Source organism: Polyodon spathula, chromosome 23 (genome assembly GCF_017654505.1).
Source record: "Polyodon spathula isolate WHYD16114869_AA chromosome 23, ASM1765450v1, whole genome shotgun sequence".
NCBI classification, from domain to species: Eukaryota; Metazoa; Chordata; class Actinopteri; order Acipenseriformes; family Polyodontidae; genus Polyodon; species Polyodon spathula.
Window position 1 is genome coordinate 20997843 of NC_054556.1, and position 71685 is coordinate 21069527.

Below are 71685 nucleotides of genomic sequence, written 5' to 3' on the forward strand. Positions count from 1 at the left end.
ACTATATATATATATATATATATATATATATATATATATATATATATATATATATATATATATATATATATATATATATATATATATGACCTGACCTAAGAACAAGCTATTCATGAGAATACATATCTTAATTCCACTGCAATGGCTTGCATAGGCCTGAACGGCATTATTCATTCTCACTGCATTGCACCACAGCGTCTGGAATCCTGATTCAGTCTCAGTTGCTGTCAGCTTCTTGGGGTTTGATCATTTTACCAAGCTCTCCTGGTGCAATACATGTTGATGCAGAGTGTTATTCCATTTTGACATGAATTCTGGCAGTGCAAGGTTAGGCCAACACTCACAGACAGGAACCAAGATAAGATCCGAATCAGAATGGCTTTTAATAGCTTCCCTTTAACATCAACATCTCAGAAACATTTGGACAACGATTTTATTATAGGTTTCCAGATGGGAATCCTCCCTGGGTTCAAAATGAAAAAATAAACATACCTAATCCTGTATATAGTCACTACATCTAAAAATGAATATGCAAATACGCTTATGCTAAAATAATTAGCTGAAAACTTAATTAGCGAACAGCTGTAACCCTGACCTCTTCAGTGCATTAGTATATACAGTAATATCATACAATAGAATATGCATTTCGACAGTACCTTTTATCTATAAGCATCCCTGGGCATCAAATGCAATTTTAAAAAGATTAGCAAATTCTATAAGAAATTAGCTTTACATTAAAAATAATAATCATAAGATAAAGATCAATTTCAATTAAGAGAACTTATTATGTATTCCTGAATAAGTACATTGTATACATCTGTAATGTATAGCACTCTTGTACATTAAACAGTATTCCTAATTGAATCAAGATTTTTCTAATCCCTAATTTATTTAGGAATTAACTCATATGCTCAACCATTGGCTATGACCTTGACATGACCCCTTTTGCTTGGTTTTAGCTAGACTAGCAGCCTGGGTGTCTCCAGTGATTTCTTTTGTGTGGGAGCAAATCATCATTGCCATTGTCAGTATAAAATTCATGCAAAATGCCCAAGGATGTGTGGTAAGAAATGGCCAGGCTTAATGAAGAACCTATTCTGCTAAGGGTTTGCTTGTCATATGTATGTTATGGGGAATGGCAGGCCTGGCAGAGAAAGAGGGAGATGGAACATTATAAAAGCAGTCCAATCTATTGTAAACTTATCAAATGACCCAAACATGATTCAATACCAAGAAAAGTATTGCTAACAGTGCAGGCCTGGATAAAATTATATTCCATGTTTGTAATACTTCATTTAAGCTGCAGAATAAACCATTGGATACATAGTCATCTGCACCTTGTTCATCAATACACCACAGGACACAAATGTATCTATTGCATTGAATTTTAAATATCTGAATTTCAATAACTGAGGTTAAAAAACAAATGTAAAGAAACTAAAAAAAAAAAAAACAGAAACAGTAATAACGTTAATAAAGCTAATAAGAGGGAACTGGAAAAGAGGATTTTAAAATCCTTGGTTAGAGCCCCTTATAACACTTTTACACTTGTCCTCATTGTCGAGAAGCAATGGACTAGCCCTGAGCAAAGTATGGATCTTCCTGATAAGACTGGGATCTTCCTCCCACGACATGGAAGGACAGCCCCTCCCCACACCCACTTAATATAATTAGTCTAAAACCTGAGGTCAGTATTTCAGAAAACATCTGACCTGTGTATGTCTCTCTATATCTGTCACTCTCCAATAATGGAACAATACCGAGGCATTGGGGATCATCATTCTGAGTAGGCAAACGTTTCTGCTATCATTGTATCATCGCTAAGACACTGGCTGAAATATTTGTCTGCTTGACTTCACTTTTTATTATTGAGGTTTTTTGAAGTGGTGGATATGTCTTGTTTACACAGTCACTCAGTTCAAGGAATGCTTTGTGAACCCATGCATTTCAAAATAGTTTTACTGTTCTTGTAAAATCTACAGAAAAGTTTATTCCAGAAAATTACTTTAAAGAACTGTGAAACAGAGTTCTAAAAGCCATGTTAGACCCACAAAGACAGTACTTTAGAACATCATCTTACAATAGAGTGCATTCTGTTTTCACTCAGATAAAAAAAAAAAAAAAAAACTTACATTTGTTGATCACTTATTACATACTACAGTATGAGCATGCTATTAGTGAATAATAGGTTGTTGTAGTGGCATTGTTTATTCAGCACTCTGGTATACAAATGCTAGTTTGATTGCAATGAGAATCCATTAGCTTTTACTATATCAATGTCATAAATCACCAGTTTACTACATTAGAAACCCACCACAGAACAGAATTCATTACAGAATGCTGCTTATGATGAGTTGGCCCAAACATGGAAGCAGTTTTCTTCATCAGCTGTTAACATGAGACAACTATGAAGAAATCCTTGAAAAAAATAATGCCTTAATGAATCTCTCCAGTAGCCTTTATGTCAAGATACTGAGATGCAGCATTGAAACTCATCTATTGGATCATAATTGGCTGTTCAGTGTATGCATTTACATTCCATATCTCCCAGGGGGAGAGGGAACAGAAACAATCTATGACAGCCCTACAGTCTTTTAGCAAATAGTGATGTCCTTAAAGTGATCCCAACAATGCAGATTCCTTTAACAGATTTTAACAGTGCATTTATTAACACAGAAGCTCTGATCCTCTACATAAGGACTATCATCAGATGGCTGGTCTTTCTTTGAAGAAGCTCCATTTATTATTGGAAGGTGCCTGAATCAGTGTGTATATTTCTCCTGGGATGTTTTTATGTAACAAATTGGGGATCCATCACAGTGGACCAATCCTGGCAATCAAACAACCAAAACAAACATAATAAATAAATACATAAACACATAACTCCCTAATTAGAACATCTCAATTGATGAATAATCGATCATTTTTCTTTTATTTTCCCATTAATTATGCAAAGATCATTGACAATTCCCACAATCAATACTTTACTGATTTCCTGTCGTGCAGCTGCCAAAAGCCTTAATCTAAATCTAAAAGAACATGTAAGAGAGCACCTTAACTCAAACCCAAGCCAAGAAACAAGCAACCCATTCATGTGGAACAACTGAATAATCCCTGTTTCCCTGTGTTCTAGTAGATAGAGTTGTGTGTTTCTGGTTTAGGGGTATCCCTGGTTCTGTTTAGGTTCTGGCAGGCAACATAACATTCTGCATTAAGGAAACCTAACATTGTTCAGTATACTACATAAGCAAAGGAGACATAGGGTTTCATATCAAATGCTCAGTCTGTGCATTATACACAAAATGTTTTAAAGTACTATTGGATGACTCCATTCAATTGATCTAGACGGTGGCAAACCTAAATAATGCTGTTGTTTAAATCATTAAAACTTTGAATTATGTGAAAAACCAACAGCTCTAAATGTGTTTGTGAGTCTGTGAAGTATATGAGTTGGTAATCCTTCCTGGTAGATAATCACTTTATGCATTACAGTTTAGACTCAATGGTCTAGCTGTAATCAGACCATGTGAACTACATCAAAGTAATCAATTTTGGAGTGTTGGTTAGCGGTCCTCCTTTAGGTTGTCCTCATAATGAAAAAGTGCTGGACTTCTCTGTTATGAGGACAAACATGGATCTTCCTGAAAAGACTGACCACAATATGGGATGACAGCCCCTTCACCAACCCCCCAGCATATACAATTAGTCTAAAACCTGCTCCATGGCAAAATCAGCATTTCAATTGAACACATTTGACCTGTGTACATCTCTATCCATCTGTCTGTCTGCTTGTCTACGTGGCTCATGAATACTGACACTGGTGATCCCAATACTTGCAGGAGAGCAATGAATGTAGATCTATCTGTATACTAAATGCTCAATTACATTTGCTAAGTAACCAAAGCAGTGAGTAAACAGAAAGCCCTGTGGTCTTGTTGACCATTTTTGCTTTAAAGAGTGTCGGACCACATTTTGAGGGCAAGTGTTTGATTTTTTTTTTTCTCATTCCCAGACATTCATCAGCAAACATGGAATAATAAATCCTTGCTAGCTGCAAGGCTTTCCGAGTATGCTCGAGCCAGATGGGGGTCAAATAAAGAACAAGAAAGAAAATTGCTTCTGTTTTTTCCTATCTTTATTGGAACAATGCCCCCCATGTCTCTGGGTCTCCAGCTACCAGTACACAAGCTCTTCGTTTCCCCACCCATCTGCTTCAGGCTAGCCTTGCCCTTGCAAAATAAAAACACTGTGCTGGACAATAACATCCGATATGCATGCTTCTGTAAACAAGACTTAAATGCCTTTAGCAGTTTCATGTTTAAAATGTCGGGGCTATCTGCACATTTACACCCTCCATTTCCCTGAACCACACAAATAGCAAAATCACATTTCTGTTCTTTTAACACCACTGTTACAAAGGACATTTCTGTTCTTTGCCAACTGTCTTTGACTGAATGACCCCTAAGTGATCACTAATTGAGGGAGGTCATTCCTTCTTTCCTTTTCTCTGAGCAGCTGTGCAGGATATAATCTCCATTCATGTACTTCTTTCCATGTAATTGCTTGACATTATACTGTCTGCTGGTCCATGCATTTATTGAGGTCATTCCATAGGTTTCTGGATTGAAAGATAGTGCTGTTACTTTAGTGACTGAGGTCTTGTCTTGTCAAACATACAGTATAAAATACAAAAGTCTAATTTCTTTCATCTTCAGCACTAATCCAGAGTGACTAAACCATGAACCTTGTTCATATGCGCAGATTGTTTTTTTGAGAATGCCCTAGTGATGTATTAGGCAACAGATCAAGATTAGAACCATCTGGCACTCCAGAGTGGCTCACCTGGTAAAAGCACTGCCGTGTGGTGTGCAGGGTGAGTCATACAGTTGGGGGAGCACAGGTTTGCGTCCTGGCTCAGTCACTGGGTATTCCAAAGAGAGTGTTGCATTGGCTCGCTAACATCCACACTAAGTTTCTGGGTGTAAAACTTAGCCGTTGCATCAGAGGACGCTTTTGAATCTGCAGTTCTCAACAAATCTTATATTACCTTAGCGACAAGTCAATGTTGTCTCGAATACATTAATTTAAAGCCTTTTATTACCAGCAGGAAGAAAATGCAAAAGTCCAATGTACAGGTAAAATGTTATACACTTAAAACTTTGGCTGTAATTGGGCTTCAGTTCGGATTTGTTTTTTCTTTAGTAAAGATTATATAAGAACATAAGAACATAAGAAAGTTTACAAATGAGAGGAGGTCATTCAGCCCATCTTGCTCATTTGGTTGTTAGTAGCTTATTGATCCCAGAATCTCATCAAGCAGTTTCTTGAAAGATCCCAGGGTGTCAGCTTCAACAACATTACTGGGGAGTTGATTCCAGACCCTCACGATTCTCTGTGTAAAAAAGTGCCTCCTATTTTCTGTTCTGAATGCCCCTTTGTCTAATCTCCATTTGTGACCCCTGGTCCTTGTTTCTTTTTTCAGGTCGATAAAGTCCCTTGGGTTGACATTGTCAATACCTTTTAGAATTTTGAATGCGTGAATTAGGTCTCCGCGTAGTCTTCTTTGTTCAAGACTGAATAGATTCAATTCTTTTAGCCTGTCTGCATATGACATGCCTTTTAAACCCAGAATAATTCTGGTCGCTCTTCTTTGCACTCTTTCTAGAGCAGCAATATCCTTTTTGTAGTGAGGTGAGCAGAACTGAACACAATATTCAAGATGAGGTCTTACAAATGCATTGTACAGTTTTAACATTACTTCCCTTGATTTAAATTCAACACTTTTCACAATGTATCTGAGGATCTTGTTGGCCTTTTTTATAGCTTCCCACACATTGTCTAGATGAAGACATTTCTGAGTCAACAAAAACTCCTAGGTCTTTTTCATAGATTCCTTCTCCAATTTCAGTATCTCCCATATGATATTTATAATGCACATTTTTATTTCCTGCGTGCAATACCTTACACTTTTCTCTATTAAATGTGATTTGCCATGTGTCTGCCCAGTTCTGAATTTTGTCTAGATCATTTTGAATGACCTTTGCTGCTGCAACAGTGTTTGCCACTCATCATATTTTTGTGTCGTCTACGAATTTAATAAGTTTGCTTACTATACCAGAATCTAAATCATTAATGTAGATTAGGAATAGCAGAGGACCTAATACTGATCCCTGTGGTACTCCACTGGTTACCACACTCCATTCTGAGGTTTCTCCTCTAATCAGTACTTTCTGTTTTCTACATGTTAACCACTCCCTAATCCATGTACATGTGCTTCCTTGAATCCCTACTGCGTTCAGTTTGAGAATTAATCTTTTATGCAGGACTTTGTCAAAAGCTTTCTGGAAATCTTAATAAACCATGTCATATGCTTTGCAATTATCCATTATCGATGTTGCATCCTCAACAAAATCAAGCAGGTTAGTTAGACACGATCTTCCTTTCTTAAAACCATGTTGACTGTCTCCCAGGATACTGTTACCATATGAGAAATGAGAATTTTGTTTCCCTTTTTGAGGATCAGTATTACGTTTGCAATTTTCTAGTCTGTCGGTACAACCCCTGTGTCAAGAGACTGTTGCATGATCTTGGTTAGCGGTTTGTAAATAACTTCTTTCATTTCTTTGAGTACTATTGGGAGGATATCACCTGACCCAGGGGATTTGTTTATTTTAAAAGCTCCTAGTCCCTATAACACTTCTGTCTTGGTTATCTATAAACTCTCATCCAGACTTTTTAGGATCAGCCTAGACAATTTTCATTAGGTTTTACTCTTTATTCATTTTGGATGTCCCCAGGCCTTTCCAGAATAGATGTAGGATATTCCAGTTTGGTGTCTTTGTGAAGAGCAGCTTCACCTCCAGGTTGTGTGTTCTTGGTAACTGGATTAACCTTTCTCTGATGGACAGTCCAACTCCATTAAGTCTGCAGTTCTCATATACGAATGATAAGAAAATTAGTAATGACTTTTAGTGTCTTATGAACTACAGACTCCCTGCAGCTTCACAGCCTTGCTGAGGCTGCTGGTGATTGCAGAAAGAAGATATGGTTTTGTGAATAGCATCCACCTTTTTATGCCTTTAGAATGTGATGCTGTGTTCACTCCCCATACAAAATGTCTACATCACTACCCTCTCATTTTCTTATGCCGTACAACGAATTACATGCAGACCCTTTTTTGACTGCATATATGGTTTAAAAATATGTTTTAACATATTTATGAAGGTTTGACTTCAAAGCCCATGCTAAAAACACCATCTAGGTATTACTTGAAAATGGTTATATACTTAGAACACAATTAGTTTTCTTTCTTTCAGTGCTTACCTGCTTTTAATCATCTCCAGATATCTATCAATAGTTAATCAATAGTCAACTATAATAACCATATCTGCTAGTTCCTGCAGCCTAGAACTTTGTTTATATGCCTCTGTAGGCATACAGATGTCATTATCCCATTGTGTTAAAGTACAGTTCCTTTCAGTAGCTTCTGGCCCTTCAACCCAAAATAAAAAATCAAGAACTCAGGGTTGCGACTGTTGTGTCCCACACTTTGCATCTATAGAAAATAAATCTTATACTTAAAGGATATTCTGACAAGCTGGCAAGGTTGAAGGTTACGTGGCACGTGAAGTGGTCTATGATAACCAGGAGAACACCAGGCCAGGATCACTATCACATCTATCAAAGCCTCTAATCCTATGTACAATTTGCCTCATCTGTTAAAAAACTAACGACAAACAGCAAACTATTACTTCAAAAGATCCTCACAGTTCTTTTAAACATATCCTTTATTACATAACATTTGTTTGCATGTAACAAGAAACTGCATCTGCTTCTGTTGCCTTTTTAGTTGGCAATTTGAAAGGGTGTTATAACCAATAACACAATGTACAGTAATAGACTTTTTTCATCAGCTCAGGCACTTACACATCTGATTGTAGACAGTGGTTATTCTACAAAGACTAGTAAAAAGATTAACGAGAGATTCGCCACAATATCCCGTACTGTTGGGACAGACATAGAAATGGGTTTGGAAGTAATTTAATGTGAGCACAGCGGGAGAGACTAGCCATTGTCTAGCTGAACCATATCATCGTCACATGCTTATTATTAAAAATGTTGAGAGACACAAATCTAACGGTTTGTCAAGTCAGTTGTACACATGTATTCAATCTTTGGCATTTGTATTGACCTTCAGTTGTGTCAAATGATTGGACAGATGCACCTGTACAGCACTGAAATGTCTAATGAAAGCAAACTCAGTTTCTTTGTAGCCAGAATGGATTCCTAGCATAGATGACAGCTTGTTTTTGGTTACTGGACTACCAAACCTCTGAGTAATACAAAGACAATTCAAAGTGCCTCTGAAGCTAATAAAGAAAAATAACAATGTGTTATATTTGCAACAATGTACATGTTTCAGAATGTATCCAACAGCACGATTCTATTTCTAACCATACGCTATTAGAGAATGCAGTCGACCACACATTAACATTGACGTGCATTCATTCAGTCAATGCTCTTACACCCACATGAATATAAATGTATGCACATATGGATTGTGAGCATCACATTTGTGCAAAATGAGTTAGATTACAACACATCTGTTAAAAACACTGTCATTCCTGTTTTACATATAGATACTGTGACAATACTGTTTGATCCATTAACAGAGTGGACTCCTCTTGTTAAAACCTGAAGGATGGCGTGATAATTGAAATTGTATCCCACAGCTGAGTGCCCAATGCACTTGCTCATGTGCTGTTGACATGTATATGCAACAGGGAATTCAGCCCTGCTGAAACAGGCACGTCTACTCAGCTAGTGAGTGACCAGGCAGAATTGAGAACTGGCACAAATGCTGAATACCAAACAGATTCATTTAGTTGTATATACAGAAACCGATTGACTTTAAAATGTTCAGTCATTTATTTATTTTTTAGACCTGCTTAACCAGCACTAAATCTCTTTGAATAAGATGAAATATTAACAAATTACCAGCTGAGCCCAATATAAATAAGGACTGGGTACAGCTGTAATTTCTAACAGGGAGTGCCCAGCTATGTTTTAGATGCTGCAGCAGCTTGCTATGAACATAATGACAGATAGATATTTAATTGAAATATGGGATAATATATGGGATAATATGTGAATAAAATTGATGTAGAATAAAGATTGCACACAGAGAATCGATTCAGCAAACTAAAATAAATTATACATAGTATCTAATTGCCACAGATGCACAACAACTCCAGCAGTAGGGTATATGTTTGTTGCATAGGACAGTGCATTCATCTTAATTGCATACATACTCAACATTCTTGCTTACTACATCGTTTGTGAAGCATATTTCCTGTCAATAGAATCATCAGTTATGCACATGTACTAGAAATTAGCATGCATTTACTATGGATCATATAGAGCTGGTATATACAATATATAGGATACAATTAATTGATCAATGCATTAGTCAACACCACTGAAAAGGCTTAACATTTTGCTTTCATAAGGCAGACTTTATCTGCTCTGCAACATTTCTTCCCCTAGCAACAACCGTTTCCACAGCGCCCCTGCAACCAAGTAAAAACTGCATCGACGTGTTCTAGGCCTGTACTCAGGGCGCCTGCGCGAAGACAGTTACGTGCGAGTCAGCGCGAACTGCAAATGTGACCAGGATATAGAAACACAAACAGCAATAAAGAAGGTAAAAGCAAGTCGGGTTGGGGGATTACTGTAAATCATTTCATACATGCTTGTTGTAACAAAACACGATTGAATGTCGTTATTTTATTGTTAAAGACACATAGATTTTAAACACAAATGCATTTATAAATCCATGCACGTTTTTTTGCAAAAAGGAGAGGTGCTGCTGGCCTGGAAAGTTTAAACAATTTCTGATCTCAGGCGACAGTACTGGCACTGTATTTTACGTTATAAGACATCTGTTTACCGGTTTAATAAGTTATGTATGCATGGCAGGCTTTAGCATATTTAATTTGTAATTATTTCAGATGATGTGGGTTTTGCATGCAGCTAGCGTGCAGTGTGCAACAACAACATGACTGCCTGACCCTTAAAGAATATGATGCCACTGGTGTTACAGCACAATAATACTTTATGATAAATGAAGTGAAATGTTGATCAACGTAGCTGCACGAGATGTAGAAACGTCTCTACGCTGATTGTTGCAACCATCTAGTGCAATGACACCGGGCAACGTTTTGTGTACTGCTACAAAAAACATGTATGTGACATTTTTGAGCAATTATTGCCACGTGAATGCCAATTCATGCCACTATTTTAATTATTTAAAATAGCTTGACAATGTCATTTGCAGCGAGTTGCAGAAACTGGGCTAAATCCACGTAAATATAAATTATGTTTTTATCCATTGTATCTCTTTAAGGAAAAGGAAATGCCGACCATCCAGCTCAATGGCATCACCGTGGACTTTCCTTTTACTCCGTATCAATGCCAAGAAGATTATATGTCCCGAGTGATTACGTGTCTACAGAATGTAAGTTCAGGGATGTTTTGTTTGAGTTTCAGTAACACATAATGAAAAGTGAAAGGGTATTAGTATGTGCATTTTTAAAGTGACTACTTTTGAGGTAACCAATCACAGTCCCGGAGAGCTATTCCACTCCTGGTCTTTGTTCCAACCCTATTCTAAATTGTTTAATTGAAACAATTCAGCGATCATCCAGAGCCTGAAGTAGTTCATTATCTTATTATACCTGTTCATGCTGAAGTGGAATGGGCCTCCAGTACCAGGATTGTACACTGCTGCCTTGGAGTGTTCTATATAGAGTGATTATAGGTAGTTTGAGCTGCTGCCACAATTTGGAGTATCCTGAATGCAGTGGCGAAGCAAATGTTGCATTCTCCTGCTGTCTGGTATTATCAAGGCAAGACAACACATGCTTGCCATATTAGGCAGGCATATCATTAAATCACATACCTAGGCTTTTTTCGTCACAGCAACAGAAACTGTCCTTGTGCATTTATAAACACTGACTCAGTACTATTTCTCCCACAAGATTGAAACTGCAGGCAAGAGATACAGTGATCGGTAAAATGTTGTCAAGATGTGCACATTTCATGAATATCTTGATCAGATCAGCTGAAAAGATTAGACTCAAACAAAGCTCTGAATCAGTTATTGTGTGTTTCAAGGAGAAGCCATACTCAGACATGTATGTACATTTTTAATTAGGTGAGATATAAACTATTTACTGCAGTCTGACATAATACAACATATTTAATGGATTAGCTTGCAGATTAGATTGTCAAAGATAGTCAAATACCCTAAAATCATTTTTATCAATTAAACGCTCACACAGAAATTCCATAAAATGACAGTGAAATGTCATCTTTGGGTTCCTCACTTGTATCACTGAAATGGTGATGTTTACTCTTAATCCTCAAACGAAACATACAACAACAAGAAAGCAGCTTTTCAAAGCACAGTACTCGACTGAGAATCTATTTTAACAATCAAATAAAGACTGAAGCAGTTCAGGGTTAATCGTGATATTCGTTGAGCTGCATTGTGGTCAGTAAGGCTTCTGTTATGAACACTCTTCCCATGCCCTTGACATTTTAACACATTCGTTTAACCTTTTCAGTGCCTTTGACGAGGGGTCGTAGCTTTTTACTTTTCTCCTAGTGTCAGTGTGTGACGAGCGGACCGCTCCAGAGTGTTCCTCTTAGAACAGGGGTGTCAAACAGTCCTCGAGGGGTCTTCATTCCAACTTACACGATCAACTTAATTGATGTAGTTATTGGACACATTTAGTATGTTTTCAAGGTCTTTTACAGTGGATGGTTTAAAAAAAATGCAGTGTTACATTTGTCCAATGAATCAAATAATTAGACCAGTTAATTAAGTGAGAGATTTGGTGGAACGGAAGCCAGAAGACACTGCGGTCCTCAGGGAGCTGAGTTTGACACCCCTGTCTTAGATAAATGCTGTGTGTTTGTGAAATGCTTTTAGTAGAATGATAGAAAAGTTATCTTTTTACTGTGGAAAAGCGGGAACAGACACGTTCTATTTGCATGGCAGTCAAAAGGTATGCAAGTTTGTGTGTCCACCTTCCTGCATGACCTTGTGTTTGTGACTGAACAGAATAGGCCCAGGCCATCCCTTGGCCTACAGTACAGTACCGTTGCATTCCAGTATGGCACTGTAGGTCAAGGCTGTTACTAGAAGCTTGCTGTGTTTGCCCAGGCAGTGCTTTTTCTTTACCACCTCTGTCCATGTATGTGCATGTGGATATTGGTATTGATTTTTGTTTTCAATAAAAAGCAGCAGGGGGACCACATTACAGAAGAACATACATTGCCCTTTGCCCTGTGTTTTTATCGCTGTAGAAAGTAAATGGGGTGCTTGAGAGCCCCACAGGCACGGGGAAGACCCTGTGTCTGCTGTGTTCCACGCTGGCCTGGAGAGATCATTTTAAAGACACCATTTCTGCAAGGAAGATATCCGAGATGGGCGGGGCGGAGCTCTTTCCTGACAGACCGATGTCCTCATGGGGCGACTCTGCCACAGACGGAGAAATGTCAGGTAACTTGGTCACTTTTTGGGGAAGGGTCCGTTGTCCGTATTGTACTGCTGTAGTATTTTTTCTTTCTTATTTTTCAGTTTTGAATTATGAATTATTAAAGCCTCCTTCCTTCATAAGGACTTTATGGGAAAACTTGCAAACCTCTCAACATAAAGTAACCGTTGTTACGCCTGCATTCGACCCATGATATGTGATTTGAGTTGAGTCGGTGCATTTCAGGAATTGCATCATAGAGTTCATATGCTTCAAGTAGGCTTTCTGAGATTTTATATGAAATAGTACTGCAGTAAACTGGTGCTATGCAAATCATTCTGTTCTGTTCTGTATGTATATTTACACAGTATTTATAAACCAGCCTTCTGCTTTTTATATGTGTTAAGCAACGGCTTCAGTATATTAAACTGAGTCATAATCTGTGAGGGAGGGAGGGAGTGAAAATTGATATGCATCTCATCAGGCATAAATAGATTTTTAGCAATACAGTGACATATTCTATTACAATTTCAAACACATGCCAATTCAGCAAGAATAGTTATTTTGTGAGTTGGAATTAATGATTAATAATACTGTCAAGCTGTGACCAAAACCTATTTTGTTTGTTTTTGTCATGTATTTATTGACATGTTTATTTTAAATAGTGTCATAGTTTCTGCTGCATTTTAATTTCTGCTGATCCATTTGACATAGCGATAGTGTGTTTCTGTTTACTCTAAAGGCGTGTGGGCGCTACAGGCCTCTGCAGTCCCTTCTGCACTGTGCAGCAGGCTCTGGCACTGTTCCTGTCTCTGCTCCATGCAGGGGGGGAGCCCGGAGATAAATGGGTGGGGTTTGTCAGACTGGCTGTGGTGGGGGAGTGAGTGCTTTGGCCATTATGTTCACATGGGTGTAACTGTCAATCACTTTCGCAGTGATTTTAATAAGGGATGGGAGCTTTCAAATGCATCACTGGCATACAGTTATGGTGGCCTGAAAGAATCGTTATTTAAATTGCCTGAAGGCAATTTCATTTTAAATGGCTCGGTTCAAGTATTTTTTTAAAATTTGTTTTATTTTATTGTGGCTGGAAAATGCAAATAACTGTGGGCTGTTGTTAAGATATAGCCTGCACCTAGTGGCTAAGACATTATGCTCAATGCATAAATAGGGCTGTTGTAGGAAAAATACATTAAGGTTATTCCATGAAAATGAAATGTTTGCTGAATTGGATAAGGCATCAACATCATCAGACTAATGGCATTCTTCAGACATTGCGATTTTAAATTTTTAATGGAAGATAAATTGGTGTAAAAAATAACCTTTTAACCGAAAGTGACATAAGCCAATAATAAAACTAATTCCCTCGTGTCAACACAGATGCCCCCTCTCGTTTCCAGTTATTAGGTGGGTGCAACTGAGATAATGCAGTACTACAGTAACTGCCACGTGCTCGGCTCACTTGTAGTTTTCTTGGATTTCATAACAGTGGGATTAATATTTATGATTTCTGAATTTCATATGAATGTATGCTTATTAAAATGCACTGGAGAACATTGGGTTCTTGAAAACTATACCAATGTGGGCTTGGTGAATTGTATTGGTGGTTATTACATGTCTAGCCTTGCTGCAGCTCAGCATTCCTGTCAGCTTCCATTGTTTCAAAGGAGTTCAAACAATGCCTTCATTTTTGTCTCTTTGTCTGCCTCACTACCTCAAATCCTGCTTTTATGTAACCCCTGACATTTCCAGTACCTCATTTTATTTGTATGTGAACAATGGTTTCTAAGGACCAAGGGTGAATCAAAGTATTTATAGTCAATTACCATGGAGACATTTTTACAAGGAGTTATCTGTCACGGTGTAGCGTCTGGAGCTGTAGATTACTGGCGTGTGCGTGACATGGCCTGCCTCTGTGGCTGTTGTAGAATTACATGACAAGGTGTGGGAAGATGGAAACTCAACCCGTGGTTTTCAAACCTATAAACCAAAAGGTTGAATGTTGCTTTTTCTCACACTGTAATTTAAAAGTTTACACTGAATATGATTGTGATGTTTTTTTTTTTTTATTCTTGAACCTTTTGTGTACACTGTGAAAAAACCCTTTTGATTTTGTAATTATATGATCAATTGTCTTCCATAATTGTGTGTGTGTGCTCTGCTGGTATCATTGCATACATACCTATTCTCTAATAGGAACTTTCAAATGACCACCATTCACTTCTGTGAACATATACCAGTAAAAGGGCAGCTAGGGCTTTCTGCAGCATGCCGGCTGTTATGAAGAACATAGCTGCTGTTACAATGCTAACGCATTGGTTAGATGATGATGCCCAATGAATATCGACGATATTTAATTTTGTTGATGCAAATATATCAATTCAGCTTTTGTAACATCTATTCTGACATGGCCTGTACTTAAAATTCCTGTCTAATTTATTTATTTATTTATTTTAAATCATTTCATTCATTTCTGGTTACTATATTATGATGTCCGGTATAAATTACAGCATTATTTATTATTGTAGTTCATTAAATCAACTATGCTTTTTTTTTATTTAGCGTCTTACACAGATGTCCCGAAGATAATATATGCCTCCAGGACGCATTCACAGCTTACTCAGGTCATTAATGAGTTGAAGAACACCTCTTACAGGTAAAGTATTTCTTGAGGTAATGATGGTGTCTCAGCTGAAATTGATACTTAATTGATATCATTGCCCATTGACTGATAAGAGTCTAGGGCTTAGCCTCCTATAGTGGCAAATAGCTGCCATATGCGCAGTTCGCACAGGACTACAAATCGCCACATAAACAGGTGGTTTTGGTGAAATTTAGTCTTGTGTGAACTGTCCAATTCTTTCTATCACATATAATTTCTCTATGTCCTCTTTTTTTACAGGACATTGGGACCTTCTGTAAAATCTCAAACTCAAGTGTCCTGCGTCTTTTTAATTCTGTGCGAAACGACCATGTCAGTGTTATGTTAGAACTGAGAAAGCATTTACGGGGTATTCGCCTCAAAGCAATGCCATCCTTCGCAATAACCCATAATATAATATTAAAATTGGTACGTTCTGTTCTGAGATTCTGCAGTTCAGTAAAACACCATGAGTGTGCATAACCAAATTGGGGACTGGTGAAAATACAGATCATAATTGCTAACTTTAAAAAAATTGTTGTTTTGAACGGTGCATTTGAAGATATGTATGGAAATGCATATCACTGAAGGGACAAAATGGTTATTCTAGCCTTTTGAAAAAAAGGTACATCAAAATGAGTTGTTTACTCCCGGTTCATTGCTTAGAAATCATGAACAAAAACAACTTCTCTGGCCACAACATTGCTTTGTATTTTGAATTTACTGACTTTCCTTGATGAAAACGAATCCTCGTTTGGGTGGTTCCAAGACGCGCTGTGCCTTTGGCCAACTCTGAGGACACCTGGTTTTTAGTCCTGTGTGAATCATGCTATAGATTGTAAGAGCTTTTCTGGGTAAATGACTGAATGCATGAGATGGGAGAGGTAGTCACACAAACGCTCACAAATATAACCCCTAAATTAACAGTCTCTCTGGAATGAAAGTTAGTTTTCAAATCTGCTACTGGAGTAGTTTGTATCTGTGCTGTCCTTGTTGTTCTGCAATAGGCCTAAGATGTGTGTGCTGGGATCAAGAGAGCAGCTCTGTATCAACCCTGAGGTGATGAAACAGACGAGTAACCACATGAAGGTAACAAAGCTACAAAATGTATACATACTGCTATGGCCAAAAGTTTTGCATCACCCTATTCAATTAACTAATTTTACTTTATGAAGTCAAATGAAACCTGCTGAATAACGTTAACGTATTGAATTATATACCGCTTTCCATGTACTTAACAATATACTAATAAAAGTTAAACTTGACTTATCAAAATCTAACAAGAAATACTGTACCTATGGTGTTATATTAAAAAAAAAAAAAAAAAAAAAGTAACAAACTAAAACATCTTCAGCACAAGACAAAAATGGGTGAGCAGCGTTGCTTGTTAAGAAAATATGTTTTAAAATATTGTCCATTGCTCATTTGAAGAAGCAGTCGGGACAAGTACATACTATTTCAAGTTCTTTCGTCTTGTAGTTTGTAAGCAGTTCCATGGCAGGCAAAACAGTTGTTCAAGTATCAAGCCCAGTAGTGTTTACAGCTTTTTCCTTGTGTGAGTGAGAACCTGCTGACTGCTCCTAAAACCAAAACCAACTCCATGATTGGCTTCTCAAGTATAATATAGTACAGTGCTTGTACGGACCTTTCCTATTGGTAACGAACATCGTCTCAATCATGATGATGTTAAGTGATTCTGTCTGGGTATAGGTATGCCAACAAAATGTGTATGCTGTAAATACTTCTTTAATGTGGGGGTCAATAACCAATCCAGTAGATGCAGTTTAAAAGTAAAACATGGAAATGCATTTCTTTTATTTTTCCAGATCCACACGTGCAGAGCAAAGTTGACGTCTCACTCCTGCCAATACTATAACAATATTGAAGGTACAGTGAAAGTGTTGCTGAAAAGAGCTAACATGAGCAATGCACCAGTGATGTTTAAATGTCTCTGTAGTTTACAAAGATTGTTCAAGGTATCTAAAAGTGGTATTTATAGACCAGAATGGGAAATACCAACATATGGATTCTTAGACATGCTAGACAGATAGTCATACTATGCAGCACATTTAGACTTTAATACAGGTTTCACTGTATTTGGCCACTTTCGAAGGTCACCTGTATACTGTAAGTGTTTATCGTTTACATCCTGTCAAACTGCAACTGTCTTAAAAAAAAGAAGGGACTAGGACAGTTATCACAAGAGTCTTTCAGCATGTGTGGTAATGCTCCCCAGTGTTTTTAAAAGCAATTTATGTGCTTCGGTTGCTGCAGTTTAAATGGACACACTCATTTCCTTATAAATATTGCATGGTTTGGCTTGGGGCAAGCAGATTGCTAAAGTGAGAGAGAGAGAGAGAGAGAGAGAGACTAAGAAAAGGATGAGGATTGGGTGTATTTGGATGCACTGTTTCTATGGAAAAGATCTTGCCTAGGAAAGAGAACATGATGGTGCAGAGGTGGAAACATTAGGTATAACACCACCTTCCCATCCAGAAAGCAAGCACACATGAAATGAAAAACACATTGGAAAACACAACAGAAATAGATGAATCTTGAAAAAAAAAAAAAAAAAAAAAACGCCCCGTGAACAATATACACTGTTTTGTAGCTTCCACAGTAGTGTTTGTGCTGAATCAAGCAGTTATAAACCAGCTGAAACTGCTGTCCAGTGGGAGTACAGTGTTTCATTTTCTGATCTTTGTAAGATTGTGTCCTTACTTATTATATGCTAATAGGATTTATGATGTGTGTCCTTTATCTAAAGTATTTTTTTTCAGGCCTGGTGAATGTTTAAACCTGTGTTCTTGTAATTCAGTACACAGATCAGGAGGGGGAGGGGGAGGGGGGCATGAATCAGACATTTGGCTAATTTCAGAATATATTTGGTTTCAGTAATTCTGGTAAGGGTTTCAGTTTCCCTGAATGTCTATTAGATAGCTTAATGTATTGTAGTCAATATACTGTAGCACCCTAAAAAATGTCTTGCCAAGCATTTCAGACGGTAATGCTAGTGGATACACTTACACCCTGCAAACATCTCTGACTTATAGCAGCAGTACAGTATAGGGGCGAAACTGACACACTTTGTGTATTTACTGGTTTGTTTTTTTTTCCAGAAAAAAGCACAGAGAAAGAACTTGTAAACACAATTTTGGACGTGGAAGATTTAGTGAAAAATGGCAACAAGCACAGGTACATTTTATTATTATTTTCAAGGTGAGCTTAATTTATCTGAAGTTATGGTCTAAGGAAAAGTATAAAGGAGAGCTTTAAGGCTGTATATTTAATCTTTTTTACTCTTTGAAGAAAAACACACACAGAATATTAATGTAAGATGCCACTAGCAATCAACAGCCCTTGAATATTGAAAAATAAAACCTACTTAAGAGATGCAGCTTAAATAAAGTCACCTGTAGTTGTAGTAGTAATAATAAATAATAATAATAATAATAATAATAATAATAATAATAATAATAATAATAATAATAAACTTTTTTATATAGCGCCCTTAAAATCATTAGTCTCAGAGTGCTTAACAAAAGAAAATACAAGTCATCAAAACACAGAACCCAAACACAGAAATACAGAATCATAAAAAAGCCTTTAAAAAAAAGTAAGTCTTAAGACTCCATTTAAAAATTCTCAAAGTAGTAGACTTATTACTGTAGTTACCTATTTACTGTGAGATAGAAATGTGTGTAATGACCAAAAAAAGATATTTACTGTACTTTGAAAAGAGAAATCACACTGTGCAGTGAAGTTGATATTAAGTGAGTGGTATATTTTCACTTTGTGATTGCAGGAGGAGCTATGACAGATCATAGGAGTATGTCTTCTATTACTATCAAAATAGGGCCAAACATATAGTGGCATCTATAGTAGCATTAAGCAGTATCGCATTTTGTTTTTGTGTGTGTTTTGAGAGAAAAAAACTAATACAAAAAAAAAACCACACATATTTGAAATAATGCAACCCGTAAGTCTTGTTTTAAGGTGACACTTTGCAAGCGACTAAGTATTCCTGTCGAACGGTAAATGGGATGCAGCAGAGTCCATGGTACGAAGCTGATATAGTTGAGAAAACAAGGTACAAGTCTCACAGCGGCTTCTGATAAGTCATCCATAGTATTGAGCTTTTGTGCGACAGTAAGCCACATAATGAGCAACCATTCAACAGTCATTCATTATGTCAGAATGCTGTAAATGGCTGCTGACATTTATTTAACCCTCTGTGAATACATATAACAGCATTGCTCAAGGACGTTTTTTTCAGTATTTCAGAAAACTTGAAATACGCGTAAATATGATATTTATGGGTTTTAATTCACCAGTACACTTTTATGCAAATAATTTAGAAAAAAAAATACATTTTCTTGATATCTGGATGTCACCGGGCACAAATATATATTTCGTCAACAGAAGATATATATTATGTTGATTTCCCGTTTCTGGCAATGATCCCACAACAGTACAGATATTATAATCAGTTATTGGAATTTTGACATTTGATAGATTCTGTAACATATGTAAGCTGTGTTTTATTTATTTTTTCTTTTTAATGGTTTTGTTTTGTTCTTTAAATATAATGTAAAAAAAAAAAAAAGATTGTTCATAAGAAGGTCATAAGTGTTACTTATGTTTGCATGAAAGACAAAAAAAAAAAAAAAACTTAAACATTGCCAGTTTTGTTAACCCGGTCTTCTTTCATGGATTGACGTTGCTCTGTAAAAATGTGTCCATATTAAGAAACACTTTTCAGCATCCACAAAATTGGTAACAACTGACAAATATTTTAGCCTTTCTTGCTAAATTGGGCAATAGTTCTGCATTTCTCAAAAATTCCAATAAATTCCACTACCTTTTTCTTTTGCATATAGTTGATATCCCTCCTTTTCTGATTTACAGTGCGCATCAAACCCTGGAATACAATCTAAGAGGAGGGGTTCTTTATCCAAACTACAAACATGCTGTGGGTCTAAAACCCTTACTGCCTTTAGAAACCTGTGAGCTAGTTAAATAAAATGTGGTTGTAGTAACTTGTCCATTTTTCCAAAACTTCATTGAAACTTTTAGCAACACACTGTTTATTCTGCCCTATGTGCTGTGCAACTCTCGTGCCAGTGCTCGGCATGTATTTAATTCAGCAACTTATCAGTTTGAATTGCAGTGTTACGGCTTTCAAACTAAGTTATGCCAATCAGTGTGCAGCACACCAGGTGGATATTTCTGAGTGCGGTCGCTCAAAGAAATGCTTTTTGAGTTTGTTGGTGCATCTGTTTGTTCTAAAACAGCAAGTCTTGATGCAAGCTTTTTCTTTGAACCCATCAATTTCTGGAATGGCACTAATTGCCCCTCGTGATTAGGGAATATTTTCTAATTAGTCCGAATTTTATAGGTTAGTTACTATTTTAATCAGTTAAGCTGGAGTGGCTACACAGACATCTGGAGGTTTAAGACTGAATTATAGGTTAAAAAAAACAAGTTGTGAAGAATGCAGTGCCCTAATTATTGGGTATCTAAAATACTAAACATTACGTACACAATTTGTAAAGTGATATTTTATTTTAGATGATCGTGTGTTATGATGAATATTCATTAGAATGTAACTAATACATGTATGATGAAGTTTGTAGTTTTGCATTGGCAATATGCAGCATTTTATCTAAAAATCTTTGCAATTTTCCACTTGTATTTTTCCAGAGTTTGCCCATACTATTTGTCTCGGTCACTGAAGCAGCAAGCAGACATTATCTTCATGCCCTATAACTACCTGCTAGATCCAAAGGTAAATTATATATTTTATGATCTATTTTATGAATATATCTCTTTATTGCATTGTATGTCTGTAAGCTGTGTATTTCTACCTAATTTACATGGGGCTTCAACCAAAAAATAATGCCACAATTCCCCAGTGATAACAATTACTTATGCCTGTAGATTTCTAAATGGCTTTCATTTTTTTAAAAGGTACATTTTGCTGTTTTGTTTTGCTTATAATTATGCTGGCCCCTAATGAACCAGGCAAGCTATTAAAGAGGGGCATAACAGAGCTGTTTATCCTTCTAATGTTTCCATTTCCAGTGTTGTTATTTGGCTGGGGTATCAAAGTTCAGATCTAATTCCTGATGGACAGCTGTATCTTTCTCCATGTGCATTTGTTTTAATAAAGAAATAATGTGTTGTTATTCCAGAGTCGAAGAGCGCACAACATAGAGCTGAAAGGAGCTGTCGTCATTTTTGATGAAGCCCACAATGTGGTAAGCAGTTTCGACAAAAAAGAAAAACTGTAATACAGTAGCTGCCGTTTTAAAAATGGTCAGCCTGGAAATGAATGTATTTTGGTGGTGGTTTTGTATGTAATTAAATAAAGGTGTGTTCAGTGTATTTAATTGAAAGGAATGTGTTACAATAGGAATTTCAGTGGCACGGTTATTACTAAGATAATAGTCAAATGTTTGATATGTTGACTGCAGTGAAAACAATCAGAGCAGGTGAGTGTTACAACATGCTATCCCTGTTATTTAAAATGGAACTGCTTTCCTCTGTGCATTCCCAAACATCTGTGGAGAAAGCACTATTGATATGTCATACGTTGATTTATTGAGTATGAGAATTAGAATGACAATGCAGAGAATGCAAACGAGAGTACAGTAGCTCGGGCAATGTAAAAAAAAAAAATAAATAATAAAAAATACTGCTGGTGTTTAGAGAAGTAGCACTAATGTGAAATTGCAATCCCCAATAGAAAATAAAGTGGTACACTGTACCAGAGGAATTCATTGTTCATTGTCAAATTGCAGGAAACCTTGGCTGCTGTTTCAATGAGCCTGTTCGATGTACAGGGTCTGTATAACCAATGTTATTCCAGACAGCTGTGACAAGCATTCTCTCTTGCAGTAACTCTCCTTTCTGAAGTGCAATGCAGTCTTGACAGGCGTATCTGGGTTAACATGGAGGCAAATCTTCACCCCCTAACAACTTAGAGAAAAATAATTTAAAGCAATAAAAGAAAACAAAAAAGAGAATGCGTGGTGGAGATGGCATTCCTCATTCCAAGAGGGTGCACTTTTTTGCTCATTTAGAAATTGCTTGCTGCCTGCGTTTGTTTATAAAGACATGGGGTTGTGAAAGATGGGTACATCATTCATGCAGCTTGAGCTATACATGGGATCATTTCTTCAGAGAGATAAGTGATATGCTCTGGGTGGTTGACATTTACGAACATCCTGCCTGTTTTGTAAATGGGGTGTATCGCATTGGAATATTGGAATTTATGAATATTGCTCTTTAATTTATGCACTTTTTTGTATAAGAGGAGCATTTTGCATTCAGCAACATTATGTGGTAGACTTAATAACAGGTGTTCAGCAATTGGATTGTGATTCGCTTTGCATTTTACCGTTAAATGACAATGACACTGATGCAATTTTGTTCTCCACTGAAACGGCTTAATGTTGCAGTTCAGAGGTTGTTCCAGTAAACTTCCTTATGTTGGTTAAGATTATTATTATGATTATGATTATTATTATTATTATTATTATTATTATTATTACTAGAAATACATATGTACTCCATATTGGTTTGGAATATTTCAAAAAGTGTTAGTGGTCATTAAGTACAAGTACAAACAAAGTGAAAATGTTACATTGCTTCTCTTATTAAAGCAGAGGCATGGATTGCGTCATTTTATTTTCTACACAGTTGGAACATGATTTCTTATAGGAAAAAAACACTTTACCGTTCCTGCTGCAACCTTTTTTCTTCTTTTGTTTGCTGTTAGTTAAGAAAATGCAGTTCTTTTTTTGTTTTCTGTTCCACCATTGATGCTGTGGTACTGTTGCTTTTATTCCAAGATAATTGGCTCTTGGGGGGGTTGGGGGGGCAGATCTGAATTTCTGCCAAGGTTTGTTTCCTGCAGCTGCAAGCCTAGGGCAGGCTGTGCTTCAATGTCATCTATCATACTGAACAAAATCCAGCATGTCTGCTGCGAGATTGCTAATATAAAGGGATAAACAAAACTGCAGGGGCAGTGATGCAGGCACAATAAAGACGAATGCCTTTTTAATCTGTGTTATATTCCCATCACACAGATGTGTCTATTACTGTGTATAATCAATACAGAGGATATGTTTTTGAGCAGTACAATGGAGCCAAGATTTGTCCTTTTATTTGCAACAATTCTTTTGATTTTTAGGAGAAGACATGCGAGGAGTCTGCCTCCTTCGACTTGACTCCTTATGACATCGCAACAGCGATCGAAGCTGTGAACCAAGTGCTTTCAGAGCAGGCCAAGAGGGTCGGGCAGAGTGAAGAGTTTCACATGGAAGCGGCTGCCTCAGGTTTGAAGGCAGTATGAAATGTGAAGCACTGAATAATCTGTTGGTTTACAGGCTTTAAAACAGAACTAGAAAAACAAAACCCTTTTATGATGTGTTTAGTAGATTCAGCCCCACCCCTTTATCACCATCATTGTGTGGCCTGGATTAAATCCAGGTGATACCACCACTACAGCAGTGGCATAAAACTTTTGTTTAATTCAAGCCTTAGTTGTTTTGTAAGTAACTTCAAGTCAGTTAGACATGTATCTGCGCTTACTGTTTATCTAACTTACAAATGCCTACAATTTTTGCAGGACTGAAAATGGATGTCGTTGATATAGCTAAAATCAAAAGTAAGTTGTGACACTATTTAATTTATATAATGAAAATTATTATTATTATTATTATTTTTTTATATTATTTTATTATTATTATTTTTATGCAAGATGTATATCAATCACAAGGATGGTAATTAGCTAACCAGGGAGTTTGAGATGTTCAGGGGCTGTGCAGTAATGTTCCGTGCTATTATGTAAAAAACACATCTAGTTATAGTATTAGAAAAATATGTTTTTCTTTTTTTTTCTTTTTGGTATACCACAATAGAATAGGTAAAGTCATTTTGGGATTGTGCATATTAAAATACTGGAAAGTCAAGTCCCATTGATGCATCCCCTGTAAAGCCAAAACAGCACAAAGATGTTTTTTGTACATGAATGTCATAAAGCTCTTGCTATCTCTGGCTTCAAAACCTGGTGTTTTGGAATGAGCAGCCCTTAAAGATATCTAATGGATATACATCAGTAAATTGTCTGCCAAAACACGCTTCTGTACAGTAGAATGCGTTTGTTTTATGTATTTTATTTCAGCATTTTCCTAGAACAAAATAAAAACAAAAAATATATATTTAGGGGACTGCCTTAATTTCTAAGGGTATTGCAAAACACTAATGTTAGCATGCTTGCTCTTTACGACCTATCCGTGAGACTGCATTTTGAGGCACGCCGTAAAATTGTAATAAGAAAAATCAAAAAATGCAAGCATTCACCAAATACTTACAATCATGCTTTCCAGTTTTACAAAAATGTGTTTTGCTAGAAGATTCAAAACAAGAGCTGAATACAAAAAAAATAAAAAATTTCAGGTCAAAACAAATGAGTTGCGGCTGCAGGCCATCGACAGGGCGCCACACGCCAATCCATTGCCCAGGACGTTTTACACAAGGAAATTAGCCAATTAGCCGTTTTGCAAGCTTGGCTGGCACAAAGCAGAGCACAACAAAGATGTGTTCAATTTGTGCAGGGCAAGACTGAGAATCCGCAGAGTCTACTGTATCAGCGGAGTGTAGTGTAGGCAAGATCATTGATTTATAAATCAATACAAACAACATTTTGGAAACCTTTTTTTAAAAGGATTTTTTTTTTGTATGATTTAATGTTGTTTAACCTTTTAATGTTGTCAACATGCCTAAATAAGGTGGTACGCTGGGGATACCAGTCAAGGGTTTCACTGTAAATTCCTTAAAAATGAAATGCAAAAACACCTTTTTTTTTTTTTTTTAATCTTTGTTTTATTCCCATCAAAGTGATTCTTCTGGATCTTGAAGCTGCCATTGACTCAATTGATCTACCTGCAAATGGCAAAGGAGTAACTAAACCAGGAAGGTGAGTGGCATGAAGTTCATAGTATTCTAGTAAACAAATAAACATACAAAAAAAAAGTTGGTTTCATTCTCTTGATTCAGAATTTTTTGAAGTAATTTCTAAATGGCTTATCTCTCTGATTTGAGATTTACATAAGTCTATAGATATATAAATATGCAAGCCCCCGTTCTGTACTGGCATTGTTACAGTTTGTATGAAGCATAGGAACTTTCAGGTAGCTGTTCAATCTCAAAAAGTCACATACTAGGGATCCTCGAGGGAGGGCTTCATAGGTTGAAGTTGGAAGTAATTGGAGTCTGTAAAGGGTGTGTGCAGAGCATTGGGGCACTCATTAAACTGCAGCAGTACTTTAAACTCCTCACAGAAATCCTGTAGGAAATATGTAAAGGTTATTGATAGGAGAACTTTGTTTCCTACATTTGTTGAATAATTAATGTATTTTACCAGGCATGTTTGTTGTTTTTTGTTTTTCCCCCCAGAAAACATAGTAAATAAATAAATCAGAAGTAGTTTTGGGTAAGAACTAGATGTAATTCATTACACACTGACAAAGTCTAAAGTACTAGAATAACGAAACACAGTGCTGCCAAAAATAAGCTGTGGTGTTACCTTGCCTATTGATGAGTATCAGGCTAATGGTCATTCTATCTTCCGCATACTGTTCTGTATTGTACTGAGGCTGAGCTATTAAAGGCTGAAGTTTTTCCTTCACAAAATATTGTACTTTTAAAATGTTTTTACAAAGCCGTTGTTTATCATCAGACATAAATTGAAATAGAGAGAGAGAGTGAGACTGAGCTAATGACTAGTCATCTGGGCACAGATACGTCGCTGTAAATTAGATCTGATGTCCACAGCAAATGTTGTTTACATAAAAAATACCACCCTCTTTTTTCAATTGTAACTTCTGAAAAGGCTGCTTTTATGATTTTCTATGAATTCTGGCTATAACAGGGAGTTATTTAGCTTTTTTGTGTAGCTTTACCTGTTCCATTTTAAAAATATCAAAAGGTCAGACCATGCTTCTGCAGGTGTAGTGCCAGCCCCTGCAGGGCACTCTCAAACGGACACCACAGTAAATAGCTCCACGATTGCATGACAAATTGTAACCCTATATTTCAAACAAAGATTTTTAGGAATTACAGAACACTGATTCTCTGGTTAACGAGTGGAGCTGAATTTAAAATAAAAATAATAATAATTCTGTTGTGATGAACATGGGTTTTTCATGTTCCAGTATTCTTTCAAAATTCAAATGATTATTCCGACAAATTGGCTAAAATATACAATATGTGCTAGTACCGTATTGCCTATCAAGTCTGAACCCAAACTGTTTTATTTTTTGCAGATTACTTGCAGATTATTTATGCATCCGTTTCCATTGCATTGCGTTATTTTATAGCTGGTCATTTTAGCCTGTAAATACATTTTAAAAAATATGTTTTAAAAGTTTCTGGCATCGCTGTTTCCAAACAGGCCCCAGGAAAATATTATTGCTCTCAGTTTCCAGTGAAGACTATGGATTTTAGCTGGTGTTACATGGCGAGACACATAAATTCTGGAAACATTTTCTAATAGCAAATCTCCTTCTACATGACTTTTATTATATAGCAGTAAAAGCAATGCGCTGTGTACTATTACAGTCTGATGAATTTTTCATATGAGACTGCTTTTTGAAGCGACTCAAGCCCACTAGGTACTCCCCTGAGATCACACATGTCTGATTTTCATCTGTAATGTAAAAATGAACATTAACCAAGAGTTGCTTTTTTTTATATACAGCTTTATATTTGAGCTTTTTAAAAAGGCGCAGCTGACATTTGAAACAAAATCTGGTATCTTGGAAGCTGTGGAAATGATAATTGGGTTTCTGGCAGGAAGTAAGTAGTTACTAGTCTATTATATTATAATAACACACGTGCTTTCATTATCTGTCATTATGGGTGAATGAAGTCATGCTTATAATAAGTGTAAGAGGTATTGGGTTTTGTAATATATGATAATAGACTTAGCATAACATGTTACTCTACCATTTGAGTAATTGTATCATTTATTTTTTAATAGTTATGTTTGTAATGTTATGTTGCATTATCTAATCTATGTAGAACTAACTATAACCAACAAATCCAGATAATGCTTGCTGCAGATTTCTGCCAGCAAAATCTGTTAATTCATTATTCTTATACTGTTTGTTTTTCATTTCTCCCTTCAAGAGGTAAAGGGAAGGATTTGATATCTTTGCAAAGGTGATAGAGTACTGTAACTGTTTCCTGAAAAAAATCTAAGAATGTGCGCTTGTTCCATATTGAATCTAATGTTGATATGCAGTGGAACAGAGACAGATAAATCAAGGTTTAATTTATTCATTGCCCTTTTGTGTAAATCATCTACAAGTAATCTATTAACCACTCCTGTAAGCATCATTCCACTGATTAGCACTGTACATGTTGCTTGCAGTGATGTATTTATTACATCACATATGCTTCCCATCAAAGAACAAACATATGACACCAGATTGCAAGCGCTGTCACTGCAGAGTTTCATGTCTGCTGGCAGTTTCTAATGCACTGCACGGATAGTTAACTGTCAGGGGAGAGAAAAATGAACCAGACCAGTGTAGGTCACCTCTCAGTGAAGCAGAAGAAAAAGGATCAATATCTATTAAGAAGCCTTACTCCTTGCCGCCTTGATTACTTTTAAGTCTGATTCTTTTTTTCTTTTTCTTTTTTTTTTTTTGTAGGCAGTGGCATTTTTATAAACACATTGGGATTACAAAAGCTCTCAGATATTATTCAGGTAAGGAAAGCTAGTGCAATGTGGAATATACACAGAGACTTCAGCCCTGATATTAAACCTTTAATGACTATGAAAAAATTGAATTAAAAGGAAGTAGAATTGAAAAAAGAAAACATATACCTGTGTGGTTATATTTTTGTGTGCAATGTACATCACATTCAGACTATAACATTTAAGAGGCACATAGATTCCCGTGCACCTTGATGTCTTATTAAAAGTCATTCCAGGCAGTATTTCCCTGGCCCTAGAAACTCGTTCTTGCTTGAGTTTTGCTGACGGTCTCTGTTCTATGCTCTGGAAATGTTGTGCTGTATTCCAGTAAGCCCCTTGCCATTTGCTAATGTATTATAGTTTGGCAGGTATACTGTTACAATCTAATTTTCTGAGGCTTTCAGTGACGCTCTGTGCTGAAGTAAACAAACGCTGTAGCAATTTCCTATACATAATTTCAAATGTTATAATGCAGAATCCTAATTGTATTTTGCTGGCCTGTGTAGTAAGTTGTGCTGTATATAAATTTAACAGTTTATTATTGATTGCTTGTATTTATGTATTATGCATTTAATTATGTTTTACAGAGACTTTATTACTGTGACTACTCAAATATTACTCTTTTTTTTTTTTTAAATGGGTGTTCTTTTCAGTTCTAGTTGTCTGCCCTAGATGTATGTAACACACTCTCGAACAGCCTACATTGGTAGGCGAAGTGTCTTTAAAGATCCAGATATGCCACTTTGGATTACTGCAGAAGGTGGTGCTGGGACTATGCTAGCCTGATCTAGCCTACATTACATATGTCAAAGGCACGCAACTTGTATTGAAGAACAGCTCCTGAACGCGCGGTCCGAGCTACTGAACACAGAATGACCAAACAATAAATAAATGCAGTATTTGATTAATTGCAGCAAGAATCGCCAAGAGTGATTGCAAACAATTAAAAAAAAAAAAAAAAAAAAAAAAAAGGAAAGGAGAAAATCTAGAAGGTTGTGAGTATGACTGTAGTTCTCCATGTTGAAAGACAAACACACTTTGTCATATTAGTGGCCCTTGAGGACCAGGAGTGGGAACCACTACACTTTACTCCTAACACTGTATTTACACACTCTTCAGTTACTGTATTCCTCTCTTCTTTGTTAGATTGTGTTCAGCAGTGATCCACCAGATGGCAGTATTGTTTCTGCACTGGAGCAGAACATTGGAAAGCATTATAAGGTTAACAATTCTGTTTTTTTTTTGTTGTTTTTTCAGCAAATAATATCTAGTATGTGGTTACAAAATGTTTTATTTTTTATTTATTTTTTGTCTTGTGTGTTAAAAATCTGGTTTAATAGGTACATATCCAACCAGATAACAGCAATCAGAAACGGAAACAGAACACTGATATATGGTCGGCATCTTCTACAAAAAAGCAAGGTATGGTGCTTTTTTTCTGTCCTCATGCCTTTTTATGATGATTCCATTCTAAGCGGTTCATATTTTTCTCACCTATATAGCATGTGACATTTAATGTGTCTTTTTAGGTTTTAGAGCAAACACCGTCTACTGCAGTGGTACTCTACTGTGGCCCTCGAGATCCATTCCAGCCTTGGTCTTTATTCTAACCAGGTCCTAAATTAGTTAATTGCCTCTTAGCAGCTTCAGTTAACTAGGTTAAAACATGCTTGGAGTAAAAACAGGTCTGGACAGAGCCGAATATTACTGATCTAGTGAATTAAGTTTCTTTTTGCATTGCTGTCAGTGTACAGCATCGGTACAATAGATGGCGCTGGCTCTTACAACTAAGCAGACACTGCTGATCTAGCCTGTGTTACATATGTTTATGGTGGTGTCATACATGTAAATCATAGAGTATGCATCCTGTATGGTATTTTGTGTCAAGCAAGTAATTTGTGGTTTTGAATAAACACCAAAGCTTTTAACTTCTTGACGGTTAAAATACTTCAATTCCTGGAAACATTTTTGCTGCGCAGGAGATGTTTAATTGACTTATTTCTTTTTTTTTTTTTTTGTAGGGAAAGTATTGAGTTACTGGTGCTTCTCCCCTGGATTTAGCATGAATGAGCTGGTATGCCAAGGAGTACGATCCATCATCCTGACAAGCGGAACCCTCTCCCCACTCTCCTCCTTCACATCCGAAATGCAGATGTTAGTCATGTTGTTTAGCAAACTAGAATTCAAAAACAAGAAGGAAGGAAATCTTTTTAGTTTTTTGAGGAGTAAGAACAATTTTTGTTCACTGAATACTGAGTTTGTGAACATATTTAATAACGCACTAGTTATTAAAACGATCAAGTACAAACAGGGAATAGGCTGCAGTCGCATGTACCTTGAATCAGTTTGGCCAGAGAGCAGCCAATTATAACTCTCACACTGAAATCTGATCTAGGGCTTTTTCCAGGGAGAAGTAAATGTGATGTAATACTCAAATTATGTATCACGTTTCTCAGTTTAACTACATAAAGGAATAGTAACAATCTTCACTACTTGTTATCTCTTCCATTTAAACAGTAAACTGAGAAATGTTATATTCTAATTTGATGATTAAATTATGTTTAAGATATCTGTATTCTGCAAACCCCTGTATATCTGTGGCTTCTCTCTTTAGTGATTTTTGAATAAACCCTGATTTTAAGCATCAGTTTTAGCAGTTGTAGGAAGTCAAGCTGTAGTGTAAATGTACATTGCCAAATTAGATTACATTGGGTTGCATTTATGCATAGATGGCTTTATTGTTAGTTTGAAAACCTAATGGATAGTACCTTTTATTGTAGTGAGTTTCCTGTTACCCTGGAAAACCCCCATGTGATTGATAAACATCAGATCTTTGTAGGAATTGTCCCTAAAGGGCCAGATGGGATCCAGCTGAGTTCATCGTTTGACAGAAGGTAAATGCGTCATATCAGTTGGATACATTCCATATGTGTTTTTTTTTTTCTCTTGTTTCACATTTTTTCCAAGTTGCCAACCACACCAAAAGAATAAGTAGAAATTATACAACAAACTCATTGTATTTATGTGTGTAATTTTACAATGAACTTTAACAAGTGTTTTAGCCAGTAGAAAGTGTTATTTGAAAGCAGTGTTGTTGAAATACATTTAATGCGGTGCCTCTATTTGTGCTTTTAAGGTTTACACCTGATTACATGGCATCTCTGGGGAAGACTGTCAGTAAGTGGCATTGTGGCGGAGTGTCCCGCCCCTTTATGTTTATTAAAGTGTTTTATGTTGTATGTAGTGTGTTAGTGTTGGTGTTTATGTATAAAATATACAGGCTATAAATATGGGTTACAAGCACAAGTGTTTAAAATGTATATTTGTATTTAGGCACAAGGATTACACAGCACTTTACGTGCAAGTAAAATGTGAGCACGGGGAATTGCGCTTTTATTAATTCACGTGCAGTTGTACCGAGACTCAAATTGAATGATTGATTGGTATAGCTGCATAAAAGCTGCATGTTTTCACGCACTCGGCGTTGTGTGTTTGTGAGTGGCGAACGGATGAGAGTGAGTAGTTTTTGGAGTTGAAATAACAATTGCTACAGCGTGCTGGAAGTGCCAGCACAGTACTTGTTTGTCTGTTCGTCCACTGTCTTGTTTAGTGTTGTCCATTTTGTTTACCTTTTTATTTTGGCCGCAAGTGCTGTGTCCTTTTTTGTGTGCTTTGTTTGGATCTTTTTGTTTGGTATTATTATTTGCAATAAAACTCTGGACGCTGTGGCGTCACAGATTCACCTTCCATTCCTCATTGTTTGGAGTCTCAATTTCTGGTCTGATGTCATCCCTGCAAAGCCATCCTGTTCACTCATTCTGTATGAAATCTTGGTTTTTGATATGATGAGTGTATATTACAACAGCTAGATGCATGGTTTATTGCATACGAGCTCATTTATTTTAGACTTAGGCACGTGGCGTTAAAGATGGACATGGTACACTCTTCCAGTAATAAAGAAGATGGAAAAAATACACTGTAGGGAAAATGATTTGCTCTCATGGCTTTGTGGTACACAAAGTACCCTTGAGTACAGGGCTTTTGGAAAAGCATATGACTCATTTAAGTAAAAGGAGTCATGCATATATTTTCAGTCTGTGTTCGTGCTTCTGTTTTCCCAAGGGTTGCATGATCTAATTTACAAAGCAGTCCCTCAGGACAGTACCAAGGACAGACAACAGACAGTTGCTGGCGCTGGATTTTCCGTCGCCCTCCTCCTGCTGTCAATATGTGTGTACTTGAAAAATTGTTATACTCTAGCAACGCTTTGGTGACAAAATCAGCCAATGATTGAATTCTCGTTTGTTTCTGGTTTCCTGCCAGAAATAAACAAATCTGCATCGCTGTGAGGTGAGAAGAGATGCTGTTATGGAAAACGTCCTCTCAAACAGACTGATCACTTTCAGTGTGCACGTTGTTGGGTAACTTTGCAGGACCGTAATTCAGTGCGTTTACATGAACTTTTGTCATCCAGTCACTGGATTATAGTTGGATTATCCTTTTTCAGTCATCTAAACAAAACTAATATTCAGATTTTTTTGGTTTTGGTTTTTTTTAATGAATGCACTGACTGTTACCTTGGTAGCATGATGTTCTAGTTTTTGAAGAACTTTGTTTGAAGGTATAAAGAAACGTCAGAACTTAAAGTTCAGTTTCCCAAGAAAATACCATAAGAATATATTTGTAATAATTTTTTTTCTCTTTTCTATTCCCAGCTAATGTTGGACGCGTGGTACCACATGGGTTATTGGTTTTCTTTCCTTCCTACCCTGTCATGGATAAAACGATTGAGTACTGGAAGGTACGTAGTTTACCTGAGAGTTAGTGTTGGGACGTTTGTTTAGTTTATGGAGAAAACATGAAATTAATATTTACATTTTTCAGGATAATGGGCATGGTAGCAGAATAGAAGGCGTGAAGCCCATGTTTGTGGAACCAAGAAATAAAGGAGCATTCACAGAGGTTGGTCTTTTTACACGATGCCTGTCTAGTTAATTATGAATATTTGTCCATAGTTTTGCCTGCAGTTAACTTTTTCTACCTTTTTCACTGTGCAGACACCTGTAATGTGAGGTTTACATCCTTAGCGTCTTGTTTTTTTAATTAAGTTTTAGGACCACATCCTTTACTAACCAGCAACCCTGACATTTAGTTTGAATCTGTGTCATAAAAGATAATAAATGAATGACAAATCAACCCATAGATTTATCATGTATGTATTTTTTTCTGTGATTAGGTTATGGACAGTTATTATGCAAAGGTTAGTGATCCAAAAGCAAGTGGAGCAAGCTTCTTTGCAGTATGCAGAGGAAAGGTATGTATAACTTATTTGTGTGTGTGTGTGTGTTTTTAAAATATTGTTATCTGTACTGCTTTTTAATAGGTGAATTACTAGTGCTGATAGTTTCGGGATTCATTTGTTTGAAAAGGCCTACTTCACCCTGTATTTTAATTAACAGCTGCCCATTGTAAAGTGTTACCCTGTCTGGCCCTGGCTGCATTATCTATGCCTGTCAAGGCTTTGACTGCAAACAACTTGGGTACCCTTTTTTGCATCAATGGTTTTATAACATTAACAGGGTTATTTCCACACAAAACACTGTTCTGCTCTTGGAACAATAACATTCCATGCATCTTTCCATAATGGTATGTTATACAATGAACTAAAACATTGCTATAAAACGTACATGTTATTGTGTCTCATTTGTAGGCTAGTGAAGGGCTGGATTTCTCAGACACAAATGGCAGGGCGGTCATCATCACAGGTCTACCTTTTCCCCCAAGAATGGACCCCAAAATTATTTTAAAGATGCAGTTTCTGGATGAAATGCAAAGAAAAGCAACTGGTGGAGTAAAGGTAATGAACAATATTAGTCCTATTGATAGATACATGACCCGAAGCAGCGAATCTTGAAGGATAAATACATGTTATGTATCAGTGGGATTTATAATATGAGTGCATGCTGCCCTTTCTATGTAAAACTGTCTATCATTGATGATCATTTTATCTTGTTACACACCATAATGTATTATGTAGTGTCACAATGATCCGTAATCATATCGTGATCATATTCGCTACAGACAAACCGATTTGAATCTAGTTAATGCCATGGTGCAATATGACATTTATGAGAGACAGAATGACCTTTAAATGTAGGTGTGAAATGCCATTCAGCAGTGAGCAGTACAGAGACGTACTACAGCACATCCACATAATATACATGAAGCAAAACTGCTATGAGGGTTAAACAGAATTATACAAAACGGTTTTGCTCAGAAAGATACCTGTACACTTTTCTTTTTGCCTTCACATTCAGTAATAATTAAACACTTAATTATCGTTTTTGCTCCATTGCAGTTTAGTTATGTAGTTTATAATTACAGTAGTCTGTGGCTACACACCTAGGGAAACAAGCAAAGTGTTCTCTTAGCCGTAGTGTTCTCTAAGACAGAGTCTTAGGCACATTCAGGAGTTACAATATATATCAATGTTATGAGCATCAGCAATTTACTCAAAGCCTCCACTAGTGTTTTCCACTATTATAACAGCTTTGACCGTTATTAATACAGCTTAGTTTGGGTAAGGAGAAACCAAGCTTGTCATTTATCAATCCGTAATTCACATTGATCAGAATCTTCAAAAACTCAAAGTAAACTATACATGAGCAGCTAATATGTGTTGTAGTAGCTAGTCCATCACATTTACCCAGTGGTTCTCAACGGGGGTGCGGGGGGCACGAAGCAATCCAAGGGGGCGCGAGATGTATACGTATGTATATGTGTATATATAGATTTAAAATGTATACGTGACATGACATTCTGTGGGTGGCATGGGTTAATTCTGTTGTATTAAAGCAGGTTGTTCTATGGTAGTATTACACCCCCCCCCCCCCCCCCCCCAAAAAAAAAAAAAAATGTGTAAAATGTCTAAGACTTTTGCACAGCAGTGTATGTCATGATGCATGTGCATCAACATATGAAATTAACAGAATAAGAGAAAAGCAAAAGGCAAACGTATGTTTATGTATTAATAAGGCATCCCTACATACAGTAAAAATGCAGCTTATGAATATGAAAATTCATTTTAACACAATGGTTATTAACACAGCACTATCCTGCACACATTAAATGCAGCAGCAGCTCTAGATTACTCTTGCGATCACAAGTCAGTTTTGAAAAGAATAAATAAACTGGTTGAGTTATCAGGTTACAAAACAGTACTGTATCAGTTTTGAATTGGTTGGCAGCTAATCGCTTTCAGTGCCAAAAAGGGGTACTTTTCAGCAAAGTTCCTGTTCTGTTAGCAGAGCACTTACAATGGGAACATTCAGTTTCGCTACTAGGGTGTTCCCTAATCCGAATTATTCTCTTAGGAGGTGTTCCTGTACGCGGAGACAACTGTATTACAGTTTCTTCACTTCATGCCCATTAGGGCCAGCACAGGTACAGCTCGGTAGTGCCAGCACTATTGGGAGACTTAAATAGTCCAACATGGTCTAAACATGACCGCTTTCTCTTTCTCTTTCCAGTTTTTATCAGGACAGGAATGGTACAGGCAACAGGCCTCTCGGGCTGTGAATCAGGCCATAGGCAGAGTCATCAGGCATCGACACGATTTTGGAGCAATATTTCTCTGTGATCACAGGTTTGCAGCACATTCAAGCTCTTCTTTCTTAAATGTTATTCTTGTCTATAATGCAGTTTCAGTTTTTGGGTGCTTACATCGTCCGATTGGCTGCTTTTTTTTATGATAAAGCATGTTGCCGACAGCTGCAAATTATTAGCTTCAACTTAACAGTCTTTAAGTGCCCTCCTACCCTGAAATGTTTAATCTTCAATTCTCCACGTACCAAAAACCCTCTGTGTAATGGGAATTGTATTCGTGGAGTTTGAAGAAGTTTGGTTTTTCTGAGAAGCAACTCTCACCCATTTACCAAGTATGATTTTAAATACTGCATACATTGCTTTTTTTTTTTTTTTTTTTTTTTTTAGGTTTATGAATAACGATGCTAGGTCACAGCTGCCATCATGGGTCCGTCCCTTTGTAAAAGTGTACGACAACTTTGGGCACATAATTCGTGATGTGTCCCAGTTTTTCAGAGTTGCTCAGAAAATTGTAAGTCGAACAGCATGAGATTACCGTACATACATATACATGTTTGTTTTAAACTGTTCTCTATAGTTAACTCTTTTTTTTCCCCCCCGGAACTATTGTTAATCTATTTTGCTAATATCCTTCTGTTAAGGGTTTTTACCAAGAATTCTTATTTTGGAACAAGGAAGTTCTAATTGATTGCACTGAATGCACAGTAACTCATCGGAATAAAAAAGACATGCACTTTCTGGAGGTGAAGTTGGGGAAATTGGGATGCAGAAAAAAGGACAATAAGCAAGACAAACTGGTGTAAGCTGTATGCAGTGTAAAAGTTGTATTCATAACAGCTGGTGCTCTTTGCTCACCAGATGCCACCCCCCAAGAGCAAGTTTTCAGCCTACTGTGGTGCAGTGTGTTCAGCTGAAGATGCATCCAGTGGCTGCTTGTCATCAGGTGGATCATTCTCATCTGATGGGAACTCCTTTGTGAGGAAAGCTAAGATGCTGGATTCCCACGTGCCAAGTCTTAAAAAGAGACGGATAGGTATGGGGAGAGCTGTGTTTGGAAATGGGATATTTTCACTTAATGCCTTATTTCTTTTTATACGTGTGTTACAATGTTGCTATGTTGACAAGTACCATAGTTACCTAACGTCATAACTTCTTGCAGTATTTTGTTTTGTGCACGCCCCCTCGCTTGTCTTGCAGATGGTGGTTTGCATTCCGATGGGGATGGTATGGCCAGTCTTTGTATCGAGTATGAAACTGATATAGATTCGGTGCGAAGGAAGCCAGTGGGTCTGTTGGATGCTCTGGAGCACAATGATAAAAAGCCAGGGCAAGAGGTGGAAAAACTTGTAGGGGAAGAAAAGGTAAAAAAACAACAGAATATCAGCCTCCATGACTAATTATGTTTGCTGTTGTGATTCATAATTATAGACCGTTAACCTATATCACTAAAGAATGCAGCACTAAGAAATGTTTGCATCAAACCAGGTTTGGTGTCATTAAACCAGTCTGATGACTTTTTAAAGGGATTCCTTCTTGTTTTTTTTAACCTTTCCTCTCTACTACAATATAATTATGTAGGGAGTTGTCTCAGTGCAGGAACTGAGAATGTAGAAAGCCTACATTCTCAACAGAACAAATAGAACCTCCCTTTTTCTCAACACTGACTTGAGGTTATAGTATCTCATAACATAAATAGACTCCAAATTTCCTTTGCGATCCCAGCATACCAATGAGCTGTAGTATTTGTATGCTGACCACATCGGTCCTCATTGCTGTTCTTCAATTGAGGGTGGGATGAGACAGAGGGCTAATATGTATTACCAACACCCTTTCCTATATAAAAGACACAAATGATGGCATTTAGACAACATGAATGCAGTTGGAATTGAAAACACATGAGTCAGGGTTACTAACAATGCATTTCCTGTTTCAAGAAAGCACAGCCGTTTAATGCTTTTAAAAGTAACATGACATACTAAATATTTAACATTACATTTAAAAGTGTTGACAAGTCTTAAAAAAAAAAAAAAAAAAGTTTCAGAGGATTAGTTGGAATTATGAGTTTCAGGTACAAAAAAAGGTTTCTTTTTTTTACTTTCACTTCTTGCTCATTCTTTGAATAAATTAAACAGTCAAGGATGTGTGAGCAGGTGGGTTAATTTTTATATATATATATATATATATATATATATATATATATATATATAGATATTATTATATAATTAATTCAGGTTTCATGTTGTAATTGTTTGTTTCTTCAATTGTTAAATAATTAACCGTGTAGACCAATAACGGCCAGAGACTAGTGTTATTCATTTGTGATTCAACAGTATAACCACCTGCTTGTTTCTTTCCTTGAAGGTCCTGTTTGCAAGGTCAATGTGCAGTGAGAAAGGGCATTGAGAGTTTGTGCATGTGTCACATTTACATTTTTAGTTTTAAAGTCAGTACTGCATGTCCAAGTCAGATTAACGTTTGCTATTGACTTTTCTTTCTGAAAGTTGTTCCACTTTTTGTGAATTTAGGTTGTGGTGACCAAACATTAAACAGGTGGTGAAGAATTACTGCAATAACCACTATTACCTATTTTTACTAAATATGCTATTCTCATACTTTTTCATCTTGCTGTCCACTTTTACGTTTTAATCTAACAACCAAAACCATTTTGCCTAAAGGCTTGTCGTCTATCAACATTGTCTCTGCAACATGACAAGCGCTTGGAAGATGAGCAGCGGGGGGTCAGAAAGAAAATTAAACTGGTCCATGATTGGGTATGTGCTTTCAACTGACTTCAACCAGGAGATTAAACAAAAATAAAGAAATGAAACATTTTAAGGCTGCAGTGACCAACACTAAAACAGGATGTTTTGCGTGTTTAGTACATTGAGTTCAAGACAGTGTTCTCCACATTATCAGAAAGGTGACAATGTCACCTTGGGTGTTCTCTTCTCTTTTGGGTCTTCTCTCAGATTTTATTCTGTTTTTTGTGTGTTTTTTTTAGAAGAAGAATGAAGTGCCAGCCTCTCAGCAGACCAAAGCAGAAAAGGCCAAGCTTTTCATGGCTGCAGTAAGGAAGTCGCTGAGCCAGGCGAATTCTGATCAGTTCACACAGGCAATGCAGAAATACAAGAAAACTGATGACTTTGAAGCGATGGTGGCTGACCTGACCACTCTCTTCACTGGAGATCCTAATAAGCATTACTTATTAAGAGGTAGGCTAATCGGGTTAACCATATTTAACATTGAGCTGAAGACTGTTATTATCATTATTATTTAGTAATTTACTAGACACTTTTATCCAAAGGAACTAAGAGACTTGGGGGTGAACTATGCATCACAACTGCTGCTGCAAAGTCACTTATAATAGGACCTCGGTTTTATGTCTCATCCGAAGGAGGAATCACAAGGAGGTTAAGTGACTTCTCAGGGTCACACACAGCGAGTCAGTGGCCGAGCTGGGATTGAACCTGGAACCTCCTAGTAACAAGCCCCTTTCTTTAACCACTGGATCACCAAGCAAAGAGTTACTAGTGGTAAAGAGGCTAACAACAGCATTTTTGTCATACATAATGAATGTTCTAGGTGTTTCCGGGGGGGGGGGGGAGTTCTTTATATTTTGGTTTTTATGATTTTATTCATGTGGCATGTACATTTCTTTTTAAACTGAAAAGTAGAAAGCGGTTTAATAGCGTACAGAGAAGCTTGTGGAGGGTGATATTTTTTTTTTTTTAAATATGGAGGTGGTTTAGATGAAAGACATTTCATCAGTGTGATTTTCGCTGACGGTAAATTAAGGAGGAAAGATAACAATGTTACATTAGCATAATTCTCAGAATAACAAGCATAAGGGGAATTCATTTGCAAGACACACATCCGGTATGCAAATGTAATTGAATTGCAATAAGACTAATGACCGATACAAAACGGCTGACGTTGTAGCAAGACGTAAATGCAAATGAACACCCGTTGAATGTCAGCCAGGAAAGTAATAAGAGTCATTTCAATTTGCATGTTCAAATGCAAAACATATGTTGTCATAGATTTTTTACCATTTTAGTTACGTAGGCCACCTTGCATAAAAAATCCTATTCAGTCATTTACTGTATAATGATGTGTAATATCCTCGGTGTCAGACTTTCACTAGATCTTGTTGCATGACAGGTCTGTCTAGAGCATATGTCTTCTGTTAGTTCAGTTAGCTGTTGTTCAATTATTTAAAGAAATGAAAGAGTATTTGTTTATGAATCAACTATTCTACACTGATAAAGAAGCCACACTGAACAAAGAACATTCTTTTAAGTAGCTTGTGGGATCAATTAATAGAACCCCATGACGCCTGAGTCCCAAACCAAATTTTCTGGGAAATGTGGCGGTCTGGCTCTGTTGCAAGATGCATTAGTAAGAACAAGCATAATGTGACTTCTATATTTACTTGTTTTACTTTTTATTCTCATAGATTTTTATCAGTTTGTTCGGCCTCATCACAAAAAGCAGTTTCATGAGGCCTGTTGTGAACTGACTGGGGAGGGATGTGGCTATAAACCTGAACACTCTTTGTCCAAGGAGGAGAAGGAGAAATTAATGCAAACAGCAGGTAAGTACTGCACATCCTCCCACTGAGGGTATGTATAATAGAAGGCACCCGACTAGAGAAAGTGGATGTCTACATTTACTTAAATATGTCTAGTTGTGTTCCTACCTATTTCAGGGTGCTCTCCCTGCCACAAACTGATTCAAAAAAAGGTATTAATAAAGACAGTAGTTACTTGGTAAGAGGGGTTGAAAAGAACTTAGTGAAAATGAGTTCCACAGCCTCCTCTGGTCCCTGCATGTGTTTTCAATGCTGGGCTATTAAAGGGGAAGTCTCATTCAGATTATTTTACCCCCTTTTTAATTCTTGCAAACATTTGCACAGCCCCTAATGAGTCCCCTTGCTTTCTTCACACTATCCTACTGGAATATGATGTCGTAGGTCAGTCAAGAGTTCTCCTCTTATTACATGCATATGGTTGATTTGAAAAGCCTAGGCACAGCAAAAACATTAAAATCATATTCTGGGCTAAATATTGGTTTTGTCACAGATCAAGCGTCCTCACAGAAATAACAAATCTCTGCTGGATTTCCTGTGCAGCCTTCCCAGTTTCCTCCACACTACAACATGCTTTTGTATGCATTGCATTAGCTAAAGGGCACAAGACAGGTGCATTGCAGCATTCAGGACTTGCAACTACCTGTGACTTGTAGAAGTGAAATCTGAGCTTGCCTGTAAATGTGTCATTGATCTAAAAATAACTGAATGAGACTTCCCTTTGAACATGTTATCTGTCAACTTACAGTGCCACCTTTTGATTACACTCCTTTTTTGCTATTCAGTGCAAATCATAAGTTAGGTAAGTGTGGGGATTTGTGTATGGAAAATTCATAAGTGTCCTAAGTCAAATTTAGTATGTGCATAGATGTATACAGGTTGGTGAGCAGACCATGACATAAAGCAGGGTTTGCTCTATTTTTATTTATTTATTTATTTATTTATTTAAACCTGTAAGAATTAATGGCGTAATTACTGTGACTTTGAGGACCCTAATTATTCAGATGGTTTCAGAAAAGATAGACATACAACAAAACAAGATTAGGAGAAGTAAACAGTCAACAGCTATAAAAAAAAAAATCTAGTTTTTAGTGCTTGTTAAAAAAGCAAACCATGTAGCAAAAGAAGACGAATTGTTATGAAACTTTGAGCTTTCTTTCACTTATTATTTTTGAGCACATCTATCTTTCTGGTTTAAAATGAAATGTTTAATTTGGATGTTGTGAACAAAAGTTTGGGTAAAATGAAACAGACTTGTGGCATGTCAGCATAGCTTAGCTTATAGGTATTATCTCATGTAGGTTAATTAATCATACTAAATATTCCCACATATGAATTTATAGCTCCATAAATCTTAGTTTAGGTAAATTACTCGCAGGTTTGAAAATGTGATTATTTTGTATAAATAATACATTTAAAACTTAATTTTATTTCTGGCAGTTCCTTGTGATTTTAACATGTTTTAAATTTGTATGAAGGGCGTTTCCCATTGAGGTAACCACATTGCTAATTACCTGAGGTATATTACTATAGATATTGAAAAGATCTGTGCCTGCTAAAATCATTTTTGGTGCCACTGTATTGTGTGTGAGAACATGTAAAATGAATGTTTTATCGTTTCTTTCATTGTTACCGGGGAAATAAATGTACTGGCAGAAAAAAAAACAAAGATGGAAATACCTACTGCCTCTGCGAATACATTCATTTCTTCAGCAAGTTCATCCTCGCAGTTAAACACAAGTCAGCAACTAAACAAGGGAGGCTCCCACCTCAACACTGAAAGCTTAACCAAAGGTGAGTCGCGCAATTTCAAATGAATTCTGGTATTGGCAAAGTTACTTTTTCATCATGGCTCACTGGCATACTCTTGTCAAGCTCCTGGGTGAAGAGAGGCAATTGTCTTGACTGGGAGTACACACACTGATCTGCACTTCTCATAGTCTGTGGGGAGTTGAGGTGATCAGGGAATATAATTGGACTTTCCAAATTGAAGGAAATATTGGTAATACTTTAGACTATGTAGCAGTTCATATGAGTAAGGGTAGGACTACTGCTACTGAAATAATGTTGGTATGCAGTATAAATAAAAGTGGAATTCATTATGAATTCATTTTGCAATACTGTTATTGTTATAAAGTCTCAGACAACAAGTTATAAAATAAAAGATGAATAGCCATTTACATTTAGTTTTTTTTTTTTCTGTGCACAGCCAATATTGTATACTCTGGTTAGAATTGATCTTTTATTAATATATTAAAAGCTTATGGGTGCCATTGCTATGAGGTGCAAATTGCTGTGCTCTTGTCAAGTTAAAGGACCATAGTAAGCTCAGTGTAGTTGGCATTTGCACTTGTGCAAGTGAATTTAGAGCATTACAAAAAAAAAATTAAATAAGAATCAGATAAGATTGAATTTAAATATTAATGAGTTCTCAACCTATTTTCCACTCTGGCCAGTACCTGTGGCAATAAACATGTGCATTATGTAAATTCTGACATTCACAGAGTGACGTGCCATGCTGCAAGTTCATATTCAAGTTCCAATCGACAACAGCAAACGTTTTTACAACTTTTTAACAAGTAAACCTTTTAGAATAGACTTAAAGTTCATATTTTTAAACAAATGGCAGCATGTATTGATTGTACAGTGTATAAGAAATAATATGCGGTGATAAGAAATAAACTGTTTTGAACTCAACAATAGTTCAATACAGATCTACAACATTGGGTTAAATAGAAAACTGTACAGTCTTAGGTCTCATTTATTTTACATGGACACAATTAAAGATTAGTTATTTATATAAGACATTTTTCCCAGTGTCTTTACAATACCAGAATATGAATAAGAAGACGTAATCAGGATTTCAAAAGTTAGCCAAACTTCTGCAATCTTCAGTATTTTTCTTCTCTAATACAGTTCTGTTAAAAATATAGAACTGTAAATGAATGACTGCAAATATTTACCTACATCTGCCCTTCAATACAAATACTAGTATGTATAATGTGTTCTGGGGTTGCAAATGATTGTGATTATTCAATTATAAATGATTGCAATTATTATTCTAATCTTTCAGTGGAATCCCACTTGACAGTTCAGTTGGTTCCCAAGGAGAGGAAGATGTCTGCACCACAGAAGCTACGTCTTGATGTGTACCTTGAGGATGTGAAAAGGGCTTTGGGCCCCACCAAGTACAATCAGTTCTACGTGGCAATACAGGCATATAAAAGGACAGATAATTACGACAACATGGTTTCTGAAACTGTAGCCCTTTTCACAGAAAAACCAGAGGACTTTCAGTTATTAAGAAGTAAGTGTTAAATATTCTCAACAAATATTCCAGTGTATAGTAAATGAGTTAGGTACCATAATAATGAGTGGGTTGGTTATCTGTCTAGAATCTTGGTAGCCAGTATATTTCAGTTGTACAGGTAATTCTTTTTCTGTCCTTTGAAAGTCATGTTGGTGTAGGGCTTTTTCTGTTTCCTTCGCAGACTGGCTGAAATCATCTAACACTAAAAAAAAAAATAACAAGTTTCAATCGTGTGTGTGTGTGTAGTTGCTGAAATAATAAGTATTTGTGGAAAGTAACAATTACAAATTTCTCTGAGTTATGGCATCAATGATCTGTAGAATTCTGTGACAGAAACCTTGTTTTGAAGACGGCGTTGAGCATTAAAGCCTTGTTCAATTAATCTAAATGTGCTGGATCGAAGCTCTGTCATTTAAAGTTTTAGAAACAAGCCCTTTGCTGTGCTAGTGGTTTTTTTTTTTTTTTTTTTTTTTTTTTTTTTTTTTTTTTTTTTTTTTTTTTTTCTTTAAAAGTGTTAATACTGGGAATGCCCCTATATCAGTAAATGTTTCAAGATAAACTGTCGATTTAAAATAAGGTCCTTAATGTGAGTAAAAGCTTCATCAAGTCAAATTTTATTTAGGAAAAGGGGATGCAGTCTTAGAATGCAGAAAAAAAGATTGTTTTATACTGGGATCCTCATATACTATATATGCATGGTCACTGTTTGGATAATGTTGGTCATAAAGCACAACCATTGTCTTGGTGTTAATTCTTCAGTGTACACCACTTCTGTGACCTACAGGGTCTACGTTTTCTGGTTTCTGGGGTAAACTGGGTGTGTCAGTTCACAATTGTGTAACATTGTTGTCTTATTTCAGGGTTTTCCATGTTTGTTCGTCCATACCACAAGCAACAGTTTATTCAGATGTCTAAAGAGTTGACAGGAACAGCGGAGGAGACTCGACAGGATCAAAAGGACGGAAGACCATCTTGCCAAGATAACAGCAGCGCACACCCTGGAACAAGCCGTGATCAGTCAGGTAACAAAAATATAGGGGTTACGCTAATACAAAAATTAGGACTTGTTATTCAAATTGGAGCCAGGTTAGGACACTTTATTTATTTGGCCATTTTATTTGCTTTATCTTTATATGTTAAATGTTAAACTAAATTTATATCAAGGAAAGCATACCCAGGATAATGTGACCAGTGTTGCATCATTGATGTTAATCACTTTGCAAACACGCAGTAGAAATGCAGGTTTGAAATAGACTATGTTTGTCATGTGTGTCATCTACTTAGCAATAAAGATCTATGACTGATAAATTATTCTATTTTTGTTATGACAATATTTGCAATAATTCAACATTTGAATAACCATTGTTTGATCAAGTATTTTGGGGGAAGTAAGGGTTATTTTGGGGGAAGTAAGGGTTACTTATTTATCTATCTTTCTCGTTTCAGTAGTTTCGAAGACAGGTGAAGCTGTCAAAGCACAAAGCAACATCTTGTCGTTCTTTTTGAAAGGTGACAACACTAAATGAGGATCTGAAAACCGGCTCACAGAATGGAACAAACAGCACCCAAGCACGCATCAGGAATTAAGTGTCATCTCCCCAGGGTGTCAGTTCTGAACTGGAGAACAATTACACTTGAAAATAACTCTCTTGGATAGCTACTGTAATAGGTCCTGAGAAATGCAGCACACTAACAAGTAGAATGTACGTAATGTTTATCTGTGACCGCTTTCAGTCCCATACAACACCACTAATGAGCACCATGACTTGTATACTTTTGCCATTGTTTTGAAGTAATGTGCATCCATATACGCTACTGGATGGTGCCTTAAAAATTGTATCAAGTGGTTCCCAATCTACTGTATATCAGTATTTTAGCCATTCAGCTATCCTTCCCCTCGTCACAGTACCTGTAACCTACTATCACAGTGTGGGGAATAACCAATGTCTGCACACATTTGAATTCCACTTGAAGGAGCTGCTCCAAAGGTATCAGAAATTAGACCCATAGGCAGAAGGCATGCATGTGATCAAGAACTTGAAGGGCCCCTAAATAGTTTCATCCCAACTGATTGAGTAGTTCACACGCTCTGGACAAGGGGTGGCCAACCCTGTCCTAGAGACCCACAGGGTCTTCTGGTTTTCGTTCAACCTGCGTTCTCAATTACTTCATTAAACCAATTTATTTTCTTAATTGATCAACACTTACTTTTTCTCTAGGTCTTTAGCCATTGGCCATTGATGATTTAAACGCAGGTGTCTCCAATCCTGGTTCTGGAGGGTCGGTGTCCCTACTGGTTTTTGTTCTAACTGTGTCCTAAATGACTCAATTGGATCAATTATTACCAATTATTGTTCTAATTGAGTAATTTAGGGCAGGGTTGGAACAAAAACCAGGAGGGACATCGCTCCTCCAGGACCAGAATTGGACACCACTGATTGATTTAAAGATACCGAGAAATGTGTGTGAATATCCCCATTTGGATAGGACTCAGGAATTGCCCTGAATGTTACCAGGAGAATGTATAGCCAGTGGTTGTCACTGTAAATCAGAATTTGTTCTCAATTCACTGTTCTGGAAATGTATGTACCAGTGTGTACAGTTTTGTAAAGAGGAAAAAAAGTTGTTGCATTTTCTTGAATTTTATCTTTTAATAAAATATTGCTTAAGTTTAAATTCAGTTGTATTATTTTACTTAATTGCCTAATTGTTTAGAGTGTAATTTTATGAATGTAAATTGTGAATTCAGCTGTCTTGTCTTAGTGTTATTTTCTATATTGCATGCTGTATTTGACCACTCTATTAGTTTTGCTGTGAATTGCCTTCTGTTCTGGGGCCAGGGAGAGGTAGAAGCAGGAAGTAGAACAACTGGGAAATCAGAAGGGGAAGTCTTTTTTTTATTATTATTATTTTGTTACTGTCATGTGTTATTGATCTTTTTGTTATAATTTTTAGATTGAGTTGGTTGAAGTTTGGAAATCATGAAAAAGTGCTGGACATCATGAAAAAACGCTGCCAATCACTAATTGCAGACAAATTCCACTTGGGCATCACTCTATGCTGGCAGTATCGCTGTGGCCAAAGTTCAAGCAACTATGGATATTTAACAAACCAAGAGGTGAATATATCTATAGAAGAACTAGGGGTGAGGTGGCAAGGATTACTGCAGCAGCAGAAACTGGGAATGATCACAACAGAACTCAGGAATGTGCTGTGCCAGCAGTAGATTCCAATCCAAGAGCAGATCGAACAGGCTCAGGCTGTGCATCTCCGCTTGAATTTAGTCTGTGGGAAGATGTGGATGTGGGAGAACAGGCAGCAGACGAAGTCTCGACATACATAGAACAGAAAGTTGCCCTGAGTGATGACAGATATTCTGTCATTTTGGAGAACACATGAAAAACAATTTGCTCTGATGTCCAAGCTGGCTGTGTTCTAGCATCAAATGTTGCTTTTCAGTCAGCTTTTAGCATTGCTAGTCGTACGCTGGAGATTCACTGCACATCTTTAGGAACATCATTCGTCAACAGTTTATTATTTTTGAACAACAATATTAAGTGAAAGGCAAGTGAGTAGTTTTACAGCTTTAAAGTTGGGAAAAGATAGGGAAGATGTTGCCGTACTGTACTAGGTGTATCATGTTACAAATGTTACTTTAATCTTTAACTTAAATTGCATTTGCACCTTTGTGGATTGTGTACAGTTTTCTTAAATAGCACATTTTAGTAGCATGTTCTTGTGTGTTTTACAAAACCCAAATGCTACCTCTGTTCCGTTTGCACATTTGTTTGTAATAAAATTACCCATTTACTAGATTGTACTTGATGTCATTGTGTTTCTTTAAAAAAAAAAAAAAAAAAAAAAACAAAAAACGTTTTATTTATAATTATTGATGTTACAGTTCTCTATGTAGGTTCATAATGGAATCAACACTGCCTGTAGTTCGCACTGTGACAGGCTTCCAGGTGACGCTGCTGGTGCTGCTTTAATACTGTGGTAGTGCTGGGAAAGGAAACGTGTGCCACTCGTTCTTCGGGTTTGAGTCCGGGCCGGGTCTCATAACAGTTCTTTTACTTCGGATCGGGTAAATAACTGTTGGTTCCGGGTTGAGTTGACTTATTTGGACCCGTGAAGACCTCTACATGGGAGGTAGAGACTTCATATTTGCATGCCAAATGATTTGGCGATCATGACATTGACCTAATATAGCTTAGACATTGAGGTTATGTGAGTTTGTAGTTTCTGATGTCTAGAATCGGTACAATCTGAGTTACTATCTTAATGTGTGGCACTCACTTATTGCTGGTAGTGTCCAGTTTGAGAGAGAAAAAGACATCGATATTTTGTCTCCCAACACATTTTGCATACAGTTTGTATATAATCGTACTGCATTACCTAACAGTTGAATATTTGGCGGGTGCCTTTTTTTATTTTTCAATACCGAGACCAAATCCGTGGAGGCGGTTGAATGTCACATTTGGCATTTTTCCATGCAACTTACCCTAGTGTAATGAAACTTTGCATTAACATTTAATTGTTGTCATACTGACAGCTCTTAATGTTACAGCCGAGGCAGAAAATTTTACTGTTTTGAGTCTTTGGTTTCGCTCCAAACAGACAGAATGATTGTATGGTAACTGAAAATGGTTGAGAGCACCAATTATCATGGAAGAAAGAAAAGTCAGGTTGTGAGTGTCTTCACAGAAAATGTACTTCTAAACATTGTGTTTTACAAAACACAAGGATGTGTATTTGAAATTAATGTTTAGATGTCAGAATATATATTTTTTCTTTCGGTGCCAGTAAATTCTTAAGGATATGTAGTGTGACAGGTATGTATTTATTTATTTATTTATTATAATAAAAATACCTGTTGGAGTATTCACACGAATTTGCTAAACGTCTATGTGTTTTATATATGTGTATAAAAACAAATACATATAATAATAATAATAATAATCGAAACCTGTTTGTGCAGCTCCACATTCGGTAAACATTCTTAATGACTCAATCTAATGTAATATGTGCATGAGGTGATTTGGCGAGATCTGATTTCTAATCTATACATAATTAATAATTATGATTAATACTTAAGAATAGAATTGTTTTGAAGAATATTGTCTCTTAAAAGTAGAACAAAATGAAATATATGCTCACCTATATCATTCATGGGCAATAATATACACCGTGTAACAATTTTTTTTTTTTTTTTTTTTTTTGTTCCTGGGTAGTAAGTGTTATTTCCTAATTGCTTATGCCTCAGAAGTATAGAAAATGGCTATTATTCCCCACAAACTTTGCTTTTGTGACCAGGACAATTTATTATGTTAATGTATTTACAGTATAATCGTAAATCTCGAAAAACTACTCACTTCTAAATCTTTTGTAGTCATTTTTGTATTACTTTAGTATAAATACATGTTAATTTGGATTATATGTTGTTTTTTTTTTTACTTTATGTGAACCTAAAGACACACATTTGCCTGTTTTCCCATTGGAAATAGTGATATTTTGAACTATCACTGTCCTGGTCGCAAAAGCAAAGTTTGTGGGGAATAATAGCCATTTTCTATACTTTTGAGGCATAAGCAATTAGGAAATAACACTTACTACCCAGGAACAAAAATCGTGTTACATAGTGCTATTAGTCTTGCCTTACACAACTGTGCAAGCTAACTGAGTGCATTACTGATGTTTACGAGATGAATGAGTCAGATGTTTTTTTTTTTTTTTCTTTTAAAGAGAAAATACTGCCATGAACCATGGTGACCTCAATCTTTAAAAAAAAGTTTCAGGTATGTAAAAATGGAAACAAAAATAGCACATAACATGAAAGATACTGTATGCTGGTGAGAGTATTTTTTAATGATTAAAAAATACCATGAATTTGATTCCGATTGCGCACTGGAAATGAAGTGGTGTTACTAAAAAGAATAATTGTTCTATATGTCTCAGTGTCGCCCTGGTGTGTGGGTAGTTACACAACAAAAGCTCAAGGAATTATTTTGACTGAATCTTTTGATATCACTTGTTTGTGACATTTTTCAATCAGCCACTCTCATGAGTATGTGTCATTACTGAGTTCAGATACCATATGATTCTGTTAGTCACCACATCTGTGTGTATGGCATGTCCACATTTCCATAGTATGTCTTGTGAGCATTCCATACTGTTGAGATCACTAGTTAGGAATACTCACAAATGCTACTATGCCAATTGTTTTATTAGTGAAAACAGAAACCTATTTTGCTCTTGTTTCAAGGGGAAATTGGGGCTTTTCAGAAAGGAAGTGAACAGATTTTCTGTAGTACAAAATGCCCTACACTTGATTTCCAGGAATTCCTAATATCAAAGTCACAGGATACTTCTGGAAATGGGGCCCTGACAATACACGTTTTCGTTTTTTTTTAACCTCTTTTTAGCACCAGCAGTGCTGTCACTGATTCATTATAAAGTGGTTAATTGCTGATATTTTGATTGGCGATTGCTGCTAATAATAATAATAATAATAATAATAATAATAATATTGAAAAGGCGATATACTTATGCTGTCCCTCGATATAAACTGACACTGGGATTCGATCGTTTGTTTAAGTCGCTCCCTGTTTATGAATTTTATTTTTTCCTGAGGATAGAAATTCTAATTGTCTCTACCACAATTATTTTAAGATCCCTTGTTAGTTGTTAAAGATTACTGTTTATACTGTTTCTGTGTATTGTGCTGTACGATTGTTGTAACCCATTATTCATTCAGTTTGACGTCTTTGGCACAAAATCAGGTGTCATCAGAGTTGATCAAGTGGACATCTAGTAATCTCCCAGACGTGGAAGGCGCTTTTGTGCATAACTTGTAAACAGTGAACTGGGTTCTGCTGTTCCTTCCTTTCCAAAGGCTAGAACAACCATTTTGTCCTTGCATACAGCAAATGCACCGTTCAAAACACGCCGTTTTAAGAGTCGTCAATTACCGATACGTTTTGTATTTTCGCCCGTCCGCAATCGTTGCGTTTTACTGAACTGTACAATCTCAGGACAGATCGTACCAATTTTAATATTATTTTAAGGTTTCTTGTAAAGATTGGTATTGCTTTTTAGCGGAATACTCCAGAAATACTGTATCAATTCTAACATTACGCTGACATAGTTGATTCGCACAGGATTAAAAAGACAGAATGCATGTTACTGGAAACGAAGTAACTGACTGTATAATTCTAAAATAACACACGCCATGCCCTTTTTGTGTAGAGGAAAGAATAGAAAGGGGAATCCCGATTGCGCAGTACAACCGGCTATATTTAAAGCAGCACTACAGGTGCTCAGGAGCAGCATTTACAGCGTGGTTACGATGCAAAACGTGAGTACTACCAACAGTATTCTGAACATGCTGTTCAGCAGGGTCACTGGGCAGATGTGACAATCTAATAATAATACGATGTGAAAATCGAATCGAAATTTTTCATTATTGGTTTGTTATACCAGTATTTAAAGAATTATTATTATTATTATTATTATTATTATTATTATTATTATTATTATTATTATTTTATTTTATTATTAAAATTATTAGAAAAATATTACTTATGATCATTTGATATTGCTACTTATTATTAGATAAATACATAGTCAAGTATATATTAATTGTTTATAAGCATAAACCACAGTAGTATCTGTTTATTTATTTTTTAAATATACATGTGTATTTATTTATTTATTTTTGTATTTGTTTTTGTAGTATTTGGTGTTCTATTCGGTACTGTTTCTGATACCAGAAGCCCTTCTCACACCACCTACATACCAGTGGAATGGTGTCACGTGTCAACAGTGTCCTCCCGGCACCTTTGTGAAACAGCACTGTACGAGGGAAAAGGAGACTCAGTGTGAGGCTTGTCCAGCCTTGTATTACACGCAGTACTGGAACTACGTGGATAAGTGCAGGTACTGCAATGTCTTCTGTGCGGAGAAACAAATCGAGACGCAGCAGTGCAATGCCACTCACAACAGGGCGTGCGAGTGCGAGTCAGGGTATTACCTGGACTTTGAATTCTGCACGAAGCATTCTCCCTGCCCACTTGGATCTGGCGTCGTCAAAAACGGTATGTATGCAAAACAAGTTCTTGCTTAGAACGTGGAAGCTAGCTACACATTTATTTTGTGTGGACTTATCGAAGGACACCCAGTGCCGACGTTTTGAGCTCGTTGCGCACGACAAGATGATTCTAGAGATGCGCTTTAAAACAACATATTAATAGTACATGACTGACGCTTTGATTTTATAATTAAATCATTGTAAAATTGTAATTTAAATGTGTTCATCGTTTGTTTTAATTTAATTTTTATTTTAAGTATACAGGAACAGAGAAATACTGTTCCATTATCTGAGCTAGAATGACAGCTTTGACTGAAAAATATACTTGTCATATTTAGTCATTTCAAGGGGCTGTTTTTGTTACACTGTCTTCCCTGTGCTGTGTTGTTGTACTACATAGTGAAAAGCAGTAGTGCAGTGATATCTACATTAGAGGAACAAGGCGTGCTTATATTAATACTGCTATAGCAGAGGAATAAGTACTGTACTTTGTATAATGTTCTGGTTCAATTCATTGCGACAGGAACACCATACCATGACGTAACATGTGCACCCTGTGAGGAAGGCTATTTCTCATCAAAGAGCTCCAGCACACAGCCATGCCAGAAACACAAGGAATGTGGGGAAGGCTTGCTAGTGTCGCTTCGGGGGAGTGAGAGCCATGACACTTTGTGCACTACCTGCGATAAATATGAGACAAACAACGGGACAGTTGAAGATACTGCAGGTGATTACATTTATTTCTTCTGAATAACACTTGATAATTTTTTTAAATGTTTTGTCGTCAATTGTTAACTTGCCATTGTAAAACTGTCTCTGACTAAGCAGTGGGAGCCTACCAGAAACGGGAAAGGCAAAGATTGAACAAAATTGAGAAGAGGCTGGTGATAGTGGGTGCATGTTGAGCTGGTGCCACAGTTATGTGGGTAGGCTGCTCTGAAATCATCAGAGCGTTTCAGCAATGCAAAAACAAAGGAGACTGCTGTGACCTCAAGCAGAGACAGACAGAGGGAAGACGGGTAGAGAGACTGAAATATTCATGACTGGATTGCAATCCCTCAATCCATGTTGTGTCTAACTTGTGAGCATGGCAAAGGGAGGGTATAGGTCCTAGTAAAGTGTCCAGGCAGTGTATATCTAATATATGTCTATTTTGAAGTATGCAAGGGTTTGATCAGGGGTAATAATGCATTAGGATTATTGTATAATGACATCACGATGGTTTGTTTTCTGGAATTTCATTTTACCAAGTATATATATATATATATATATATATGTATTTTTTTTTTTCCCTGCTGTCCTCACAGGAAACAAGGACTGTGACATGGCTGTGGTGCAGTTTGTGGCTTATCAGAATATTCACCCAAGGAAGCTAAGAAGACTGCTTCACTTGACCAGACACTATGTAAAGAGGGGGGCTGAAGAGAAAGGGCATCTCAGTCAGAAGCATTTGATATCCCTGCTCTCCAGTATTGAACAAAGTCTAAACGGAACACCATTCATTAATGTGATCCTCCCAGTGCTAGAAAAGGCAAGGTTGCACAACATAGCAAAAAAAGTGAGGGGGCGCTTTCTCAATTAAATAACTAGTTACATAACAGTCTGTTCTTCATTGTTGTGAATGACGCTGCATATTCGAATGATTGATTTCCCCTTTTTACAACAAATGAGAAAATAAATATGATAAACAAAGTGGCGGATTGTGTTTATATCCCCAGTAGAAAGAAAAGAGCGAACCCTAGCCTTGTCAATAGAAGACAGAGTCACAGTATAAACAGCCTTCAGTTGTTGATTGTTACAAGACCACTACACATAGCCAGGTTTGCTTCTATAAGCTAAATTATGGAACAATGTAGTAAATATACATCAAAGAATTATATTCTAGTATAACTTAAAACAAATAAAAAATATATTTTTAACATATCACATATGTTACATACATCCTTTATACTTTTTGTGTGAATGTATCTGTATAAAACAGATAAGTTGTATTAAAATCTTATAAATTGAGGGACAATTTTAAAGAATGTGCAAAGGTTATTTTTCAGTTATGTAAAATGTATAGATATAAAGTTACTCCTAACAGTATATTAACCATATCCATGCTTGTATTCCATTTTTATTCCCTTCAGAAAGTGTCTGTTTGCACTTGCTTCAAAATCAGACCCTAAAGCTCCAACCCTTTCAACACTGCAGACCAGTGTACAAGTCCATCTCTTTTCTGCAGATCGCTTTAGTGATATAGAAAGTTGTCTACTCAGTGGTGAAAAAGTTCAAGGTTGAATGTTTTATAACTATTTTTAAATAAAGTAATATATAAGTTGTTTAGATTGGTAACACAATAAGCTAACATTACCAGAGGGCATTATTGTATATTTTCTGTTTAACATATTAGTGTAAAAACATTGCGTAAAAGTTGTGACAAAGAATAAATAAATACGAATAAGGTCTTAGCTGACCCAGCTAGCATTTAGGTAATTTGAGATTGTTATGGGCTTAAATCATGATTTACATTTTAGTGTTTAGTTATCAAAAGAAAGTAACTTATGACTGAGTTAACTGTAATATTTAAGTAGTATGTTCACTCACATATTACTTATGGCTTCTTAAGACTGCTGAATTATACATTTTATCTCACTTCATAGTTTTACCTGCCATTTCAAATGTCATCCAAATGTTATTTATTTTACCATTATAGCAAAGTAAACTATTTTTGTTACCATCAAAGTTCCATGTCTCTTTTTATCCAATAATGTGTTGAAATGGTCTCTTCTTGATGCTGATTAACTGTGGGTATCTACCCTCTTAGGTACTGGGTTTAGCACTCAGAATGCCTAATATCTCACTTCACATTAGCAGGGCTATTAGATTGCCTTTTCATTAGCTCTAATATCACTTCTATATTGCATCATATTTGCTTTTGGTTTCCAGGTTAAGATTGAAATATGATGCTTCACTTTTGGCACAAAACTATATTCTTCAATTAACAATTTTGAGTATTGTTTAATAACAATTGACATTGTCCTTTAGTTTGCTGTTGGACATTAGTCAATTTTACTACCTTTATTTAAACCCAGCATGGTAAATTTACATTACACAGTATTCCTGTGTCACACATGCAGAGTACCATACCTTTCTTTGTTTTACCATGCTTGCTATTATTTGACCTTGCACAATTTATAATACTTTGCTGCAGTAAGTGTTTCTTATCAGGAAATAATAATCATATTTCTTGAAGACTGCTAAAATAACCACATTTTATTGCAGGGATTTCCTGTCCTTGTTTTCAGTTTCATATAAAAGCTCTGACTGTGCAAAATGTAAGTCATAGTGAATGCTATGCTTTTTAAGTATCCTTAAGCACTGGCGTTATACTGTACCCACACTAACTTTCACTGTGACATTAATATTGCTTTGCTACATCATCCCATGGTACTGTACTTCTTCCTGTTAAAGTATAGCACATTGCGCAATGGGGTGCAAAATATCTTGCCGTGGATTGCTCTACATTTTCATTGCAGTTCTTTTATAAATGGTTATGATTTACAGTTTGTCTGTAACAGGAATTAAAATAAGTGGCCAGTTTAAATACTTTTTTTATTTTTCATACAAATCAATGTATTGTGTGGAAACAGCAGAGAAACAAACACTGGCTTCAGCAGATATTGCTGTCTGAGAAGTCACAGCAACATACAGAATAGATAGATAGATAGATAGATAGATAGATAGATAGATAGATAGATAGATAGATAGATAGAGATAGATAGATAGATAGATAGATAGATAGATAGATAGATAGATATAGATAGATAGATATTACTTTACGAGCGCAGTGTTACATCATGCTGGTTAAAGCTAGCCGTGTCAGAGAGTTTAATAAACTTTTAATTCAAAGCTTACAACGTGAAACTAAAGGCATGTGGCAAGTACCTGACCCAACAAAAATCCTGGTTGTCATTGTCAGAGCTAATTAGAGTTGACAGAGGAGGACAGAAAGATCTCTTTCATTATTAACTTTCGTAGATAGATGAAATTAGTCCAGAGATGATAGACAAAGAGAAGATGTGATATATTTTATTGGACTAACTAATAACACTATGTAACACAATTTTTGTTCCTGGGTAGTAAGTGTTATTTCCTAATTGCTTATGCCTCAAAAGTATAGAAAATGGCTATTATTCCCCACAAACTTTGCTGTAAATACAGTATAATCGTAAATCTCGAAAAACTACACACTTCAAAATCTTTTGTAGTCATTTTTGTATTACTTTAGTATAAATACATGTTAATTTGGATGTTGTTTTTTTCTGACTTTATGTGAACAAAAAGACACACATTTGCCCGTTTTCCCATTGGAAATAGTGATATTTTGAACTATCACTGTCCTGGTCACAAAAGCAAAGTTTGTGGGGAATAATAGCCATTTTCTATACTTTTGAGGCATAAGCAATTAGGAAATAACACTTACTACCCAGGAACAAAAAAAAAAAAAAAAATTGTTATAAGGTGTAATTATTCATAAGCTGTCATGACCTCTAAGGTCTCTTCCTACGTTCACCTGAAGAGACCGCTGAGGTCTTGAAAGCTTGTGAATAATTATTATTTAGTTAGTCCAATAAAAGGTATCGCATCTCCTAATCTTTGTCTATTATTAACTTTCAAATTCTAATATCTCATAAACCATTTGAGTTACCAGTATCATGCACTACGGTATGCACTTCATTAGATGAACGCTGCCCCCAACACGCCTCTACATTGAAAACCTTTGTTCGTCCTGTTTTAAGATTAAGATCAGCCCAAATGAATCAAGCTTGATCTGTACTGTATGCAGGTTTGTAATGCATGCGCTTGGTGGTTACACGAATGGTCTTGTCCTTTTAAAAGGATCCCCACAAGTTGTGTCTATTTAACAAATAAACCATGATCTCAATGACAAAATATGGCAGCAAGATTACTTTTATTTTGGAGGTAAAAATGATAAAGACTTGACAGGTCCATGTAGGTTAACGGTTTTTCACAACATGATAGTTTTTCAAAAGACATGATTCATTTGAGTAAACATTTGAGATTCTTAAAAGATATGAGTTTTTATGTCATATCAATCACAACACTGAGTCAGATTGGACTGGCTCTAAAATGTCATGTGAGCTTGGATAAAATATAATCAGTAGTAATAGTTTCCACATTGACATTTTGCTGACTTAGCCTAAGTATGTTGAGTGCGTTAATTAAGTCAGGCTGTACAAAGAATTTCACATTTGTGGTGCTCCATATTGTATGTTTTTTACATTAGATACTTCAATATTGTACATGAAATTCACTCAGGTGGAGATAAAATGTTTGATCTAAAAAGATGCTGAAATGCTAGGTTTTGGATTTATTAAAAATGTTACAACAACTGTTAACTTATTTGTAGAATTAAAAAACAAAAAACAAGAGACACCCTAACAAGTGTCTCAATTTGATATGCTGAAAACAGAATGAAAACTTATTGATAGGATAAAAGAATGAAAAGCTGTTTTAATTTTATTTTTGGTTTAAGGTATCAATTGGTGTGTAAAAATGTAAAACATAACTCAGGTATGAAACAGCCTAACATTCTTTGTACTTGGACTTTCTGTTCCAGGTTATATTTGTATTCTTTAGGGGAAAGGGAAACTGGCTTGAACAATTTCTTGGACATTTCTTTTCCAGGAAAGCAATACTTCCCAAAGTGAATTCTCAGAAATACAAGCATACTACGCATTACAGAAACAACAATACGTGGCAAGGCCTGAGTTATGATGTGTGTGCAGCAAATATGATAGTATAACTGAAAATGTTTTTGCAAGATTTTCATATAATCTATTCCATCTTGGACCTAATAAAGTCAACCAGCTTCAAAAGTTGAAATATATATTTCACAACACAACTATTCTGAAAAACAACATATTAAATGTGCATGTACATATCCTGAACTAACTGCTACCTAAAAGCTAATTGTAATTAAGCATTATTACTAGTGGTCATTCTACACCTGAATGTTACAATACCTTCTAGAATTTAACAGACTGGCTTGAGGGAGAGGGTTTCAAAATATGCACCAACTGTTTACACTACAGCAAGTTTCTTCCTCAACAGAAATAAAGCGTGTGCACCAAATCAAAACATTGTAAATATATTTGCTATTTAAGTTCTAATCATATACACAGTATACATTTGTCGCCACTCATGTGGTGGCGTGACTGCTCTTGATGATGAAATGTGTGTTCTTCTAAAGGAAGGAAAAAAAAAAACACACCAAGCTTTGCTTGCAGGTAGACAACTGTAATCACATTCTGGACCAGACAGTTGGAGTGGTTGAAAACAGCATCAAATCGGAAAGAGATATTTTCTGCAAATAGCTGTTTTAAGTGATGTCCTTCTGCCTGGGTGGTCTGTGAATGTTTCTAACCACGCACTTCACCATCCATTCAATCCCTTCGTTCACACCTTGACTGTAAAAAAAAAAAAATAATAATACAAAAAGAAGAGTACAAAACAGAGAACTGGTTAATAAACCTACAAACAAAACACACTAGACAGTAGACACAGCAAAATCCAATGGAATTGCTCTAAAATGAGCCATATATGGTAAAAATAAATAAATAAATAAATAAGAAGTGGTTGTATAGTGGAAGAAATGTGATAAACGCTGAGAGAACACAGTAATTGTTACAAAATACAGAAACTTATCAGTTGCTTATCAAAAACAAACTATTTGAATTGTGACTCATGAAGACTACTTAACATGAAACCAAAACACATGAAAAGAATTTACTGCTTACCACTTTAGTAATAGTATAGTATGAATGACTAGTTTAAACCCAAATGACTCACTCTCAATCACAAGGTAGTGTTTTCCCTATCAGTAAATGTAATTTAACCAGGTGTGGTGGGCTACGTATAGGAATTTAGAAAGGCAGTGTTTAATCATCCCATCTGTAGCTGTAATAATAACATGATGCTTCTGTTTGTATATCTTACTGGTAAACATTACTCAAGTTCTTATAAGCTGGAAATACGGTAGTGATGCTGGCATGATTAACAAAACCACACACGCTGGACACTTACCCTGTAAGCGCTGTACAGGACTGAACGAGACAATCCCGCTTTCCAATTTTAGAAGCACAGTCACTAAAGGATGTTTTAATGTCAGGTACAGACAAGCAGTTCTAGGAGTTCAAAAGAAAATGACATGACGCTGTGTGTGTACAGAGTGTAGATCAAAATAACACAAAGACATGTCACAATTACACACATTGGCAGCTCAACAGTCACATCATTGAGGATTCAGATATCCTTGGATCCTACACTTTTGAGCTACTTCCTCTGGACCCACTTAAAATGTCACGTACCTAAGAGCTAAATGTGCTAAGCTTATTGCAGACATCTTTCAAAATGTGAGCGAATTGACACCTGTCAACTATGACAGCGCATTAATCCAGCGAAGAAGATCATTTCTCTATCTCGTGGTCACAAGATAATTTATCCATCTCAGGAAAACTGAAGTTTTCTCGAGATCCTAAGAAATTATCCACCACAGTCAACAACTGTGGGTTCAATTTTAGTATCTCCTATTTGTCTTCTATGGTGCGTGACATCGCCTCCCCCACTCAGTACATTTGCATGCAAAGGCAAGTTGACATTGGTTCAACTATCGCCCACTCAGCTTTACAACTGACCTGGAATTAAGAAATGAATTAAAGGTTTTAAGAAGAATAGAGAAAGGTTTTCAGATTTAACACTGATAAACTTAGGGTTGGGCTTTGTAGATTTTAAGATCTAAAGAAGACCTTTAAGATCTTTAGAAAAAACTTTAAACATATGTCAGCCCAAAAACAAAACAACATTTCCAAAATATGCTGGGACCTGTACTAAGAAAATCCCAATGAATGTAAAAATAATGGATTCTGCACCAGTCCTGGTTTATATAACTTCCTTTTTGAGTTGTAACTAGAGGTATTACAGAAGTTATTATAGAAGTATAATATATATATATATATATATATATATATATATATATACTATATTTTATATATATATATATATATAAGAGTTAAGCAGCCCGCGGCCCAATGTTTCGATATGTTGTACATATCTTTCTCAAGGGAGCTGTATATATCTCCTGTAATACTCATGTAGGTCTTCAGCTAGTTGCTAAATTGATGCACAAAAAAGACCCAGGTAACCATGGAGCTATCATGGCTCCTGACTGCCGGCACTTGAGAATGTAAGTAACAGATGGCTGGGTTTTCTCAGAACTTGGCACAGGTATAACAAGGATAAAGCTCCCTCTAGTGCCGCTATATGATCATTACTGCTCTTTAGAATATCTGCCTTGTGTTATTATTATTAGTATCGTTTAAACTACAATACATAACAAATATGACTAATACATGTATTTGTATTATTGTTTGAATATATTATATCAGTATACCGATGTACATACTTTGGCAATGGCCCACTGGATTAGTACTGATCCCCCTTATAAATGTTAACAAATAATAATAATAATAATAATAATAATAATAATAATAATGTTATCATACCTCCACATCTTGCTTATTAGCCAGAACTAGCAGGGGGACTCCTTCCAGTGATTCACTGCTGATCATTTTCTCTAGGAGTGGGAGAAGAACAATTGTTTATCGAGGGAAGATTAAATGAAATAGTAACAACAGCTGAATGAAAACTGTATGTGTACTACGTTAGACCTGCTGTCATTAGGTAAGCAAATGAGGTATCACCCTAAGTATTCATTAACTGTGTGTGGAATAACTTCTTGTCTACTCAAGATGCATGGAAAAATGAAAGTGAGACATCCAGATACACGGATATACTCCTCCAGTTATCACCAGTCTGATACTCCTGATAACTTTGGCAAAATACTCAATATCATCGCAATTTAATAAGCTGATTTCCAGATGTATGCAAAAATGTGTTACACCAGATGGACAGACAACCCCGATATGTCCCTTGAATAAAAGAAATGAATGCTTAATAATGTCAGGCAAACATTGGGCAGGTGGCTTTCCAGATATACCACACTTCTGATGCGCTCCATTCTTTGTCAAGAGGAATGCAGCTGACACTGAAAAACACATCAAAAGCAGTGACACTCCATTTCTTGTAAAGTAAACAAATGTCTTTCAGACTATACTGTGTGTGTAAAGTGCCAGGAAACAAACAAAAAAAAAAAAAAACACTGAAGAGTGTTCACAGAAGCAATTCCTGTTATTTCAGATCATCTAACTGAAGAGTACACAAGGTGTTTGCCAATGTTTTTTAAAACAGCCAAGACCACTCATCAAACTAAGTAATGGGAACTCGAAAGAGACAAGATTTACTGAATTAGTTTTGTTAGCTGCACGTACTTCCCCGAAAGCAAGCAGACTCTGTAAAGGGATTAAGGACCAGATTTGGATAAAAAACAGTAGCCATACTGGTTTTGTAATCTCAGCTAATCCCCTTTGTACTAGGTGTCACTGCCAAATGAAATGCCACACTAGGTCTGCACATTCTAATACACGGTAGGTACACACCAAAAGCTTCCTTCGATTCAGACAGTCTTTCTTCATCTGTAGAATCGATTACATAGATCACTCCATGAGATTCTGCATAGTACTGAAATAAAAAAAGAGAGTTCTTGCAAAAAAAAAAAAAGAAAATTCTATAAAATTTAAGTATTAAGGTTACCCCTTTATGAAGCCCATGTTTGGCCTTAATATCGAGGTTTCACTGTTTTTTTTTTTTTTTTTTTTTTTTTTTTTTTCACATTTCAATAGCAAGATGCCGATGTTAAAGATGGGTTTCTATGTTTTTTTTTTTTTCAAGATGCGATTGTTAAAGATGGGTTTTATGCACAATTATAATACATTGTTTTGTATTATTAAAGGGTTTATTCATCAAAGGTGTATACAGATTAAAATGAAATTCTATCAATGCTAAGTGTCTAATTTCTAGATTTGTCAATGTTTTAAAAACTTTTAACTGAAAATGAGTACTTTGTCAGAAAATAAGTGCATATATGTCAGTACATTAGAAAAGGAATACTACTGTATACCACACACTTAATATTTTTAAAATAAGATTTCACTTACTGCCTTGTAACAAACTACACTAACACTACACATTTCATAAAGAGAAGGAAAACCTGAAACAAAGAGGAGTTATTTTTATATAGGTAGCACTTGATAGGCTATAAAAATTCTATTGGATTTTTTTTCTGCTTGATTGCTGTTATATGTTGCAAAACAATTGCAGGAGTTGCAAAATGAACAAGGAAACTATATATTATGATGCATGAGTAATTTATTTCATAACAATGTGCGTGTATACTATGAACACCTCTTCCAGTGACTAAAGTTTACAGAAATGATTTAGTCATTAGTGACTAAGACAGATAAATAATAAATAAATCCATGGAAAACCCCAGTTGTATAATGGGGATTGATATACCTTGTGGCACATTGTGGAGGAGCGGATTTTCCTGTTGTATTGCTACACCTCACAGATATCACGGATCATGTAAGTCAGTCATGTTATATGTTGCCCCTATAGAAAATGATCATGTCGTCACCACCATAGAACCGGGAAGTAAAGAAGGAGCTGTAAATTCTTTCCACCCTTGTCAATTTTTGAGCCAAACAGTATGCCATTGTAGAAGTATGAGGTTGTTAATAAAATCTACATGACTGGTTATAAATAAGAACGAAATCCATGTTATCTTACTTTGTCCCACAGTGACTGCAGCTCCTGTTGTCCTCCCAGATCCCAGAACATAAGGCGTGCCTTCCCCACATCTATCGTGCCAACTAAGTAGAAGGAAGATACATGGTGGATAGGTCAAATAAGTTACAGATAATAATAATAATAATAATAATAATAATAATAATAATAATATAATAATAATAATAATAATGTAAAAGAGGGCAGTTTGGCTTTGCTTTACATCAAAGATTTTAAACTTACTGTTCAGGCCAACTGTGGTTGTTATCTTGGACAAGCTCATTCCTTTGTAGTGCTTGCTAAACTTGGTTTTAGTTTGTTCCAGGAAGGTCTTTATTGTCATTTGAAGCAGATCAGAGGAGAAGTGTTATTAGATTGAAGGCTAATAGAAGCACAGTACATTGCAGAAGACAAAACATACAGAGGGCACTTAAAACTCCACATTGTTTCTTGACCACTGATTAAAGGCACTAGCCAGGGATGATATTTCAACAAACACACTTAGAAATGTATTTATTTATTTTCCCCCAAAACAATATGTTTGCATTCGTTGTAATGTGTGTTTAGTTTACTGGGCTGACTACTTACAGTTTTTCCTGCATTGTCCAGTCCAAGGATGAGGATGCAGAACTCATCCTTCTGAAACATGTACTTGTAGAGACCAGACAGTAGGGTGTACATCCTTTAAAACTGAAACACGTTTAACACAATGTCGATTACCAGTCCAAAACCCCTATACATGTCTCCCAGAGCTTGTTAAATTCATGATTACAATGACCACACATTTTGGAAGGTTTTGTTTGGCTAAACCTGATTTCAAACGGGGTAGAGATAATAATAATAATAATAATAATAATAATAATAATAATAATAATAATACATACATACATACATACATACATATTTTCTATTGGAGTTATATAATTTTGCAGTGGTTTGGTAAAGACCATGGTAGCTGCATTCTCTAGAACAGCATTGTGACGTGTGGTTTTATTTTCACAATTATTCTGTCATTATTGTAATGTATTGCGAGTAGTTAAATACTTAAAACACGGCGGACACGGAATCACTCTGTAGACAGTAATGACGTGTGTTTACTGCTCTTTGTGTTTACTGCTCTTTGTGGGAAATAAATAAATCCCCGCATTTCACCCACAGCTTTACAAAACAATATGATTTTATTCACGGTAGTATCTACTCAGACGCGTGTGTCATACCAAGTACTTGCTTGTGCGGACAGAACATTCTTAACTAACATAAATAATAATAATAATAATAATAATAATAATAATAATAATAATAATAATAATAATAATAATAAAACTTGTAAAAGCAACCATCGTACCTCATTACTCAGGAATCCATCGTCTGTAAATAGGAAGTGTTTTGGTGCAATGCAATATAGGATTTGGAGTTTTTAAAAATAAGTTTGCTCTCTCGTGGTTAAACACGAGTCAAAAAGAACAGACTACAACTTCCAGAATGCTTTGCGCAAACAAGTAGCGTGCAATGCACACTGGGAATCAGTGTATTTTGTCATACTTTACGCTCGGTTTAAAGCTGTAATGAAAATCATTATCCAGCATTCAGTGCGATTCACAGAGTCTCTTGTCGAATAGGTGAAAGGTTAAGGCCGACGCTGGTATTCCTCAATGGCGACAGAAGCTGGGTAGCCGGTTAATGTAAGCGCGTGTTCATTTTGTTACTGTATAATTTACTGAATATGTGAATGTTCCAAAAATAATATTAATAATGAATACCCCCTGCTAAATCGAACCTTTTGCCTTCGTGTAGTCGATCGTTTAAAAAGCTGATTTGTATCTGGAAATAAAACAACTGTACACCGTGATTAACAACATACTTTGAATGTTTTATGTGCGATTTTCATTGCCTTGCAGATTTCATTTTTCTTCTCAGCAGTGTAAAAACACCCTTTTACAACTCCACAGAACAACACTCAAAATGAACCCTTTTTGTCTGTGACGGACGGGGTATTGCAATATTCAAACAATATAAAAGCAGTATTGAAGTCTATTTTGTATTAAACATTAGCGGTTATTTAATACAGTAATGATTTCCTTCCACTTCAAGCAATCATATTCATATCTAATTTGTAAATTTGCCTGAACTCCCAACTTTTGCTGGCCAGTATGAAATTCACTGTGGTTATCTATTACTTATTGGATGCGCACCGTCGTTGTTCATACTTAGTGCTGGTTTGCCATGCTGATATAAGTGCAATAAACAGCTTGATGTATGCAGATGGATTTAGGAATTAGGTAACTTACCTGGCTAGTGATCAATAATTAAAAATAAAAAATAAATTACTCAACTAGGTAGGACAGATTCTCACTTAGGATAGGTTTGCTCATATGATTTGGAAACACAACCAACTTGTGCTGGTGTGTTTACCAGATTCTCAACAGGTTTTGCTATTTCAACAGTGCAACACAATCAAGCAGAGACCATTTAGCCAGTGCTGAGTTTGTTTTGTATTGAGATTTATCCAGGACACCAGGTTTAATGCCTCTGCTGTTTTCAGAACAAGAGCCATGCAATCTATACTTAGGACTTCAGCTTAGCATCCCATTCTAAGTAGGCTGTTTATTTTGCACCAAATTTGTGATAACTTTGAAATCAGGAGTGAAGTATTCAGCAATTTCTCTTTTTGTTCTTTGACAGGTCTAGAAGCGATCTGCTCAAACAGTTCCTTCATAATGGATGAAGGGAGCCTGGAGGCTGCCATTGAGACTTACAATGCCCAACTGCAGCAGGTGGAAACTGCACTGGGGGTTGGGCTGGACCCCTCCCAACAGATGGACCTCATAAAACTGAGAGACGATTTACAGCAGCTGATAGAACTCACAGAGTCGAGTCTCATATCGGTGAAGAAGAGCAAGCTGCTAGCTAGTTTGGAAGGGGGGTCGTCCTCACAGCTGGAGCCCAAAGCAGAGGAACCAGAGACCGGTGACACTGACCAGGAGTATGCTGCTTTTTGTGCTGCTGTTGCTGAACCTTCTGTTAATTCCAATAGTAAAAAGATAACCGAATCCAGTCAGGTGCCTAATCCAGATCATTTTCAGAATGGGGAGGAGGAGGAGGAAGAAGGTGGTGATGAGGATGATGATGATGATGATGATGAAGATGTGATGAGTGGGATGAAAGTCCAAGCTCCCTACCACACCACCTGGGGAACATTAGAATATCACAATGCCATGGTTGTGGGTGTCGAAAACTCTGACTGTGCCGATCCTCAGGTTCGAGTTTTGTACATCTACCCAACACATAAATCTATGAAACCTTGCCCTTTCTTCTTGGAAGATAAGTGTCGGTTTATGGAGAACTGCAGGTACTTAGAAACTGTTAAAAGTTCTGTTGTTATTGAGACCCGAAGGCTCTCCTGTGTTGTGTGTAAGTGTGCTCTTGCTTATGTTCATGCAGATTCTCCCATGGGGAGGTGGTATTTGTGTCTGAGCTTCGTCCGTTTCAGGAATCGGACCTCAGTTCTCTGGAAGTGGGATCATCCTGTTTAGCCAGACATGAGGATAGGATCTGGTACCCAGCCACAATTACAGGTAATTTGTTCATAATAGTACAGTAGAACTGAATAGTCCAAACCTTTGGGAATACAGTACTTACCACTAAAGCACTAAATCCTGTGTTTATACATTTAAAGCAATTCTTGTCTATTAATTCTGAAAAAAAAACACCCTTCAGGAAAGTATATTGAATACATTAATAAAGTTTTTGTAATTGTTTATGAATGATTCATATAGTCATTGCTTAGAAATAAAAACAAAGAAAAGAGAAATGACTCACTGTTCTTTGTCCCTCAGATATTGACAGCGGTTACTACACTGTCAAATTTAATTCACTTCTGCTGAAGGAGGCAGTGGTGGAGGGGGATTGTATAATCCCACCAATGAGAAGAGAGGAGGAATCTTCATCAGACTCGGACGACGAGGAGCTGGGCGAGGATTCAGCCTACGCTAAAGGTAACAAACAGCCACCTGATTTCTACATGTCAGTAATGGAATACCTAAGTAACATCCTCACAACTGCCACTGAAACACTATTGGTCATTTATAAACATAGATCTTTATACTTTCCATAACTCTAACTTATTTGTATTACGTTTTACTTCCTTATCTTTTGCCATCAGATGCAGATGTTGGTCAAAAAGTACATTTTCAACTAATGAAGGACTAGATTGTAGTCTAAAAGTTGTAAATTTTGTGATAGTAGCCCTCCTATTACTTTGCAGCTTGGTTTTACTCTGAGTGCTGCTTAGTTAACCAAGACAAAGTACAGCAGTTTATAAACTGATTAAGCTCCTAGTAAAGCCTGGAATTACCTGCTGTGCAATCGGAATCTTATTCCCATGCCTGTATTAAAAAATAAATACACAAGTATGTAAAATGTGCTGTTTTTTTCATGCATCCCTCATCTGAGTAGCCTTAATATTGTGTTTTTTTTTTTTTCCTTCTGTTTTGTTGCCAGTTGTAGGTTCTCTATCCACAGAGACAGAGGGGTTGACCTCTTCCTGTAGCTCAGGATTTGCAGGCTGGGAGGCTCACACTAGAGGCTTTGGATCCAAACTGATGGTGAAGATGGGCTATGAATTTGGGAAAGGTAACTGCAAAAGATATGTTAGAAAATAACTACGACAGGGGGTCCCTAACCCTGTAAAGGCAAGGCTGCAGGTTGTACAGGGTGAGACATTCAGTCAGGAGAGCGCAGGTTTGCGTCCTTGTTGTGTGAAGTTGCAAATACTCACTAAGGATTCCACAGGGAGCGTTTGAAATTCAAAAGGTATTCAGTCACCTCACTGTGCTACAGTGCCCCCTACTGGGTTTGATTCGCTGACTATTGTGTGACGTTGTCAAAGTCTTCTTCTCTTCTTGCTCCAGTCTTACTCTCTATAGTAAGGCAGGAGCAGGATCCCACTGGATATGTAACTGAACAGGATTTTACTTTTTTCAGGTTTAGGGAGAAATGCTGAGGGAAGAGTGGAGCCAGTCCAGGCAGTGGTCCTACCTAAAGGAAAATCCCTGGACCAGTGTGCTGAACTCTTACAGAAGAAAAAAGAGGGAAAACAAGGAAAACGCAGGAGGAAAGGCAGAAATGGGCCCGGCACTTCCACAGAGCGGAAACCTAAACAGAACGTGTTTGACTTTTTAAATGAGAAGCTTGGTGCGGGAGGACACCGCGGTGGATCTCAGGCGGAGCCCCCTTCAACTGTGAAGAGCAGTAAAGAGAGCTATCAGGGGGGGAAGAGCGCAAACAGGACTCTTAATGTTAGACTCTTTCAAGCTACAGAGAGAGTTGAGCAGATACAAAAGGAAATAAGCCGCATAATGGAATCTCTTACCCGCAATGTTGGAAGGTATGGAAGGTTGAAAGCTTTGTCCAGGGATAGAAAGAAGACTCGTTGCCTCCGTTTTTGTTAGAGGCCGGAGTTTTTTTTTTTTTTTTTTTTTTTTTTTTTCATGTATCTGAATGGTTTCGCATTAATTGCTTGAGAAATAAAAAGGTGTACATATAAGGATTTTACCATATATAGAGTGAACTGCTTTTCCAGTTTTACTTGCTAAAGACATTCTTTAGAACCTGCATGTCTGTATGTCAAAGTTACTTTTATACAGTGGACTGTAGGTTATACTCATTTCATTTTTTGCAGTTCTTGATAGCTGTAGTGTGACTGAGGATGTATGTCACTGAATTGAAGTGTTTGCACATTTATCAAAGATAATTCTTGTTTTTTAGGGATAAGGCAATGACCACTCGCTTGGAAGAGAAGCTGTGTAGTGCCAGGAAGCAGCTGGAACAGTTCAAAGCTCAGGAGGTCAGTATTCAGAATGAACAGCGGAAAGTGAACACGCACAAGAAGATGACCACATTTTGACTGCTGTATTCTTTTTAATATTTTTTTTAATGCCAGAACTTTTTTTTCTTTGGCAGACAATACTACTATATTTCATTTCCCCTCTGTCTGCCACGGATTGTACTGCAGGTATAAATATTTGAAGAATTGGTTGTTTTATATTGCAATTTCGGGAATGCCGCACTCTTTGCTTGTGGATAGTGCTGTGCGTTACTCATAAGAGCATGTACACATCTGGGTTGGAAAAAGTGGTGCTACCAGAAAACATTTTATTTAGCAATTGGAAATGTATGATTGAATTTGGACAATGAAGTTATCCACAACTAACAAACATTGCCAGTTTTTTTTTTTTTTAAATCAAAATTGGCATAAAATCTAGAGAAAGTGGTCTTTTGAAATCTGTGCGGGTATATTTATGATATTATTAAACATGAGAACATGTCGAAACTCAAGTCTTTACAGTGTTTTCTGTTGCACTTACATTATATGGCTCTGTCTTGAATACGTATTCTTAATTCTACATTCAAATATAGTTTCTTGGTGGTTCGGCCATTTCTACAAACATTCTCAGTGTTAGAATATGTAATACTAAAAGAAACAACACAATGCTAGTCATAGAATTGCATTAAGTGTCTTTTACTATTACTTTATTATTCCTTTGTGGTATTAAATACAAATTAAATTGAAGTTTCTTTCAGCTTATTAGTTTTTCATAACTGCAGTGCGGTGTTGCTGCCAGGCTGGTCAATTCTATAAGAGGATAGATCCAGCTGTCCAGTTCCTCGCTTTATTGCTTGCTTCATTATCCAGTCAATGGACTAGTCAGAGCAGTGGAGCTGACAAATTGCAGCATCACCCTGCCTGCTCACTCTGTGTTTCAGACCAGACTGTCAGGCAACTGTCCCGTCCGGTACCAGAGCCATATGACACCAACTTAAAAAGTGTTTTTTTTAATGGTTTATGTAGTTTGAAAGCAAGCGCATTGACGAGGATGAGGTTTATTCAACGTGTTACTCGCCTTGATCAAGCACTCCCCTTGATCGATACTACCGACAGATGAAGAGGAAAGTGAGAATACAGTATATGGATGTATGTATTAAAGGTTTATCCTTTTCAGTCATCTTGAGTGGTTGAGTTGGTTCTGAGTTTTATTAATTGAAAGGAAAGATTTTAAATACATGAAACTATATGTTAATAATTTTGCTTTCGATTAAATTAGCACTTTTATAATAAAAGCATCACAGGACACCGATACAGTAGTAGTTACATGTACTACATTATTATAATCCTGAAGAAAACATCAGGACAAAACCGTTTTAATATTTGACAAAACTGCACAAAGAGCACCATTCTCCCTGCCTTGTTACAGCGTGTGCTGGAAAGAAGAGGAGCAATACTCCAGCCAGCCGTCTGTGTGTTTTTTCAGAACACAAAATTTGGGTAAAAGCTGGGCGTGTCATTTTATTACAATAACTGTTTTAATATAGGCTGTGTTAAGGTTTTGAAAGTCATGTGATTGCCTGTTCCTGCTGCCTTGGGCTTTTTGATAAGGTTCTCCAACAAACAACTGATGGTCTTAAGACACTAATATTTCAGTATACAGGTTGTGACAAGAGACTTATGATTTGTCACCAACCTTATACCTTACATCCGCATAAGCTTCTTGTATAATTTGACACTGATTTAAGTCGTTTTAATATAGATTTTTTTTTTTCCAGAATTCTGTACATTTGTAATTCATATTCTGGAGCATGCTTTCTTTTAAGATGCTATAAATGTTATCTGAATATGTGCAGCATTGTAATGCTTAATACATATTACTTGATCTAGCAAAGGCTGTGCCTTCACACCATTCCCTCTGTCTGTTTGTTTTGCATTGATCTTATACCATTAAAGGGAGCAAATGTGTTGTGATTTTCATTTTTAGTGCCCAGTGTCAGCTCCACTGCTGTAGGTGTATTAACGTTCTGTTTGATCCCAGTCCTGGGCTTGTCTCCTATAATATAGAAGAAATAATTATAAAATGGATTCCCCTCTGCAGTACAGTTTCATTGCTATCGGTTAGTTTTGAAAGTAAATCAAGCTCTTGTGCCTCTGTTCCTCGGACTGTAGCACAAATCAGAAGTCAGTAATTATGGTTGAGTCACAGTGCTGATACACTGAAAAACAGAACAGGGCAATATAAAACATGTTAAATCTTGAAATTGGATCTTAGGTGTCATTTTTACCAATACTGTAAAAGCCCCCGTTTTATTGATGGATTTGCAATATATTTTTGTCTTTTTTAAAATTTAAACAAACATCATAGGTTCAATAAACAATTACAAACCTGGATAGGATGGCACTCTGAAGCACCATTACGTGGTAATTAAAGATAAGGTCCTGGACTGAAAAATACACAAGCAAGTGCCATAGCTTTAGGGTCTTGATGTTCTGCCCCAAACAAGGGTAACATCATGCCGATGTGCATGTGCAGCTTGTACATTTTCTTAGTTCTTTGGTGCACACAAACATGAATGCACTATCTTTTAAATAGAGAAAGGAGGCTTTGGATTTGGAAACAACTGCTCTCTGCCTTTGCTGAATCATTCATATTAATATCAAAGTGTGCGTGTTAAATGACTGGTAATCATGTGGTTCACATGTGGTCCTGATTTTTTTACTTACACTTATACTTGAAACAACAACAGCCTCTAGTAATACTGTGCTTGCTCAGTCTGAGCTAGTGCACATTGAAGCATAGCTATTTGAGAATAGGACTATGTTATGTTGAATGATTACAAAACAAACAAAAAAAAGACCTCTTTGTAAACCCTTTGATTCTTTGACAGGACCATAACTTGCTTGGTACCTGGTCTTGGTATTCAAGACATAAAATATATCTAAAATGTAAAATGTTTGCTCACCCATGCTTAGCAACGAAACAGTTCTAGTTTGAAACAATGAATTCAGTTCGGTTTCGTGAACGGCAAACATGATTAAATTCATCAAAATGCAGCCCTGAACAAAACATTCCAAAAACAGTGCTTACTGTTCTAAAACCAATTGTGTATAAGGAGTTATATAAATAAGTGGAGAGGGATACAATTAAGAACAACAAAATACATCTGAATCTGTTTTTTTCTCGCACAGTAAGCCGCTGTCTCCTTAGACTTTTTCCGCATCAAAGAATCTGAAAGAGTATTCCTCAGAGGACCGGTATTGTTACTGTTTTCAGAAAGCTAGCAAAAAGTAAATAACGCATTAGCATTTCTAAAAGCATTTTGCTTGCATGTTGTAATTTTATTGCAGTGTCTCATAAACCCATGTAAAGCTAATATTGATTACATAATTAGATTTACATCGAAGAATGCTTTAAATGAAAGTATAATCCAATTGGTTTTGTTGGTCACTACAACCGTAATCATTTTTAGATGCTTAAGAGATTAATATGTAGATAACTATAATCCAATTGATTATTCTCTCTCTCTTTCTCTGGCGTATAAGAATAAGAAATTCATTATATATA

At 36.4% G+C, this 71685-nt stretch overlaps 4 protein-coding genes across 9 annotated transcripts; 3 read left to right on the plus strand and 1 right to left on the minus strand.

The window, feature by feature from the left end:
- Positions 1 to 9592: 9592 nt before the first annotated feature.
- LOC121298037 (regulator of telomere elongation helicase 1-like) lies at positions 9593 to 47255 on the plus strand. 4 transcript variants are annotated; one of them, XR_005947258.1, is made up of 35 exons: positions 9594 to 9703; positions 10406 to 10516; positions 12373 to 12568; positions 15105 to 15198; positions 16191 to 16272; positions 17010 to 17070; positions 18303 to 18378; positions 20887 to 20971; positions 21378 to 21443; positions 23381 to 23525; positions 23819 to 23857; positions 25090 to 25168; positions 26951 to 27048; positions 27909 to 27964; positions 29102 to 29176; positions 29296 to 29377; positions 29977 to 30109; positions 30736 to 30849; positions 31092 to 31132; positions 32671 to 32756; positions 32840 to 32917; positions 33192 to 33269; positions 33666 to 33812; positions 35485 to 35600; positions 35948 to 36071; positions 36419 to 36593; positions 36758 to 36921; positions 38236 to 38331; positions 38562 to 38772; positions 40017 to 40154; positions 41805 to 41942; positions 43222 to 43455; positions 44319 to 44480; positions 44905 to 45161; positions 46414 to 47255. XR_005947258.1 is itself a non-coding variant. In XM_041224775.1 (34 exons), exons 2-34 carry the CDS (start codon positions 10415 to 10417, stop codon positions 44982 to 44984), a joined length of 3648 nt encoding a protein of 1215 aa, XP_041080709.1. In that variant the 5' UTR covers positions 9593 to 9703; positions 10406 to 10414; the 3' UTR covers positions 44985 to 46407. The 4 variants fall into 4 exon arrangements, 3 of the variants coding, with proteins under 3 accessions (XP_041080709.1, XP_041080708.1, XP_041080710.1); XM_041224775.1 differs by lacking the exon at positions 46414 to 47255 and having other exon boundaries at positions 9593 to 9703; positions 44908 to 46407; XM_041224774.1 differs by lacking the exon at positions 46414 to 47255 and having other exon boundaries at positions 44905 to 46407.
- A 3061-nt stretch (positions 47256 to 50316) lies between these two features.
- On the plus strand, positions 50317 to 55283 carry LOC121298038 (tumor necrosis factor receptor superfamily member 6B-like). Its single transcript, XM_041224777.1, has 4 exons — positions 50317 to 50812; positions 51191 to 51551; positions 52068 to 52271; positions 52852 to 55283. Exons 1-4 carry the CDS (start codon positions 50687 to 50689, stop codon positions 53124 to 53126), a joined length of 966 nt encoding a protein of 321 aa, XP_041080711.1. The 5' UTR covers positions 50317 to 50686; the 3' UTR covers positions 53127 to 55283.
- Positions 55284 to 56482: 1199 nt separating this feature from the next.
- LOC121298254 (ADP-ribosylation factor-related protein 1) lies at positions 56483 to 63726 on the minus strand. 2 transcript variants are annotated; one of them, XM_041225268.1, is made up of 8 exons: positions 63639 to 63726; positions 62882 to 62983; positions 62537 to 62624; positions 62297 to 62379; positions 61108 to 61189; positions 60115 to 60185; positions 58637 to 58737; positions 56483 to 58020 (listed from the first exon to the last, which is right to left on the minus strand). In XM_041225268.1, the coding sequence occupies exons 2-8, from the start codon at positions 62972 to 62974 to the stop codon at positions 57933 to 57935; spliced, it is 606 nt and encodes a 201-aa protein (XP_041081202.1). In that variant the 5' UTR covers positions 62975 to 62983; positions 63639 to 63726; the 3' UTR covers positions 56483 to 57932. The 2 variants fall into 2 exon arrangements, with proteins under 2 accessions (XP_041081202.1, XP_041081201.1); XM_041225267.1 differs by having other exon boundaries at positions 61108 to 61210.
- A 162-nt stretch (positions 63727 to 63888) lies between these two features.
- Positions 63889 to 70097, plus strand: LOC121298230 (zinc finger CCCH-type with G patch domain-containing protein-like). Of its 2 annotated transcripts, XM_041225214.1 has the most exons (8): positions 63889 to 63975; positions 64976 to 65642; positions 65735 to 65868; positions 66130 to 66288; positions 66794 to 66925; positions 67277 to 67679; positions 68060 to 68138; positions 69144 to 70097. In XM_041225214.1, the coding sequence occupies exons 2-8, from the start codon at positions 65011 to 65013 to the stop codon at positions 69198 to 69200; spliced, it is 1596 nt and encodes a 531-aa protein (XP_041081148.1). In that variant the 5' UTR covers positions 63889 to 63975; positions 64976 to 65010; the 3' UTR covers positions 69201 to 70097. The 2 variants fall into 2 exon arrangements, with proteins under 2 accessions (XP_041081148.1, XP_041081147.1); XM_041225213.1 differs by lacking the exon at positions 69144 to 70097 and having other exon boundaries at positions 68060 to 68624.
- The last annotated feature ends 1588 nt before the right edge of the window (positions 70098 to 71685 follow it).

Bases quoted from the DNA above. Each gene is read 5' to 3' on its own strand.
- LOC121298254 (XM_041225267.1), bottom strand. From the start codon at position 62,974: ATGTACACCCTACTGTCTGGTCTCTACAAGTACATGTTTCAGAAGGAT. The intron at 62,625-62,881 runs GTAAGTAGTCAG...ATGACAATAAAG, and splicing joins TGGACAATGCAGGAAAAACT to ACCTTCCTGGAACAAACTAA. The intron at 61,211-62,296 runs GTAAGATAACAT...TTTTTTTGCAAG, and splicing joins TGCAGTCACTGTGGGACAAA to AACTCTCTTTTTTTATTTCA.
- LOC121298230 (XM_041225213.1), top strand. From the start codon at position 65,011: ATGGATGAAGGGAGCCTGGAGGCTGCCATTGAGACTTACAATGCCCAA. The intron at 65,869-66,129 runs GTAATTTGTTCA...TTTGTCCCTCAG, and splicing joins GTACCCAGCCACAATTACAG to ATATTGACAGCGGTTACTAC. The intron at 66,289-66,793 runs GTAACAAACAGC...TTTTGTTGCCAG, and splicing joins GGATTCAGCCTACGCTAAAG to TTGTAGGTTCTCTATCCACA.
- LOC121298038 (XM_041224777.1), top strand. From the start codon at position 50,687: ATGCCCTTTTTGTGTAGAGGAAAGAATAGAAAGGGGAATCCCGATTGC. The intron at 51,552-52,067 runs GTATGTATGCAA...TCATTGCGACAG, and splicing joins ATCTGGCGTCGTCAAAAACG to GAACACCATACCATGACGTA. The intron at 52,272-52,851 runs GTGATTACATTT...CTGTCCTCACAG, and splicing joins GACAGTTGAAGATACTGCAG to GAAACAAGGACTGTGACATG.
- LOC121298037 (XM_041224774.1), top strand. From the start codon at position 10,415: ATGCCGACCATCCAGCTCAATGGCATCACCGTGGACTTTCCTTTTACT. The intron at 20,972-21,377 runs GTAAATTATATA...TTGTTATTCCAG, and splicing joins ACTACCTGCTAGATCCAAAG to AGTCGAAGAGCGCACAACAT. The intron at 38,332-38,561 runs GTATGTGCTTTC...TGTTTTTTTTAG, and splicing joins TTAAACTGGTCCATGATTGG to AAGAAGAATGAAGTGCCAGC.